The sequence below is a fragment of the Pinus tabuliformis genome, chromosome 1_1 (genome assembly GCF_031772625.1).
Source record: "Pinus tabuliformis cultivar Carrire ecotype Pingquan chromosome 1_1, CPIR1, whole genome shotgun sequence".
In the NCBI taxonomy this organism is placed as follows: Eukaryota; Viridiplantae; Streptophyta; class Pinopsida; order Pinales; family Pinaceae; genus Pinus; species Pinus tabuliformis.
In genome coordinates, this window is record NC_142297.1 from 351831673 (window position 1) to 351903761 (window position 72089).

The window sequence follows — 72089 nt, forward strand, 5'->3', positions numbered from 1 at the left end:
CTGAACTTGGATTGTGCATATCTCTTAAAATTTGTTTGAATGCATCATGCCATCTTAAAGGAGAGAAAAACAAAAAATCTTTTGCATCATAGTAGTTAGCATTTATTGTTATTTGTTGCTATTAAAAAGAAAAAGAAAAAATTTCGTTTCTTGTTATTAGCTGCATTAGGATCTTTGTTGTTTGTTGCGTGATCATTTCGTTTGTGAAAAGATCTCAACCCTCCTGTAGATAGAATTCATCGAATCAAATGATATAATTTTGGCATGTAGTTGCATTTAAGAAGTTTTTTAGATATCGCATACGGTAGGACCAAAAACTGAAACATAATCGAAGATAAACTTTAAAATGAACTCAATGAACATAACAACGCATTGGAACATAACACAAATACTCTAGAGGTCTAGGTTAGAGACGTGTTCCGGCGTCTTTAAACCTGGTAGTTTATCGTCGAGTGGTTGGGTGATTCCTCCACGGTGAAACGATAGGTGCCAATACGGACTATGCTCCCACGTACCGTCGCGTATATATTGGGAGACCCCTATAGGAATAAAGCCTTTATCCATAGGAAGCCGTGTCAGCTGCCATACGATTCGCAATGCAGTGAACACGGCATTCACGAAGATTGACCACCCGTACCCTAAAAAGTATTCTGTGGTTTTGCGAAAAGTTTGGCACACCCTCTACCTAGAATTCCAGAGCAGTCACTTTTGATCCTTTTCGGACTCCTTAAACGAAAAGGTGCCTGTGAGCATCTTGTCACTTCGTGCTCATTAAATATTCGAAGGAAACTAGAGTCATCTTTTATCCTTTTCTCGACTCTTAAAAAATGAAAAGGTTAAGTTCAGTGTCTTAAAATTTATTGGCCACGATAACATCTACCCAATTAGATTTTGTTTGCGTTAGCTTGAGTAGGATTATTTCTCGTTCAATGGCAGCCTTTCCGGCGCCCACCGGCCAAGGTGTTCCTCCTAATGGGAACCCTCATCCATTTCCTTCTGTTGGAAATGTCGGTGTTCAGTATATCACAACATTGTCTTTGCCTGGGTTGACCATTGGTTTACCCGTATGGTTGTTTTCAAACTCGGTGGTCTCGAGTGTGATAACTTCTGCTCCGAATGAACCCACCTCCCAGGTAATACCCACTTCGAATGTTACTTCTGAGGTCAATGCCGTCCAAACCACCACGGCAAACAAAGCCTCGAAAACAAAGAGGAAAGGGAAACCGAAGAATAAGCCAAATCAACCCAAGCAGGGAGCCCCTAACCCTCCGCCCAAGGAAGGCGCCAAATGCAAACCCAAGTATCCGTATCACTATACAAAGGACTGCCCCAGGTGGTCCGAAGTTAATCGTTTGTTGAAAGGCACTCTCGGGACTCCTGCGGTGCTTAAAGAACCCTTTCCCTCACAGCAAACTCAAAAAACTCAAATGGTGGCTGACCCATCTCAGCCTCCCTCTTCCTTTGGTTCTCAAGTGTTTATGGCTGGAACAATACCCATCAATATCAGTACTCGAACAAAAGATTACCCGCCATCTACCGGGAAGGAGCCTGAGATACCCTCTAGTGCTCCTCCGTTCAGTTCGGGTCCACCACCACCTCCTCCACCTGAACAACATCTTGCTGATTCCAAGGTGGACCCTTCCCCTTCTTCGCCTACTGCTGCGTCCTCATCTTCTACTTCGCCTGGTGAACCTCTGGATTCAAGTAACTAGGTGGCTAAGAAGAAAAAGAAGAAGAAGACAAAGAAGAAGAAGACCCTTAAACTAGAGGTTAAAGGTATAACCCAAGTCGAGCCACCTTGTGCTCCTCCGCAGAAGGTCAAATTTCCTTGTAAGTTGTGCAAGGAAGACCACCTTCTCCGCGATTGTCCTGGCATTCCCAGGGTTTTAGAAGTATGGTCTCATGATCCGGACCGCCCTGCATCGTCCTCTGTAGATCATGGCGATGTTACCTTATCACCTGGAAACGGTAAGGGAAAAGAGAAGATTCGAATCCCTTGTAAACTTTGTGAAGGCAATCATCCCCTTCACCTTTGTCCATTCATGGATAGAGCCACTATTGTATTGGAAAGTCTTACAGCTCCCTCAACCCAACTTCCTACTGGTTATCAACGTCTTTCTGCAATTGCAGAACGTTCCCCTGTTGACAAAGAAATCAACCAAGATTCCTCTCTTGTCCAGCCTCCTCTTCCTGAATCTGGCTCTGCCAAGCCTGTTCCAGACCAACCATTGGTCGGAAAGAGCGTCGACTCGAGTTCACCACCCGCCGACCACTCTATTTTGGAAGAGCATCAAACTCATGTTCTTCTCGTCTCCTCGGATTCTCCTACATCTGGAAATACCCCTACATCTGAGAGTCCTACTGCGCTCTCCCCCGAGCAGGGGGGCAATCATACGATTCCCCCACCAAGTAGTTCAGTCGCTTCCTTCGACTGGAGACGTTTGACTACCTTCCGCCTCCCGTCTCATGTGCCTTTTTGGGTCATGGTACACGCCTATGACAAGACAATACCTGGCACTGTTTTGGATGAGGGTGCATCTGTTAGTCTTATGTCTGCTACTACTTGGCAAGCTTTGGGTTCCCCACAACTTGTGCCCGTAGCATCGAATCTGACTGCTTTTGATGGAGGAACTAGCCAACCATTAGGGATCCTTCCAAAGTTCCCTATTACTTTGGGAGGAAAGACCGTCTATATAGACGTATCGGTTACCCAAGGTGCTTTAGATTTCAATCTTCTCCTTGGTCGTGACTATGTTTATGCCATGGGGGCCCTTATTTCTTCACTTTTCCGTGTGGTTTGCTTTCCACACAATGGACGAATTGTGACTATCGATCAATTATCGTTCGTTAGTCCACGGGTCCCCCCTGCGCAGTCGTCATCCCCTCCTGGTGTTCATCCACCAATTGCATCTGCTTCACCGCAGGTCAACTACGTGGCCACCTATCCCGTGCCTGTATCCAGTGATGCCACCATCGTGCATAATGTCCTGGGGGCATTGGGTCTTGACTTCTGAGATGTTGTCCTTCCACCGGGAGTGGCACTCTTGGAAGCCCCGACTTCCTGTTCATTATGATGAAGTTCGGGCGGAGCACAGTTCGTTTTCCTGTGTCAAGCTCCTTAAAAAATGAAATTAGGTGGCGGAGCATAGTTCGTTTTCCTATGTCAAGCTCCTTAAAAAATGAAACTAGGTCTAGCCGAGCATAGTTCCTGATCTTGTGTCAAGCTCATTAAAAAAATGAAATAAGGGTTATGAGGATAGTTCTTTTACTATGTCAACCTCATTAAAAAATGAAACATCTCCTCCTTTCCAAATCGAGTCTTTCCAAGTAAACCTTCATTCCATCCACTCCGTGAATGCCATGAAGCTTGGGGGGCATGTACCTCGATTTTGCATCTTCATGCTGGGGGCATGCAACAAATTTTTTTTAACAAGCAAAGTTCTCCATGGTTCAAGCTTGTGTAAAAATGAACCCATACCTGATTTACATCCCGTGATTGCCTTTTATCTGCTAAATTCTGCTAGATGAGCCTTGGTTGTTTCATTCCATCGCCACCATCTCTTTGGCCGATCATATGCTTTCACTTGGTTGTTTCTCCTTTCCTGAGGAACCGCAGCGATGAGTGGTTTTATTAGCCAGCCTCTTGACCATTACATGTTTTGAGCAGTTCCACCATTACCGGAACCCGTTGCTACACTTTATACCACTCGTTCCTCTAGGACGAGTCGCCTTTAAGCTCTTTTCTGACTCGTAAAATATGAAAAGATTGCCGAGCATTTTTTCCCTTTTTGACTCGTTAAAAAGAATAAAATTGAAGGTCTTCTTTCAGCTCTTTTCTGACCATTTAAAGAGGAAAAGATTGCCGAGTCGCTCCTCTTGACTCGTTAAATGTTAATAAGGGGCGGTTGTTTTAAGTTCTTTTTGTCGAACGTTAAAACATAAAAAGATTACTGGGTTTTTGTCGTTTCAAACTCGTTAATGGTTACGAAACGACGTGGTTTTGACCGCTTTTTTACTTTTTCAGGTCGAAATCACTAATTATGAAAAGTACTCCTCGATCGTCATGATCGAGCGGTTCTTTCGGGTATTATTTTATACTTTTTCGGGCCCGAGAGACATAACTTTACGAAAAAGGACATCCCTGGAGTTTCCTTTTCTGTTGTCTTTTCAAACTCTCTAAACATGAAAAGACGCCGAGTTCTTCCTTTGTCAGACTCGTTAAAACTTAATGACATCGGATTTTGTCACAACACAAGCGTATGCTATCCCCATCAAGCTTGTTAAAAATAACTGGGGTACTCGCCAGAAATGGCGGGGGGAAAAGAAAATTTTTGAACCATAATTATTACCGTGACGGCAGTATGTCGCTCTTGAACATGGCACTTTTCTGCTTTCGTGTCCGGGGTGGGGATATTTCATCTCATATCTTTCACTTGCTTCCATGGACTTGGGTACCCTATTTGACCTCTCATCCACTTATTGCCTCGTCATCATGACCTTTGATACATTGATGTCAAATACTGCCAATTCCGTTAATGTGCCGCCGATATGTTCAAGAGAAGTTGACCTCTGCAAAGAAACAACCTCCCTCTGATAGTTCGCACAATCTTGATTCACAACATTATCTCTCTGTCTCGTGTCGATGATGTGGGAAACATTATGGCCCACCTTCGATCAAGGTCACTTCCTGTCGACTTCAACTCATTATCCAGGAAGTTGATCTAGAGACTCCTTTCCGGTGCCTTAGAGCCTGCATGCCTCAATGGCAGGTTCTTCGTGTTCGACGTGAGGTTTTCGTCATTGGCCTCCGATCGAATGATTCTACGGGTGTTCGACTTCAGATCATTGATTCACACACCGTAGATTGTACCTATAGTACCTTGAGGGCCATTGTCATTATTGGTGGTACCTCTCGCGTCTGTTAACAGTTTCCACTATCGACTGGTAATCAGACGATGTTCATGCATGTTCGACTTCAGCTCATATATTCACATGCTTGAACTTGTACTCTTGTTTGGGTTGAGATGGAGCGCAAGACCCTGGATTGTGTCTGTTGTAATCCAGGCGTGATTCTTGGTACTTGACTCATTCACTGGATGGCTGCGACCATACCTGAGTCAATTCATTGATCCTAACTAGATGGCTGCGTCCATATTATGGATCTAGATTATTTATGTACTCTCTTATGGATGGCTGCGACCATACGACGTACATCATGTAATTGAACTATCAGTCATGTCTCTTAATACAGATCCTCGGCGGCAGTAACTATATGTGCTCTTATGTGTTCTTGTGTGTTCTTGTAAAGCATTTCACCCCTCTCCACCTCTCGGACTTCATGCTTTAGGGGGCATCTGTTACACAGTAATTTGTCACCATCCCTGTTACTCCTCTTGTCGTACCTTGGAGGGCTCATCCCAGGAGTTATAAGAAGTGACAAAGTCTAAAAACACTTGCATTATGTTCCCTTGAGTATGTACTTCATGTTCCCTGAAGACACCTCCTGCAGATTATCCCTGAAAAGTGCTCTTTTTCCATTGGCGCAAGTCCACAGTATCTTACCCGCACCAATGGTGGAGATCCTCAAAAGAGGGCGCGACCATTGGCGCTCTGTCTTAGAGCAACAGTCGCGCCAACCAAGTTTGGTCATGCTTTTTGCCTTAACGCACGCCCGACTGCTGTTTCCTTCGTTACATGGAGCTTTTTGAGGATAAAAAATCAGTCTTATGTCGAGCTCTATCCTATCTCCATCTTTAATGGCTTTTGGGGATAATGTTAATCCACAAAAGGTGTCCCGGTTCATCGTATCCTCCTCCCTTCTTCATCTATATAAACTTGTCATTATGCATTGGACAAGCTAGTGATAGAAGTGATAGAAGTGATAGAAGTGATAGTAGTGATAATCGTTAGTCATGTAGTGTTAGATGTTGAGTTCTTGAGTTCTTGGAGGAATGCTAGTGAGTGCTAGAGAGGTTATGCTGCTGGAGAGGAGATGCATTGCAAGACACATATAGTTACTCGCCCAGCCAGGAGAAGGGTCAACGTCAGAACAATGGTTGTAACTTTTCCTGTTTATTATTAATTGATGAGCGACTGCTATTATAGTTCCAATCTCATTGTCTATTATGGTGATGTGTTGATTTATTTCCTTTCTGACTGAAATATAGTTGTGCCTTGGTAGCTTTTATGTTGGTATCTGTCTCTTCCTTTGCATGTGCAGGTGTTCGTTTATGATCTGTTGGAGCGAGGGAGCGGGGATATCAACTCTGCTTCAATCATAGCGTTGGACTCCAGGTTGGTCCTCTTGATTCACCTTTGATGCATAACTAGGAACTTGCGTAGCAGCGTGGTTTGATTGTGGCTAGTTCTGTTATAGGCTAGTGGGATCGCCTCTATCCGCAGAGGGGATTTACCTGACCAACAGTTACTATAATGACTCAATCACTCAATCTCTCCATCCAACCAATGGAGATTTTTGTTTTTACATATATAACTGCTTCTTCATGCAAATGCGAATGTCACTATGAATGAGAATGTCATTGCGAATGAGAATGTCATAGGTCATAGGATTCGTCATGTCCAGTGAGGAGGAGTTCTTAGAGCTAGTGACTATGGGAGGGTGGATGGGGTTCCAGAATAAAGAGGAGGTGTGTACCTCCAAACTGCAGTCACGTTGGGGAGAGACCAAGGGGGTCCAGTGTGTGGAGTAGTGTGAGAAGACTAGAGTAACAAGGAGTCGAGGTCGAGTGTTACAGTGTGAGGGACCAGTGTATATGCTAAGTCAAACTGGTGGGAGCATTATTGTAAACTGTGATATGGATCGGTGGCCATTCCTCCTTAAAATCTTGTCGCGAGTTCGATATATGGATTCAATTATGGTATGGAAGGCAAGGTCAGTTGGGAGGAGCCGATTATGGAGACCAACAACCCATCTAGGGTGCCTACACCAACAACCCAACCAGGGTGTCGAGGTTGTGGGATTTCAAGCCAATCGTGCTCTGGTATGGACTGTGTAGGTATAATGTATGGAAGGGAAGAGTATGGGCAATGTCACCCAGTGGTAAGGGGTCATGTGTAGTATATGTTGGTATAGATTGAGTGGGAGGAAGTAACTGGGTTGTATGAGAAACCACCGTGGCAGCGTAGGTGTACAGGAGAAACCAAATGTATACAAACACATTCAAACGCATACAAGATGTAGAGAATAGAGCAATGGAAGAGGTGCTAGTTCTGCAAAATAGGTATAACATGAGGGAGTTACAAGAGAAAAAAAGCTAAAATGGAGCTGGATTTGATACCATGTCATACCAGGAGGTAACTCCTCAAATGGATTATTGTGTATTGCATTAAAATTGATCATGAATATATACATGGAGGGAGAGACTCATGGGCTTCATCTCCGAGTGTCTCTTCATTTCATTTTCTCCGTATTTTCTATTTACACTATTTTACAAATATTCCCTAATCCAAAGATTAGGTGTCAACACAATCAATCACAAAATCATTCCTTAAATAGAAAACTCACTAATTTTAACCATTTGAATTGCCTTTAATAGAAGGAATGAAGGTACACGTTTAATCATTGTTTTGGTGAGCATGAGTTGGTGAGACCAAGCAATAGAAAGCACAAGTTTGTGCATGGAGCTTGTGAGAGGAACAGTGTGCAAGAGAAGCTTGTGCACAAGTTGGTAGAGGGTAGTAGAGATCAACAGTCTTGCAAGGGTTTCAAGCTTATATCAAGCAAGAAAGAAAAGTGTGTCTTTCAGATTGAAATAAATATATTTTGTAAGAGATCAATTACTCAGATTTGCTATCAAAAAAAAATTCATCAAGTAGAGGATTTTTCCCAGTTGGGTTCCCTACTAAAAGAAATTGTGTCTTGAATTGTGTGACCATGTTTTATTTTTGTTCCTAATTCTGCTACAAATTGAGTAGAGAAATTTTGTTTTTGTAAGAAAAGAAAGTGTTTTTCAGATTGTTCTTATTAGCGGATTATAATTTCATGGAAATTCTACATGGTATCAAAGCTCTTGGAACAGATTTAAGATCATCACAAGTGCATGACACAAGGAAAAGGAGGTCTATGACAGCCAAGTCCCTTAGGTATTGGTCTGAAGTGAAAGGAGGCCAAGATAGTTTTTCTTCCTATGTTTCAGGACAACCGAGATTGGGCATGTGGTGGTTGTGTGACAAGGTTGAAGTTTGGAAGGTTTTTTGTGTAAGATTAGTGGGAATATTCTCTTCAGAATAGGTCGCAATAGCTCCGTGTCTCTTGGAAATAGACTGATCTCAAGTAATAAAGATTTGGGAGGGTTGTAAGGCCTCAAAATAAGTTGCTACAGGGGTTGCGTGGAACCCAAGAACAACACAATTGGAAAGGGTGATAGAAGAAGGATCAGCGTAGGTGTTGAAGGCAATAGAAGGTCGAGAGGAGGGTTGTAGCAACTACTACAACAACCCTAACTAGGGCCAAAGGTTGTTGACACTTGTACAAGCACAAGTCCAGAAGAATTGAGAAAGAAGTTGATCCTTCAGGTATGATATTCCTCCTTTCAAGTATCATGTTGATGTTAGGTTGGTAGAGGTCATGTTTGGACAGAAGTGGGAAGCTCATGTATAGGTTGGAAGATTGTTAGAGGGATGCTAGAAGAAGCCCTAAGTTCAATCCTTGTGAAGGACTACACAACTAATAGGAGAGGCTAAATTATTTGAGCACTAAGTACAACTTCTTGTGAAGGACTATAAGACTATTAGTGGGAAAAGTTTTTAGAGATCTCTTAGTGTTATAGACATTTTTGGGCACTGCAACCCCAATCATATATGTCCATGAACCAAGGGCTCCTAAGTCCCTAAAAGTGTTGTTACAACCCCTAAAAGAACAAGTTCAACTGATTACTTCATCTCCCAGAAGTTCTCCATGAAAAACTACTCAGAACTGGGCAAAACTGGACCATCTCACCTGCTCCATGGTCAAAGTGCACTGCATCACACCTAAATGCACACGGGAGGTGTGATGCATACTGAAAAACCCTTCTATGGGGTGCGATGGGTGAGAGTGGACAAATGGCAGAGTCAATTTGCGAGGTGGAGGATCATGGAATCTTCCAGAAACTTCTCTTGTGACACTTGGCTCTCTGCATTCGCCTAGGGATGAGTAAGAGATCATCAATCTCCAAGTGGAATCAAGAACTATCAGAGAGAGGACACTAATCAAATCTTAGAAGCTAACTCACCTCCCTGCAATCATCTATATATGGATCCCTCATACCAGAGATCCAGAGGCTGGAATTTTGTATCTTGTAAGGAAGTGTTGCTGGTTTCTTGGTGAAGAAGGGATTTCTTGCTGAGAGGATGACACTGGGTCAGAGCAATTGGTTGTAATCCTGTTTGCTATTCTTGATATTAGTAAAGCTATTCAAGTTTTCCTCCGCATTTTTGTATGATTGATGATATATGCATTTGTGTGGTCAATATATATCTGGTCCTATATTGTTTATGTTAGTAGATCTCTGTTCTTGGATAGTGTTATGCTGCTTTGATTCCACAGGTGCTCTTTGAAGCTGGGTAGACGAGGAAACGAGTGGCAAAGATCTATCAGAAGGGAGAGGAATCAAGCAAGGAACCAAGCGCAAGACATAGGTTGGTCTCCTTTGTTCCCCTCTTATCTACTTCTCATAAAGGAAAACGAAAGTAGTTTTAGTTTGTTTGTTTCTAAGATAGCTACCAGTCTTAGTGGGACTAGCAGCTCTGTATAGACACTAGATTTTTCAGCAACACTTAGGGGAAGAAATATTTCTTACCAAGGGTTAAGAGTATATCACTGTATAGAGGGAGCATTAAACTTCATAGCTTGGAAAGGGAGTACCGCAATAGTGTTGGAAGATAATGAGGTGAGAGAGTACACCAAGCATGCTATAGTACCACCTCAAGACCCCCATCAATTGGCCCATCATAATAAGAATGATATCAAGGCAAAGAGGATCATTCTAGAAGGGGTCAAAGATCAAATAGTGCCTCATATCCATGAGAAGAAGACATCATATGAGATGTACAATACAATCCTAAAGTTGTATCATATTACCATATATACCAGGAATATTACTCTTAAGGAGAAGTTGAGGAGTATCTGAATGAGAAAGGATGAGATCATCGTCCCATATTTGACAAGGTTCACTCAGGTATGAGATGAACTAGGAGGGGTGGATTAGGTTGTATCTAATCATGGTCTTGTGGGTTTTTCCTTACTTCAACTTCACAAATCGTCGAAACAGTTCCAAGTTGTTGTTAGTGGGAGAGAGAACTTCCTAAAGTGGGAAAGGTTTTAGACTGACTTCATACAAGAAGAGATCCAAAGAGGAAACATAGAAGGGAGATTAGTTATAACAGAGGATGAGGAGAATTGTGCTCTGGTAGGCAAGGTAGCAAGGCTAAGGGAAATAAGGGCCAAGGAGAGGTTAGGTCTAATATGAAGGGTGTTGGGCCTTAGTTTTGGTCTTATTTTTGCTCTAAGAAACTTACTAATCCATCTATTTGCCATCCATTTTCCCTTCATTCATCCCATTTTGATGTATATTTGATATCCATTCAGGTATTTAATTTTAATTTCTCAATTTCTAAAGTTTTTATGAAAGTTTGGTTTTTAGTGCAAAATTGGCAGATTTAGAAATTCTCGTAATAGCTCTATGGTTGATATGGTTGCAGGAAACTTGGGCACGAATTGAATGCATGGATGGACAGCTTGGGAACTAGGATTAAGCCAACTATGCTTAGTTCGAACAGAACAAGCTTTATTAGGCCCATTTGGTGCTAGTCAATCATGACTAGTCATTCAGAAATCCCATAGAAATAGGGCAGTTTTGAGATTCTATAGGATTGGTTATATTTCTTGGGATGGGAGTAATGAATTTGACTTAGATAGGTGGATGAGAGTAGATGGGTTTGTTTGAGTGAATATAGATCAGTTTTTTTCATGAGACTTATTATTTAAAAGCCAAAACTTTGATGGCTTATGTATTGACTTATTATACTTTTATGCTGTGACACCTTTGGATTGAAGAGTTAATTTGAAGACTTGTGTTATTATTATTTTGTTGTTCAATGCTATGGATGTGTGACTGAATTTAAGCTTCTGATATCACCTCTCAAGTGTGCAAGGCAAGGGTGGAGGGCCCCCATTCCAAGCTAAGTACACTTCCTTGTTAACTAGTTTTATTTTCTTGTAATCTGGTTATTGTAGAACTGGTTTTTCAAAGCTTTATTTCAGATTGCTTTATGGTTCATGCATAGTGATTGATTTCATTAGTTCTTAGCTTATTCATCACTTTATCAAGTTGGAAAAACAAGTGTTCAAGTTGAGCATCCCTTCTACTAAAATGATGAATTAAAACTAGTTTCCTTTGTTTGCATGCAAGTAGTTTCTTATTGAGATTTTGATATTGAGATGAATGAATTATGATGGAATACCTTATGTGTCTCTTAAGTTAAGAGCTTATTTCATTAATAATTTATCCATATTAAGTTCTTGGTTTTAATCTCTGATTCATTAAGTGGTAATTGAGGCAAAAGTGGACTTCTTGAGTCAAGAACCATTTCAATGTTTTTCCTCTTTTAGACTAATTGAATTAGAGTTGTAGGATGTATTACTTTAAGCTTTTGAATAACTTATCTTTCAAGGTTTGATTACATCTGATCTTCACATATAGTGAACTTGCCTCAAAGCATAAACAACCCGGATTGATAAGAAATAATTGTGTTAATTTAGGTACACAAATTAGCTCAACCTTTTGGTGCCGTTGCCGAGGAGGCAAATATCGGCATAGTCAATAGAAAGATAAATTTCAAAACAACAAAAACATTAGTTACATCCCTTTTTAGTTATGTTTCTTTATGCCTAGATATAGAGGTCCTCAAGGTAGATTTATTAAAAACCCCCCACAAATAGAGATAGGATCATCAAACACCCCAGTTACTGGTAATCCAATAATTGAGGAATTGGCAGAAAAACAAAGAACTGGACAAAGATTAACTTTGATTAAGAGGCAAACTTTGTTAGCTTGGGAAGCAAAGCAAAAACAATCTTCAATTTCTGGAAAACAAAAAGAAATTATCAAAGGAAAACATCCTGTCTTTCCATCCATAAAGCCTCCTATCTTTCAACAAATTGAATCTCCACTCAAAATTGAAATAAATCAACCAATGGCAAAAGAGGGACATGGATCTGTTATTTACACTCCTAAACAACGAGCTGAATATGAAAGACAACAAAGAGAATGGAGAAGAAAGAGAGAGGAAGAGGCAAAACAAGAAAATGATGGAAAGATAGAAAACGATCGAAAAAGACAAGAAGATGGTAATGATCAAGAGGCTACCTTTGGATTTCCAATAGTAGACACAAGTGCAATATTAGGAGAAGAAGTGAAAATGAAAAATATTCCACCTTCTGTATTGCCAAATTTTTATGGAATGTCCACGGAAGATCTTGATGCATTTATGTTTGAATTTGATATTTTATGTAGAACATATGGATACACTGATGACATTCATAAACTTCGTCTTTTCCCTGCAACATTAAAAGCAGTAGCTTTAAAATGGTTTATGGGTTTAGGAGAACAAACAATAGCTTCTTGGGATGATATGAGATCAGTCTTCCTTAAAAAATATCAAGCTTATTGTAGATATAGAGATTCAAAGGAAGATGTTTCCAGAATGACACAACAAGAAGATGAAAGTTTGGAAGAATATTTGGAAAGATTTGCATATAATCTACAAAAATCTAAACAACACTCTCTAAATCAAGAAACCATTTGAAAAATCTTTCTCAAGGGTGTAAGGGATGAATACCTTGACATTTTTAATGTGATGGGTAAAGGAGACATTTCAAACTTACCATTCGAAGAAATTGTTGAGTTATGTCAAAAATATTCTAGAGGAAGATCAAAAACAAGAAAAAGAGAAGCAAGTTCAAAAGCAACAAAGTCAGCTGCAGGAGGGATAACAAGAGCTAAAATAGGAAGCTTATTGGAAAACTTCAAAACAGACCTCTTGAGTACATTAGGGACACAAGTAGATGTGCTAAAGGCAAACAAGAAGAAAGAAGAACAAGAACAAGCTCTAGCAATCTTTTGTTCCAAATGTAGAAAGAAACATCCATTGAGAGAATGTCCTTTGGATAGTATTCAGGTTTGTGGTATTTGTACAGAAAATCATTCCACAGAAAATTGTCTAAGATTGAAAGAATTACAAATGAACTTAATGGAAGAAGTGCCAGGAATAGAAGGCTTTTATTATGTAGCACCACGAAGCCCATGGCAACCTAGGATGCCTCAACAAAATCAACAACAATTCCCTCAACAAAGTTACCTCTATCCACCTCAAAATCCTTGGACCCCTCCAATGCCATGGCAAGCTTGGCCTCCACAACAATATTCACAACAACCTGCACAAGGTTGGAGAGGATATGGTTATGGAAACCAGCCACCTCAACAGTATCAACAACAATACCAGCAACAATACCAACAACCATTTGCATATCCACAATATTCACAATCCATACCATTTCAACAACAACATTCTGCATATCCACAATCCATGCCATTTCCACAGCAGAATCCACCACCGTTGTTGACCCAACCACAACAGTTACAGCTACCCACAAATCAACCCAGACCAACTCAATTACCAGCCCAACCAATGGCAAATCCGAATAATAAGGTGGACAAATCTACATACACTGTAGAGGAAGCAACATGTTTTCCCACATATTCGATTCTTCCTCTTAATGATGTCCATCTAAGGTTTGGAAAAGTGCTTAAAAAGGATTCTCCTCCAATCATAGAAGAACCAACTGAACAAGGAGAATCACCTGAAACATCACAAACTGAGATACAAATTTAGAAAGGAACAAACATTACAACACAAACACCACCTTATCCTGAAAGGTTAGTGGAACAACAAAAAGAAATAACCCTTCCTGAATTTGATATTTTAGATGAGTTAAAAAATGCTTATGTAAAAATTCCTTTGTTGAAGGCAATTAAAGAAATACCAATATATGCTAAAACAATAAAGGAATTGTGCATTAAGAAATCAGGGAAAAAGAAGAAGGATCCTACTACAATCCAAGTCATTGGTAAACTAGCAAGCCTCATGTCTACACAAACCATAGTAGAGAAATATATTGATCCTGGTATCCCTATGGTTACTATATCAATAAATAATTTCTCAGTACCAAACACATTAATAGACTTGGGAGCAGCTATAAATGTAATGACAATGGAGACAATGAAAACTTTGCATTTAAACAACATTAGATCAACTTCTACAATTTTAGAACTAGCAGACAGATCTAAAGTTGTTCCTCAAGGAATATTAGAAGATATCATAGTCTCTTTGGGTTCATGGGAGTATCCTGTTTACTTCCTTATCTTGCAACCAAAAACAAATTTGGGAGGACATCCTCTAATCTTAGGCAGACCATGGTTAGCTACCGCTGATGCCTTCATAGGATGCAGATCAGGAAGCATGATTATTTCACATGGAGATGAAAGGAAACACATTGCTCTTTATTCACCTGCACAATCAACTTCTTTAGAATCAGTGCTTGAAACTCAACAAAAATAGCAAACTAAATCAGTTTTAAGTATAAATCAATTCTTTGATTTTAGAGAAGAAGAAGAGAATGAAGACTTAATGGATCTTTTCATTTCAGAACCAAGTATTTCAGAGCAGCTTAGAGAAGTCCAATATGAAGCTGCAAGTAACCTTTTGAATCAATGCTTTCAGGAAACTTGTGCTGTTCAAACTTTGAGGAAATCTTTTATAGGCATCTTTCCTGTAAACACAATCTCCAATCCAACAATAAAAACAATTGAGGTATATCCTGGAAAACATTTAAACATTGGAAACCAGTTGCAATCAGCACAAGAGCAAGAAGTAATTGCATTATTATAGAAATATTCAAAAGCTTTTGCTTGGGATTATACTGACATGCAAGGAATCCATCCTAGCACATGTATCCACCACATCTATACAGATGATCAACTCAAACCTGTAAGGCAACCTCAAAGACGAATGAATCCCATGATGAAAGAAATAGTGAAAGAGGAACTGCAAAAATTGTTAAATGTTGGATTCATCTATCCTATTTCAGATAGTCAATGGGTTTCTCCACTGGTTATTGTACCAAAGAAAAATGGAAAGTGGAGGGTATGTGTGGACTATCGGGAACTAAACAAAGCTACACTAAAAGATCATTTTCCTCTACCATTCATTGATCAAGTGTTAGACTCATTAGCTGGAAATAAATTTTTCTCCTTCTTGGATGGGTTTAGCAGATACAACTAGATGAGAGTAGAAACAGAAGACCGAGACAAGACAACATTCACTTGCCCATGGGGAACCTATGCATATAATGCTTTGCCATTTGGTTTATGTAATGCACCTACAACTTTTCAATGAGCAGTGCTTGAAATATTTGCTGATCTAATTCATGAATGTGTCGAGGTTTATATGGATGACTTCACAGTTTATGGAAACACATATAATGGTTGCCTAAATAACCTTGAGAAAGTTCTGAAACGATGCATTGAAACAAATTTGTCATTAAGCAATGAGAAATTCTATATGATGTTGACAGAAGGAATAGTTCTGGGACACCATATTTCCGCTTCAGGAATTAAGGTGGATCCAACAAAAATCCAAGTCCTAGTTAACTTAATGCCTCCTACAACATAGAAAGAGGTAAGAAGTTTCTTAGGCTATGCAAGCTATTATAGACGATTCATTGAAAACTTCAGTAAAATAGCCCAACCTCTGTTCAAACTATTAGAAAAAGATATTGAATTTCACTGGACAAATGACTGTCAAAATGCATTTCAAATTCTGAAAGAAAAATTATCAGTTGCACCCATTCTCCGTGGGCCAAACTGGTTTTTACCATTTCATATATCAACTGATGCATTTGATACCGCGATAGGTGCCTCTCTTGGGCAGAAAGAGAACTTGTTCAATTATGCAATATACTTTATAAGCAAGAATCTAACACCTGCAAAATTTAACTACACAGTCACAGAGAAAGAAATGTTAACCGTTATACATGCAGTAAACAAATTCAGACACTATATAACAGGATATCAAGTTTTCATTCATACAGATCATTCAGCAATCAAATACTTGATGAATAAACCCATCACCAATGGAAGAATAACAAGATGGTTACTGTTATTGCAAGAATTTAATATCACAATACAAGACCGGCCAGGCAAGGAAAATCAAGTGGCTGACTTTCTGTCCCACATACATTCACCCAACGATCCAAATCCGGTTGTAGATAACTTTCCAGACGAACACCTGTTTGCCATAACAGTAAAAACACCTTGGTTTGCAAACATTGCAAACTATTTATCTTCTGGAAAGTTTCCAACTCAATTCTCTAAAAAGCAAAAACAAAAAATTGTTAGAGAAAGTTCTAGGTATAGTTGGGTAAATGGTGATTTATTTTATACTGGTTCAGATCTGATGATTAGAAAATGTGTGCGAGAAGATGAAATATTAGACATTCTGAGAGCATGTAATGATGAACCATGTGGTGGTCATTTTTCAGACAAACGAACAGCATATAAGGTGTGCTGCAATTGGGCTATCACTGGCCATTCATATTCAGAGACTCTAAGGCATATGTCAAGCAATGTGATAGTTGCCAGAGAACAAGGAGACCAATCACATCATATGAGATGCCACTGAAGCCACAGGTCCTCATAGAACCATTTGAGCAATGGGCATTTGACTTTGTTGGACCTATCAATCTGCCATAAAATGGAAAGAGGTACATCCTAGTATGTACAGATTATGTAACCAAATGGGCAGAGGCTAAAGCAGTGAACAGAGCAACAGAAGATACAGTGGTCACCTTTCTTTTCGAAGAAATATTCGTTAGATATGGAGTACCTAGACAAAGTGTAACAAATCAAGGAGCACAGTTTACATCAAAGTTGGTACGAGATCTAACCAAGAAATACAAGATCAAACACAGGAAATCTACCCCATATCATCCTCAAGCAAATGGGCAGGTTGAATCAACAAATAAAGTCCTAGAAAATATCATGACAAAAACAGTACAGCTGAACAGAAAAGATTGGTCTGAAAAATTAAAAGATGCACTATGGGCCTACAGAATCACATGGAAGAATACAACTGGTTTTAGTCCATACCAGTTAGTATATGGAAAAGAGGCCTTATTTCCAATAGATTTTCAGATACAAACATACAGACTAGAAGCTGAACTAAGACTAGACCCGACAGAAGCACAACAGCAATGGATCATGGAACTGAATCAACTGGATGAGCATCGCCAACAAGCCATAAAACATACTACATTGGTGCAACAACAAAGAATGAAGTGGCACGACAGATATATCAAAACAAAGACATTTCACAAGGGAGACTGGGCATTACTTTTTGACTCCAAATTCAAAGACTTCAAAGCAAAGTTCACAACACACTGGCTAGGCCCATATGAAATTGACGAAATCTTTGACAATGGAGCAGTAAAGATCAGGACAATCGACCAGGACTCCACCTCGTTTATAGTGAATGAACATAGACTAAAAGTTTATAATAGGCCTATCAGTAAAGAAGAATTTATGAAACAACTGATAGAAGATACAGAACTGGAAATCATGGCACACCGGGCTCAGCCATCTTCCAATCTTGTAGTTGAATAAAAAAAAAAAAAAAACACATAAAAAAATATATAAAACAAAAAACATATAAAAAAAAACAAATAATTTGTTTGCTAGTGAAAACCAGGCAACTGGCACTTAGCAAACACGAATTCATAGGGGAAAACCAGGGCAACTTGGACTCTATGAATTCCTTATTCTTGTTCTAGTGTTCTCACATAATTTCACTGCAGGAACTCTCCACCAACAACTGACTTGAGGACAAGTCACATCCTAAACAAGGGGGAGAATTGCATCAGCTCTTTAGCTGGAAAGCTGAAGTATAGAAGGAACTTGTATTGTCAACAGAGGGACCTGAAATAAGAAATCATTGCCGAGGGACCTAAAAGACCTGCCAATGTCAAAACAATATGTACATATTCCGTAAGCATTGCAGAGGGACCTGAAACAAGAAATCATTGCAGAGGGACCTGAACAACAATTCAAGAACCAAAGCATGAAGAACAAGGAGCAGCAATAAAGTTTACTTTTTAATCCATCTACAACATCTGATCAATTGATTTCATCCCACTTGTACAAACATCCTCCAGGGGAGTATATGTATAGTCATTTTGTGCTTGAAAATTCAAATTTTTCTTAGAAATTTTTAGTTTTTGTTAAGTTGAAATTAGTACCTGAGGATATTCATTGTCATTTCATATCCTATATTCCCTATACATCCCCTATAAACCTTATACATCATATTCCATTTCATTTCCATACATATTCCCTATTTATTTCATGATCATTAACCCCATTAACCCCTAAGTATTTTTCTTTAAGGGCTTAAAAAGACCAAACTGGGACAACTTTTCAACCTGCACATACAACTCAAGAATTAGTGATGGTGATAATTTTAAATATGACCCAAGATGGTCATTTTAGAATTATAAAGATGTGCTATATAATCAAAACAAACAAACATCATGCGCTATATGAAAATCAAAGCAAATATATACCATATGAAACTATATGCCATAGTCCAAATGGTTTGCATGCGCTATAGTCATACATATATCATAACCCAAAGCGCATATATATATGATATAAGTTAAAGCATATATATATATATATATATATATATATCTATATATATATATATATATATATATATATATATATATGGTATAAACTTCGGGCATGAAAGGAAGGGCGCATATAATACAAGGTATGGTGTATGAAGGGAAGGCCGCGCGCAAACCATATGGCACGACTGTGCATATAAGTATTGCGGCGGGGTATTGTTTAAATGGTAATTGCATATCATTGTAATACAAACACATGACTGAATATCATTGCACGCATGAGGAGCACAGGAATGAATACACGACGGTGGAAATTATGTTGAATGCAGCCAAAGGTTAAGCAATGAATGAAACAACATAACCAAAACGACAAATACCGGCCAGCACACAGGTACGGGGTCAACACCGTGGCATGGCAACTGGTTGTCATTGGGCAGTGCACTGTACAAGAGTTATGCGCATGCCTTTCAAATTAGAACGATGATTCGGCCATCCTCATGACACAGTCGGGCGACTGGTCAAACAGGACAGCCATACCAACCACGCATTGTAACACCAATAAACGAGAGGTGCACAGTACACCCATGAAACGGTCATGAACCGACTGAATTCTTGCACAGTTTAACCTCATTCCTCATTGCCAAATAGCTCAGAACGATGGTGTTTGGAGCTGCAAACTAGTGAAAAGGAGAGTGAAGCGGGTTTAGGCAGATTTAAGAAGGAAAATTATCCCAGCTTTAACGACAAGTGATCACCGAGTTTCGGGATTCAATCAGGTAATGGAATAATTTGTTTAAGCTCGGCAAACAGTGGAGTATAGTTGTGAACTGTCTGTTATTAATGGTTACATTATTCTGCCCTTGCCACCAGTCAGTTGAACGATTGAACAGGGATTTGGAGCGCCGGTTAATATTCCTCAGCGCTCGTTGACAACTAGGTAACGCCGAAACCACAACAATAAGTCGGTTGATTCACTGCGTAAATTATGGCATAAAATACTAGTGAATCGCGCAACATTTAAATGTAAACTCATTGCATGGATAACACGTTAGGGTATGGAATCATATGTGGAGTTTTAACGGCGTGCCGTGTTCACAACGAAATCTATGAACAAAGGAGGCACCGAAATGTGATTTTTGTGGCGTTTTTGTGTTGCCTGGGACTATTTGTTGTTGGTTGAATGCGCGCTGTTGATTGAAATGCGCACCATTGTTTGACTGCGCCTTGTTTTGATTATACATTTTGTTTTATTGCGCGTTGTCCTCATTCATATCCCTGATATATCATATGCATGAAAACGGCCGAATGATAAAAAATTTAAGGCATATGTCTCTGTTATGAACCCTTGCTGCTGCGCGTTTTTGTTTTGACCAAAACAAGGGAGTGAAGTTTATGAGGGCCGAACGAGCCATGTCATGTTCAAACGAAGAACTATGTAATAAGACCGAGTTTTGATTGCCAAAGGGAGTTCATTTGCCGAGCCATTTAAAACTCATTTTAAATGCGCTATTTTTTATTATTTTTGTTTTGAGGCCGAGAGCATTTTTGCAATTTTCAAAATTTTTATGATGAGGCCGAGAGCATTTTGGCAATTTTAAAATTTTTTATGATGAGGCCGAGAGCATTTTGGCAATTTTAAAAACTTTTATGATGAGGCCGAGAGCCATATGCATGCGCTGTAGTCAAATCACTCCTTATTTTTAATGATTGTACATACACAGTGAAACTATGGCTTGATTTTGGTAACAGTATACACAGTGTAGGGCGATGAGCATACATGGAACAGTATGAAAAATTGTTTTCATATGTATTTTGTTTACAAGAACAGAGATTAGCAAATTGACAGGGATATACAGGTGTTTGAACAGGAAGTTAAAACAGTGCTGCTGCAGAGAAAGAGTAAACAGAGGTTAATGAAATCAGAGTTAAATTGTTGTGAGGAGGAAGGTAAGTGTCTTTGCTTTCAAAATTTCATTTTGAAAACGAACAATAGTTATATTTTTTTTGTCAAGATGAAATTAGTAACAACAGAGGCATTCATTCACTGGTTTTCAGAAACAATGTCAGCCAGAGTAGAGCCAAAATTTCAGATAGAGAGCTGGGGGAAAGAAACTATAGAAAAACTTTACCAAGCAGGGATGATAGGCTTTTTACAAAAATTTGATGGCCGCTCTGAACAGATAACCAGGGACTTTATAAATAATTTCAGTCAGGACCAGACACGGGTAGGAGATGTTATTATTCCTATAACTCAGGAATATCTTTCCCAAGCTTTAGATCTACCCATGATAGGTGAGAAATATTACAAAGGCCTGCACTTCAAGGAGAAAGCATGGACTTTCTTTCTTGAGAAGAACCGGAAAGGGACTTTTGATAGAACAAAAGGGATACCAAGGGAATGGTTCAATGAACCATGGGGTGAGTTGGTTTTGGTCATCTAGAAGTTTTTGACTTGTGATAGAGGATATAGCGTTGCCCACTTGTATCATGTCAGGCTTCTACAGCATATTAAGGGAGAGGATAGGATTAACTTGCCATATTTCCTATATAGGAGCCTCTTGAGAATGATTGAAACAGTAAAACATGAACACAGGCCTAAAGCAGGACAGATTTACCACCAAGGATTGATCAAAATCCTAGTTGAGTATCAGGTGAGGTCACAAGGCATAGTATGGAAAGAGTTCATGTCTAAAAATCAGTTCATTTAACAGATTAATGAAGTACAGGATAAAATAGAGTAGGAAAACAGAGGATTGATGAATTCACCCTTATATCCCAGAATAAGAGCTAAAAAGCAAAAAAACATGGCCATGCAGGAGAATGAAACATCTATTATGTCTATTCCTAGAAAATTTAGGAATAAAAGTCCCATTGACTTAGACAAGGAAGTAGAAACATATTCCCCAAGACAACAAGAAGAAAATGACATTGCACAAGAAGTATTTGAGAGGGATTCTTCATATGATGATGCAGTAGCAGCATCATTAATGAAAACAACATAAGATTTTGAAAAAGAAATCAATTTGGGAAGAATCAGGGACTTAACTGACCAATTGGAAATTAGCAAAATCTTGGAAAAACAATTAAAAGAGGAAAACAAGGCAAATAAGAAAGATAATGCTAAGTTGGTCAAGGAAAATGAAAGTTAAATGAAGAATTGGGGAGACTGAAACGGAAAAATTATTTACTTTCTAAACAAGCATTTAAATGGCTAAAGGAAAAGAATATGTGGCAGGCAAAGTATGAAAAACAGAAGGTAAAAGCAGCTTTGTTCAGGGATAGACATGACACAGGTTTGGATTGTTTGGTCAGGGTAGCACAATAGGAAGCATCTATAGGTACAACATCTGCTATAGAGAGAAGAAGGTCAAAGAGGAGTAAGCAAGCATGGGGACATGCTTGATGATAAGCAAGGGAGAGATGTTGGGCCTTAGTTTTGGTCTTATTTTTGCTCTAAGAAACTTACTAATCCATCTATTTGCCATCCATTTTCCCTTTATTCATCCCATTTTGATGTATATTTGATATCTATTCAGGTATTTGATTTTAATTTCTCAATTTCTAAAGTTTTTATGAAAGTTTGGTTTTTAGTTCAAAATTGGTAGATTCAGAAATTCCCGTAATAGCTCTATGGTTGATATGGTTGCAAGACACTTGGGCACAAATTGAATGCATGGATGGATAGCTTGGGAACTAGGACTAAGCCAGCTATGCTTAGTTCGAACAGAACAAGCTTTATTAGGCCCATTTGGTGCTAGTCAATCATGACTAGTCATTCAGAAATCCCATAGAAATAGGGCAGTTTTGAGATTCTATAGGATTGGTCATATTTCTTGCGATGGGAGTAATGAATTCGAATTAGATAGGTGGATGAGAGTAGATGGGTTTGTTTGAGTGAATATAGATCAGTTTGTTTCATGAGACTTCTTATTTAAAATCCAAAACTTTGATGGATTATGTATTGACTTATTATACTTTTATGCTGTGACACCTTTGGATTGAAGAGTTAATTTGAAGACTTGTGTTATTATTATTTTGCTGTTCAATGCTATGGATGTGTGACTAAATTTAATATTTTGATATCACCTCTCAAGTGTGCAAGGCAAGGGTGGAGGGCCCCCATTCCAAGCTAAGTACACTTCCTTGTTAACTAGTTTTATTTTCTTGTAATCTGGTTATTGTAGAACTGGTTTTTCAAAGCTTTATTTCAGATTGCTTTATGGTTCATGCATAGTGATTGATTTCATTAGTTCTTAGCTTATTCATCACTTTATCAAGTTGGAAAAACAAGTGTTCAAGTTGAGCATCCCTTCTACTAAAATGATGGATTAAAACTAGTTTCCTTTGTTTGCATGCAAGTAGTTTCTTATTGAGATTTTGATATTGAGATGAATGAATTATGATGGAATACCTTATGTGTCTCTTAAGTTAAGAGATTCTTTCATTAATAATTTATCCATCTTAAGTTCTTGGTTTTAATCTCTGATTCATTAAGTGGTAATTGAGGCAAAAGTGGACTTCTTGAGTCAAGAACCATTTCAATGTTTTTCCTCTTTTAGACTAATTGAATTAGAGTTGTAGGATGTATTACTTTAAGCTTTTGAATAACTTATCTTTCAAGGTTTGATTACATCTGATCTTCACATATAGTGAACTTGCCTCAAAGCATAAACAACCCGGATTGATAAGAAATAATTGTGTTAATTTAGGTACACAAATTAGCTCAACAAAGGGCAAGAAGAAGGATCTAGTAATATCAAGTGCTTCCATTGACATGTGTTTGGACATTATGCTTCTAAGTGTATTGGTAAGAAGAAGGGGGTTGAGAAGGATCGTGTTGTTGTAGTAGTGAAGGTACATGACTTTTCTTTCCAGTTCAAGAAGGATATCTCATTAATGGCTTTCATGGCAAGCTTAGCAGATATAAATATGTGGAATATTGATTTAGGAGCTTCCTTCCACATGACCGAGAATAGGAAGAGTTTCAACCACCTGAAGGAGAAGGACATATAGGTTTAGATTAAGCTAGGAGATGATGGTCAGTATGTAGCTAGAGGAATTGGTATTTTCAGCTTCCAGAGGGATTTAGGTAATTCTCTTCACCTCAAAGATGTTTTTTATGTTCCAGGATTGAGGCATAATTTTGTTTCGGTAGCCATCCTTGAGGACAAGGGATATGGTGTCATCTTCAACAGAGGTAAGGCGTACCTCCAACACTTAGATTTTTGATGTAAGAATCAGATAGGTTTGAGGGTGAAGAATCTCTACAAGTTGCAGTTAGAGACAGGTGAAGCCTTGAGAAACAAGGTAGGTAGTGCATAGAGAAGGGAAGTGATGGTTGAGTGAGAGCATGATAGAGCCCTAAAGATGGAGCCTTGACCAATATCTCAGTTTTAGTCTAAGCTATTTGTAAATTGGGCTTACCAATAGGATGATGATAATGAGGACCATATCCCATGGTGGGTGGAGGCAACCACTAAGTCAGAGACTTCTAGTATTGGGAGAGTTCGATCCAAGTGGGCAGAGGATTTGGTTAAGGGAGATTAGAAGAGATTTGAGCCTCCCAAAATCAAGAATTAGCCATAGGGATACACGAGGTACATGGAATTTATGACTAAAGTGGTGGACTTGCAAAGCATGGTGGGAAAGAGCAGGTCTTCAAAGAAGGTTCCACAAAAGAAAGCAGGGAATTCTTCTGTTTCAGAGGGAACAACTACAATAGAGGAGAAATTAGTAGAGTTGAAGATAGATCCGAGTGGATGATGTTCTTCTAGGAACACCTTCTCACTAAGATAGAGTGTTGAAAATATTAGTGAGAAAAGGGTTCCTTAATTTTTTCCTTAATCATAGGAGGCAAAAAAATTTCCTTATTGTGCATGATTCGAGTTCCTAAAATGTTGTTAATGTTCAACATGGGGGGTCTATTAGTGGTAGGCCACCATCTATTCATGTGGATGAATTTATGGCTAGACAACATGAATACCAAAAGGCAGTAGCTTCAGTTGGTGGAGACCTATAGAAACCTGTTCAAACACTTCCACCTGAGATTGAGAGCAGTGTTGATAAAAATACTAAATCTAGAGAACTGAAGTCTCACCTTGAAGGTGACTTATAGGAAATCAATATTAAGTTGGAAGTTGTTTCTGAATCAGAAGACTTATTGAATCATAATCAATTTTCCTTTTGATTCAAATCAAGATGAATCAAACCATCCCCCATTCCTCACTCTTTCAAGCAACATAGTTGGATCCTTTTAATAAAATTAGTTTGGATAGTAACCTAGTTCACTGGGACTACTATTGCTTTTTGTGAATTCAAATAATCCCCCTCCCCCTCTTTCAAGAAGCACAATTGGATCCTTCTAATAAAGTGACTTGGAGAGTGCCCCAATTCCCCATAACTAGTATCATTTTTATAGTCCAAACCATCCCCTCCCCCTCTTTCAAGTAGCACAACTATATCCTTCTAAGAAACACAATTTCAAGAGCGCCCTAGTTCACTAGGACTACTATCAACGACATAATAAAGAGATATAATGTGATGATTATAAATTTTTAAGGTGATAGTGAGGACCTTCCAAGCCACAATTGGAAGATGGGTGCCTAAGATAAGCATGGAGTTATGCTTAAGACCTAAGCTTTGTCAGGGAAAAGTCAAAAAGAGACAAATATATGACACCTCAGACACTAGAAAATTGTAACAATATTGAATTGAGGTCTCCAGACCTAATGAGTACCACTCTTAATGGATTTCATTCAAGGTAAGGGAAAACAAAACATGCAAGAATGAACACATATTAATACCACTAGTTTGAAACCTTCACTTAGTAATTTTTCAAAAACATGGACACCTATCTTATAAAGTTATTTTTTGAAACAAAAATTTAAAATGAAACAAAAAATAAACAAACTAACAACATACCAAGGGTCTAGAAGACTTAAAGCATCTAGATCCACTATAGCCACTACATCAAAAGTGTTGTCCAAATTTATGAAACTAAAGTTGATCTTCTCTTGAGATCGTTTGAGGATTTGAAAATGGAACATCAAGTTGTTGCCCCATAGAGGAATGAAAGGACATTAATTTTGCTAGTAAAATATACCCACCATCATTGTTGGGTGTAGGTGTACTCGGAGGAGGATGAATATGAGAATTCCAGTGGTTAGAATCCATATTGCATACAAAATCATCAATTCTCCAATGAAAGCTTGAACGAAATTTAAAAACTTTAGTAGAAACACCAGGAATGCTCAGCATCCCTGACATGTCATTTTCAGGAATCCTCTATCTTATAAACCCACTTTAGAAACAAGCTCACTTTTGTAGAAACGAGATCAAAGTTTATGACACAAATACAAGATCTGTAAATTGTAAATTCAATTCAGAGAGGAGCCTAATTGGGTATAAATTGAACCAAAATTAGCATCACAAGAGAGGACTTCATGGTCATTCGCTTCAATCTAAAATGAAAGAATATTGGTGGAAAGAATGCCATAATTGCATAAAAAAGTAAAGAATCTCACAAATTTCCTAGACAATTTCTTGTGCCTCCTTTTGAACCGCAATGGAGAGAGGATGAGGGTTTATCCATTAATCCCTTTTTTTATAACAATTTGATTATGCTTGTGTTTGAAGTTCATGGGAATGAACGTTGCAATGCAAGATTGTAATAATCTAGTATTTCTTGTTTTTCCAATGTAATCATGCAAACTAGAGATTATTTTCAAACCTAGGATGTGTTGAGAATAGATACCAATCCTTGGAGAAGATCAAACTTGTGAATAGCTTATTTATATTTGACACGCATCTTGGAACACTAAAATTTGGATCACAGAGAATACTTTGTCAAATGACCTGAAAAATTGCAAACTTCTTCATTAATAAGGAAATATTAGAGAGTGGAACATATTTATCCAACAATTTTATTAGACACAAGAAAAAAAAAGAAACATTAAATGATAATAGAGTATAGCTTGTTAAAGGGCATGAATGCTTTCAAAACTATGCCCTGCAATAAAATTTGCCAAGGTTAATATTTACCTAATAATTGAGGACAACTTATTGAAGGAAAATGATGCTTTCAAAACCACATCTTGGACGTGAATGCCTTCATGGCTACATCTTGCACTAAAATTCACTAAGCCCAATATCTACCTAATGCTTTTACAAAGTCCACATAATTTAAAGGGTGATTTTACATCATATTTCAAACATATTGTATAACAATACATAGCAAAATTTAGTGGGTTAAATAAAATAAATATAATAAATTTCCCACTCACGAGGGTTGGGGAAAAATATTCAATGATCATTTGGGGAAACATAAAAAGAGAGCATTTGCAGGATCAAAAATTTCTTTACATATTAATGAAAACCACTACTGCAAAACTCCTAGACCAGCTGCAAACTCTATAGGAATTCCTCCTCGTAAAACATTGACTTCTACATAAGCAAATGGATCAAATGAATCCACAAGGAGTTGATATTTATGAAATACAATTTCATGTTGTTCATCATTATCTTCTTATGGTTCTGGAAGCATAGCCATTACTAGATACTTCTTAGACTTGAAATCAAGAAGGGATTTATATTCAAGTAACCAAAAATGAGCATCATGTAATGGTAATTGTTGAATAAGATTATTTAAATCTAACCGGTATGCACTTAGCATTGATAGAAAATATTCCATATCATCTTTGAAAATCTTGGGAATGGCATGAAGGCCCTTCCAAATGAAGAGGAATGGAGCCCAACCAAAAGGGAAATCCTCACATGTGTTTCCTCAGCCTTCGTTGTACCAAAGGCTGGAATCGCCTAAGGGATCATTGCAACAACCTCCACTGACAACATCTGAATGCAAAGCACCCTCAATTTATCCTACAGGCAGGGGCCGATCTACTTTCACTCTTCTAAGAAGAGGCTGACAATGGATTCAAAGGATTTTATAGGAGAGAGGAGGATTCAACCCATATGGGATCACAATGTGATGGCAATTTCAATTTTTTGGATTTGGTTTCCATAGAAAAATAGTTTGGAGTGTCAGATTGGGCTCCAAATGGAATGTATAAAAGTGATCTTTGATATTTATCTGAGGCTTCATGTCTCAAACCGAGAATATGATATTCTTTTTAGTATAAATCAAAATCTAATCTGTACCAGAATGATAGTCTCATGCTTTTAAAGATGAACTTAAAGTTGGAAACGACTCACCAAGTTTTAAATATATCGAGAAGAGGAAATCTGCTTTAGGAAGATGGATATTACCAATGACAACAAGAATAGATGTCTCTGAGTTTTTGAATGATAATGATTCCTAGCTCTGGAAAACGCTCCAGGGTAGCTTTATTTCTCTACAGAGCTCTTGAAGTTTAGTTATTTGGCACTAAACACAGTCTTTGTAAGTTGGCTAATAGAACTAAGCTTTCTTAGAGTCGATCACGTGACCTGAACTTTGGATCAAACTGCATACAACAAACACGCCCATATCGTTCTTGGACCGAACTCCATCACCGATTTTCGAGGCCAAAAATCACGCTCCTTTGCACAGGTTTTGTTGTAATTGCTTGTTCCGATGGTAGTTTGATTCAGATGGTAGTTTAGGACAAGGTGAACAATGTTTAGCTATAGCCAAGATGCAAAGAAGAGAGATACCTGAGGCTAGCAGATAGATATATCTCGCTAGCTAGGTCCAGATGCTAAAGTACAGTATGAACAAATTTGATACTCGGTATCCTCCACTAGAATCACTTCCTATCCACAAAGATTCGATGGTGGCATTTGATATTACATATGCCCCAATGGACTGAATATTTGATTGTAGCTTTCGATATTGGGTCCATGCCATCAATGCTCTGAAGATCCGATGGTGGATTTTGACTAGTTGTAAAACCATAATTAACAATTCTCTCGAATTTCATTTGCTGGCATTATGAAAAGTTTGTTGGGATGCCATTTTCTTGCACTCTCAAAGTTTTGTGGTTGGGAGAGGTATTGTAAAAAAAAATTAATGTTTAAATTTTCTAAAGTGTTAAATTTTCTAATGTTCAAAAAATAGATATAATATTTTATTTGCACTTTTACATACATATTTTAGTTGTATTTGAGAAACTAATAGGATTTTACATGTTTTTGGTGAGATATTAGATGGTATTTATAATAATAATAATAATAATAATAATAATAATAATAATAATAATAATAAATTAAGCTTATGTGTTTATGTAATGATTTTGTTATTAAAGTTTATGGAGGAAAAATGTAAGATGTTGGAAGGAAACAAGTGCTTTTAACCTAGTTGTATTGAAAACATTTAGGTGTTCTTGCATAATAAGTGGGTAAAAATAAAATAGAGTATACAGTAAATAGATTTAATAGTTAAAAACAAGTGTTAGTTTATTAAAATTCATATTTCAAATTTGGAAGGAGTAGATTACACATCTTTCTTTAGGTTAAATATATTCAACTTGTTGTACCAATGGGGTTGTAAGACCCTATGTTTTCATATTAAGAAAATGTAGTTCTCTCCTAGTCATTCACATAGTTTAGGTTGTTATAAGAAAAGTAGGTTTTTTTTCCTTAAGACATGAACATTTCATTTTAAGTAGTGTGATAATGTGGTTTCAATGAAGCATTAAAATAGAGAATGAGCATGCACATTGGGGATGCTAGTGTTAGGTTCTGCTTCAAGTATGAGTGCACATCTAGGAAGACTCTAACAAAGGTTGAAGAGTTTGAATAGTTAGATATGTTGGAGGATTGTAGTCTCAATTAGAGGTTTAGAAAAGTAATTTAAGAACCATGAGAAGTTGTGAAGAAAACTTAAGACATTTGACAAGTTGCACGAAGGAAATTTGGTAGTGGTACTAAGTGAACATTCTTTGATCAAAGTTCATACCCTCTCCTTAGCATTACCACTTTTCAAGACGAAGAAGAAATGTGAAATATATGTGCAACCAAATAAATAAGCTGGCAAGGTTGTTGCAACATATATAGGTGGTCATGTCGTGTTGCAAAAGGAGGTGTTGGCCCACTCCCCTTTCGATAATTTGTCAAACTTTGAATTTAATTCCATGTGAATGTGATCAAATGATACGACCCTAAAGATTCTAATAAGCTCCATAATTTTAATCATCCTTTGATCCAATAAATAAGTGTACAAGGAAGCATAACCTTTCATCAATCTAAAACAACCTTTGAATCCCCTATGACTTGTAAGTTTATATTTTTGAAGTGACACAATTAAAATGACTAACATAAACGACTAATTCATATTATTGTAGTTTTTTTAGGTAGTCAATTTTTGTTCCTAGACTAAATTAGTCATTCACGTTAGTCATTTTTTAGTAGTATTACATATTAGCTAGTCGTATATTTTGACTCGAGACTAAATTAGTCATTTATGTTAGTCATTTTTAGTTGGGTCTCTTAATATTGCTAATTTTTGGTAGTATTACATTTGGAAAAGTTGTGGTGACTAACTTTTTTAGTCACCTAGTCACTAATTTCACCATTTTATACTAGTGTACATAGTCTCAGTCCTATAACTATGACCTTGCCTCTTGGCACCACACAATGCACAATTCATGCTTTCCAAGATTGTTGCACTGTGAAGTTTCTGTGCTCAAGCCCTAACCTTGACTCCCAAAATTGTGCAATTCCTTCTCCCAGCCTCGCCCCAACTGTGCACTCCATAGTATCTAGCCTCAAGATCATCCTTGATCTCCTAAACTTCACAACTGTGCAATGGACCAGCCTCTCTTGTCTCCTAGAACTGCACAATCGGTGCTCATAGTGCTCATCCCATTAGCTTATCATGTTGACCTCATAATTGCGCAGTTTGTCCACTCAGCCCATCCTGAACTATGAACTGCATAGTCTCAAGGCTCCCCTTGACTGCTTGAACTACACAACTATGCAGTCACTAAGCTCCTTTCCCAACACTCCATGTGGCTCTAAATCAGTCAATGGATCAATATGCACTATCTTAAACTAGGTGTTGGGTGTGGAGCTTGATTATATTTTGTATTCAAAGGTCTCAGCTGAATGCTTACCCTAGGAAGATTGTACACCCCTCCATGTGGGGGGGGTGCAAGGGGTTTGAGGGGGCCGATCCCACTCGGCTGAGGGGTCTGAGGGCTAGCAGTCCCTCGGCGGGGGTTCGGGGGCAGCGCCCCTGAAGCTAAAAACAGATGTAAAATTTCCTTGTAAAAGTATAGTAATTTCTAGTCAATCTACACCGTTCATTAGGCAGATGATCTGACGGTAGAAGTTATGTTTAATTTAGGGTCTTTTTCCCTAGAAGGCAACCCCTCACTATATATGAGGGAATTGTATTACGTCTATACAGATCTGTATTCTGAGTGAGGAAGAGAGAGGAGATTGAGAGCAAAGACTTTGTTACAGCGGATTTGTTGTAGGTTTTATCTCTTCAGTTTGCTGGATAATATAAAAGGAAGGACTGGCTATTTCTTCGTGGACATAGCCCAAAATGGGTGAACCACGTATATCTGTGTCTCTCTTGTTTTATGTGTTTTTTGTGTTTATATTTCTGCAATATTTTATGTGTTCCATTGCTCTGTAATATATAATTTTCTAACAACTGGTATCAAAGCTGAAGGTCTATTTGGCTGATAAACTCACAGGAGAGAAGGGTTCTTGGTTCGAGTGGGAGCAATGGCAGAAGATGGTAGGCTTAGGGTCGAAAAATTTAACGGTCAAAACTACCAGCTGTGGAAGATGCAGATGGAAGATTATATGTATCAAAGAGATATGTACCTACCACTGAGCAGAAAGACAAAGAAGCCAATGAGTATGATAGACACAGAATGGAATATTCTCGATAGAAAGGCACTTGGAACAATACGATTGTGCCTAGCAGCATCGGTAGCATTTAATATTTCAAAGGAAACAACAACAGAGGGTTTAATGTCGGCATTGGCCAAACTATATGAAAATCCCTCGGCCTCAAATAAGGTATTTCTTATGAAGCATTTATTTAATATGAAGATGTCAGAAGGTGGATCTGTTGCTGATCATTTAAATGATTTTAATACAATTACAAGTCAGTTAAGTTCTGTAGGAGTAAATTTTTATGATGAAGTTAGGGCTCTATTATTTCTGTGCTCATTGCTAGAAAGTTGGAATGGTTTAGTTATGGCCATTAGTAACCCTGTCTCTGGATCTAGTACTTCAAAGTTTGATGATATTGTCGGTGCAATCCTTAGTGAGGAAACGTGACGGAAAAGCTCTGGTGAGACATCAAGTAATGCTTTGACTGTAGAGACTAGGGGAAGAAAAATGGAAAGAGGAAAGATCCCAGGATATCACAGTAAGTCAAGAAAAATCAAATCCAAGTCTAGATCGGGGATAGTGTGCTAGAAATACGGGAAGAAAGGGCGCCTGAAGAAAGACTACAAATATCAGAAGGGAAAAGAAGGAGATGCGCAACAAGAAACTAATCATGAACAAAATGTAACAGGTGATGTGTTTCAAGATGCTTTGATTCTTTCACTAGAAAATATTATTGATGCCTGGGTGGTAGATTCAGGGGCCCTTTCCATGTCACACCTAATAAGAAACATTTTCATGATTATGTTCAAGGAGATTTTGGACAGGTTCGATTAAGTGATGATAAACCTTGTAAAATCGTTGGAATGGGTACAATTTTCATAAAACAACAAAATGGAAATCAATGGCTATTGAAGGAGGTAAGGCATGTTCCAGATCTGAAGAAAAATCTGATTTCAACAGAGCAGTTGGGAGGTGAAGGTTGTGTAACTACTTTCACAGATAAAACCTGGAAGGTCACTAAAGGATCCCTGGTAATATCGAAAGGAGCAAAGGTTGGTACATTGTATTTATGCAATGGTATCTCTAATTTTGTTAATGCTTTAACCTCTACAGGAGAAGATACGAAATTGTGGCATCATAGGCTTGGGCACATGAGTGAGAAAGGGATGTAGATTCTTCACTCAAGAAATTTATTGCCAGGTTTGAAGCATGTTGATTTAAAATTCTGTGAGAATTTTGTTTATGGAAAACAGAAGAGAGTTAGATTCCTTAGAGTTGGGAAAGAAAAGAAGAGCGAAAAATTATAGCTTGTGCATACAGATTTATGGGGACCTGCTCAGGTATCATCTCTTGGTGGCTCTCGTTATTATGGTACTTTTATTGATGATGCAACCAGAAAACCTAGATTTATTGTATTCGAAATAAATATGATGTATTTGATACTTTCAAGAAATGGAAAGCTTTGGTTGAAAATGAGACAGTAAAAAGGTTGAAGTGTCCCAAATCAGATAATGGAGGTGAATATTGCAGCAAAGAGTTTGATAGGTACTATTCAGAGAATGGAATTCGTAGAGAGAAGAGAGTTCCAAGAACACCACAAGAAAATGGCGTGTCAGAAAGGATGAACAGACAATCATGGAGCATACAAGGTGCATGAGATTGCATTCCATATTGCCTTTACACTTTTGGGCAGATGTTGTAGATACTGTTGTTTATCTAATAAACAGAGGGCCTTCAAGTTCCTTGGATGGTTGTATTCCAGAGGAGGCATGGACAGGTAAAAAGGTAAACTACTCTTTTTTAAAGACTTTTGGTTGTGAAGCCTTTGTCCACATTAACAAAGAAAATAGAACAAAGCTTGAGGAAAAATCAAAGAAATGTACCTTTATTGGATATGGTGTTAATGATTTTGGTTATCGCTTATATGATTATGAAAATCAAAAAATCATTAGGAGCAGAGATGTAATATTTAATGAAAAGGTCTTGTATAAGAATCAGTTGCAGGAAAAGAAATGGGAAAAAGAGAATGGAGAATACACAGTGCTTGACGATATCACAGGAAAAGTGATGGTGCCTAAAAATCATAATGATTAATAGCTAGAACAATAACAACAACAACAAGCACTTCAAACACCTGAAAGTGGTGTTAGAATATCTACCAGGATAAGTAGACCCCTTGAATAATACTCTCCTTCATTATATTATGTATTGTTGATTGATTCTGGTGAGCCAAAATGTTATGAAGAAGTAGTCCAAGTAGAAACCAGGAATAAGTGGGAGCAAGCCATGAAAGAAGAGATGGACTCCTTAGCACATAACCAGACTTGGGACCTAGTCAGGTTGCCTGCAGGTAAAACAACATTGCAGAATAAATGGGTTTACAAGTTGAAGGAAGAAGATGAAGGTAGAAAAAGGTATAAAGCTAGACTTGTGGTGAAATGGTTTGCACAGAAAAAGGGTATAGACTTTGATGAGATATTTTCTCTTGTTGTGAAAATGACTTCAATCAAAACTATTCTAAGTCTAGTAGCTGCTGAAGATTTACACCTTGAGAAGTTAGATGTAAAGACAACCTTTCTCCATGGGGATTTGGAGGAAGAGATATATATGCAGCAGCCACAAGGATATGAGGTAAAAAGGAGGAGAAACTAGTGTGCAGGTTGAAGAAGAGCTTGTATGGCTTAAAAAAGGCTCCAAGGCAGTGGTATCTAAAATTTGACAAGTTTATGTTTGAACAAGGTTATACTAGATCTCAAAAGGAAAAATGATGGAAACTATATTATAATGTTTTTGTATGTAGATGACATTCTTGTTGCAGGTTCTGACATGCAGGAAATAAATGTGCTCAAAAGGAAATTGACAAATGCATTTGCAATGAAGGATTTGGGTGCTACAAAACAAACCCTTGGTATGAGAATAACTAGAGACAGGAAGAATCGCAAATTAACATTGTCTCAAAGTGACTACATAGAAAAGGTGTTGAAAAGGTTTAATATGCAGAATGAAAAACCAGTTGGTATACCTTCAGCTAGCCATTTCAAATTAAGTAAGGAGGCATGTCCCAAGACTTGGGAAGAAATGGCTCATATGTCTAAAGTTCCATATGCATCAGCAGTTGGAAGCTTAATGTATGCAATGGTCTACACAAGGCCTAATATTGCACATGTAGTGGGAGTTGTAAGAATGTACATGAACAATCCAGGAAAATAACATTGGATGGCAGTGAAGTGGATTCTCAAGTATTTGAGAGGTACCACAAATCAAGCATTATGCTTTGGTGGTTCAAAAATTGCTCTACAGGGATATGTTGATGTTGATATGGCAGGTGACAAAGATAACAGGAGGAGCACTACAGGATATGTATTTACTATAGGTGGAAAACTGCTAGTTGGGTTTCAAAAATCCAAAGTGTTGTTGCACTTTCAACAACAGAAGAAGAGTATGTTGCTGCTACAGAGGCTAATAAAGAAATGATTTGGTTACAAAGTTTTCTGGATGAATTGGGTAAAAGCTGGAGTTGGGCAGGTTATACAGCAAGGAAAATTTTAAGAAGCCCCCCTAAATTTACATGTATAATAAATGGGCGAATCTCCATGGTATATAGGAAAAATGGAAGGCGATTTTATCAATAATATGATATGTATATATAATTTTTTGGCGAATCTCTCACTAGGCATGGCAAATATTTTACTCAATTATAAAATCTTGTGTTTATTGAATACACAAATGAAATCATTGCATTTCTTTAAAATATCTTTTGAAATCAAAATTACCGAAATTACATATCAATAACCTAGTGGGTGTAGGATAAAATTCACCTGTGCCATTCACAGAAAGCATGAGAAAAAACTTAATACTATATATAAAACCAAGAAAAATTCAAATTCATCACTTCTAGGGACCTCGTAACCACCATGCCAATAGAAAAGTATGTTCTTGTTTGCAATTAGAAAAATTACCCAAATTACAATCTGTTTACTCCAGCATATGTTGGAAAGTTATAGAAGGATGACTAGTGCAATCAATCCATTCCTTTTAGCCCTGGATTTGTTTCAGTTTAAAACAGAAGTATACAAATATACTTATCCAATGTCTATGCTTTAACCATTCACCTTAAGATGTTTTTACAATATAATTTCCTAAGTCTATTTAATATCTTCATTATCATAAAAACCAACCTATATCCATCTTAACTCCACATCTACCACTCTTAGGGGGATGCAATCTATTTATCCCTCTGAGCACTTGGTAGACCCAGAATTAAGATGGATCTAAGATGATAGAATTTCCCCTTTAAATAGTCTATGCTCACATGAATACCATGGTATTACCATGGGTCAATACCATGGGTTATCATAAACCTGGAGCTTAAAAATTACTATTAGTAATTTATAAAAATTAATAAAATTAATAGTTGATTTTTATTTTATTTTTTATTTTAACCAAGCTAAAATGTTTAACATACATTAAATTACAACATCCATTTTTACTCTTGATAGGATCAAATATTTTTTCACTTTATGCTAGTTTGTATATCACGATATTTGATACCTCTTGGGGCTTAGTAGATCCAGAGTAAAGATGGATCTATGCTGGTTTAATTCCCCCATTTAAATAGGCTACATTCCAGGTGAATACCATGGGTTAATACCATGTGCCATTTTGGTGAATACCATGGGTCAATACTATGTGCCATTTTTATTTTTATTAATACTAATATTAGGGTTAATAATGTTTTTTTGCATGGTATTAATAACAATCTAGTCCACGGTATTTTTCCCATAGTATTTTGCCCATAGGTTTCACCTAAATATAACGCATTTTTTGAGTGTTCGTAAATATAAGGTGACTTATGGAGTAAATATAAAAAAAAATGTTTTATTTGTTTACCATACCTCTCATTTATTTATATTTTTATTAATTTACCATACCTCTTTTACAAATATGGTATTTGGCCCACAGGATTCACTTAAATAAAACCTCTTTCTTGAGCCTTCATAAATATAACGAGGGTTATGGACTAAATATAAAAAGAGGTCTTATTTATTTACCATGCGTCTAGTTTATTTATATTTTTGTTTATTTTCCATACCTTTTGAGTAAGTGTAAAAAGACGTTTTATTTATTTAACATACCGTTATGGACTAAATATAAAAAGAGGTCTTATTTATTTACCATGCGTCTAGTTTATTTATATTTTTGTTTATTTACCTGTTGTGCCCTACAACAACCCCCCATTTCATATCATTTATATTTACAAAATTATCATATGAAATGGGTCCCTTTAGAAGTTAATTGGTATCAATATTGCATTATTTGAAAAAGGTCCGAAAACCAAATGAAGACATTATATAAAACCTTTTGAAAAACCCATTTTGATCAAATAAAACAATCTTTTATCATTGCGATAAAGCGATCGCAAGATCACATATCGCAATGACATAGAAAACACAAATAAGTGACATATGGGTTCCCACCGATGCGATATCGCTATCGGCTATCGGCGATACTCTATACGCAGTCTTAAAGCACCCCAAGCCTTTCACCCCGATGTGATGAGATATCGCAATCGGCAATCGACAGTATCCTATGCACAATAATAAGGCGCCCAGGTCATACCCCCGATGCGATGCGATATCACAATCGGCAATCGGTGATACACTATCTATGCACATTGTTATGCCCATTCACCTCGATGCGATGCAATTTCGCTATTGGCGATCGGTGGTATGTGTCAACATAAGGATTTAAGTTTTCCCGACGCCCGATTATGATATAGCGCGGATTTCAAAAATCCATTAAATGGAGGGATATTATGATCAAATCATATTTAAAGCTTAATCTGCTAAGCAATGATGCACCTGCACCCAACCGCCAAAACATCCATAGCACGCTTAAACGGGTCATTCAGCCGAATAATGGTATAATGGGCATTTAAGGGGTGGCAGGTTTTAAACGGCCATTTAATGTAATTGTAAGATCTTCCCATGGATTGTATCCGCGGCCATTTTTAGAGTTAACCTCTTAGCACGCTTTGATCGATATATCTTTCCCATATTAGATTTTCATTGGCATATCTCTGTGTTACGTTTATTTTCACCTCTGTGCAGAATTCATCCAAAGGAGAAAGCTCAAGCAAAATGGGGAAGAAATCCAAGAAGACCACAGGCGCTTCCGCTACACTAGTTGCAGGACAAGCTGTCGTGGACAAAAAGAAGGGATTGATATTTGATACTACATGTTCGGGTTTCGTCAGAGTTACTTCGCAAGGTACCTACAACCTGATTGAAGCCGAAGAACCAGCAGTGACAACAGTAGAAGCTACTGTGGATTTAACTCGGAAATCTGAGGGTACTCTCAAGGACTTAGCCGACTCCTTCCTTCACAGGATAGCAGCCAGGGAAAAAATTCTCCCATACACAGACGTAGTGCGGTGGGCAATTGAAGAAATCCCCATCCTGGATAGAACCTTCAGCACTAGAGATGGGAGGATTTTCGGGTCATTCAGAGCTGATGATTTGAGGCAAATGTATCATTTGCCTGAGCCAGAGAAGATATATAATAAGGCGTTCCTGGAGAAATTCGTAAACGAAAATGAAGTTGAATCCGAACCCATCCGTGATTGGAGACAAAATCCGGCAAAGCACAAACATGAGTCGTCTGGTAAGTACTCAGTTGATTCCCTGGCTTCTCCTTATTTCTATGCTGGAATAATGATGTGTAGATTGTGGGGATTGCATGACTCTGCTAATTTTACAATAGAAATGGTTCCCCTAATGGAAGCAGCATGTAACAGTGTAATTATGGATTGGGCCACTATCCTCTCAGACAAATTAGCAACAGATGTGCTTGAGTTTAGAAACAAGACCCGTATTTCTGAAAGGGTAATTCCCCCATTCTACTACAGTGCCTATATTCTAGATACCCTGTGTTTTAACTCTGAATTCCCCGTACTCGGCTGGAGGTGGACTGCACAAGACCCCATGCCTATTCATATATATCATCAGAAATTGTGGAAATCTTCTTATAAACATCATCTATACCAAGTCTGTAATGGCTTTATGTTGCCTATTTATTATTCCATTTTCGATAAACCTGCTCCCAAGATTTCTTATCAAGCCGGAATTGATTTAACCGCAATAGGTATATGGTTTGAAGAGGAGAGATTTACCTACATAAGAGTTTTCGGTAGCCAAGCCGACCCCCATGTCCTCCCTTTATACATACCTGATAAACTGCTGGCAAGGGAAATTGCTTACCAGATTATGGCTGAGAGTGTTACACAGACTCTCAAGAAGGAAAAGAAGAAGGGTTGGCCCTCTTTTCCCTTGAGGTGTGGTGTCTATACTCTGCATGATCTCAAACATGCAGAAAAGGAAGCCACAAAGATTCAATCCTTAACTCTGGCGACTCTCCCAAATAGGCAGTTTGATCCAAATAAAGTTGCCTATAATGCGCTAGAACAGGCCAAATTGACAAGATTTGACCATAAAGAAGATATGTTTGACGACCTGTTCTCTTCAGCTGAGACAATAAATCAGGTTAAAGCATTCGCCAAAGCGAAAAATAATGATGAAGGGTTGACTTAATTTAATAAACTTAGAGAACAGAGGTTGTAAACTCTGCCTCTAGATTGACTAGCGACAACCCCAGCGACATCATCAAGTGAGCCTGGTCGGCAATAGTCAAAGGAACCTCCGGTTATAACAAAGGATCATAAGAAAGAACAGGAGGAAAAGCAGAGGAGAGAACAAGAAGAAAGGCAGAGAAGAGAGAAAGAGGAAAAGCAAAAGAAAGAGCATGAGGAAAGGCAAAAGAAAGAACAAGAGGAACAGCAGAAGAGAGAGCAGGAAAAAGTGCGGAAGGAGTCCCAAGTCGAAAAGCAAAAACAAACCCCCATTGATGTCAATATAGATACTCGTATTGACCCTAAATTGCTCCAGGAATGGAAGCAATTTGATTCCATCATCAGTGGGTTGGAATGTTCAAAGGATACAGACACTTCCAAGACAACGGATACGCAGGACATCACTTCACCTCAGGTTCTAAGTGGAACCAGCGGCCCACCCATTTCTAAAGAAGTTGAGGTAATACCAAAGGACCCCTCCGACCAAATCATTTTGCAGGTAGAAGATATTCCTCCCTTGGATGTCTTCTACAGCCCAAGGCATAAAGCAGTGGTTAAACGACAAAGGAAAAGAAGAAGGACTGATCAACCTTCCCTTTTCCCAGAGCAAACTATTACGGGCAATGTGGTTTGGAAGGAGGAATTTGACCCCTCCGACGACCTGACAAAACTGTCGCAGTATGCGGGAGCCTATTCGGCAGCAACAATTGATAAGGCATCGGAGGTAAGTCTTCTACTGAAAACCAAGGATCAAGAGATTTTCTCATTACAGGCAGAGTTAGCTAAGACAAAGCAAAAGGCAGAGCAGCAATTGTTGACACAACAGCAAGTGAACAGTCAACTAACTCAACAATTGCAGGCAAAAAAGCAAAGGATCGACCAAAGCGCGATCCAGAAACAAAAAGAATTAGCAGAGGCATTGGCACAATTGAAGGCAGCGAACGAGCAAATGGTGAAGACAAAAGATGAGCAAATCACTCAATTATCATCACAGCTCGAGAAAATAAAGGGCGTTCCACAAGTGGCTGAATTTAGAGCAGAAGCATTACAAATAAACACTGCATTAATATCCCAAATTAAGCTTCTGTGTCAAAAAATCGCCCAGGCAGAGCCACTGTGTGAATTAACGGCATCCATTAATAAGCAGGTAGAGAAGGCCAGAACTGAATTGGATCGAGCCGAAGAAACCATAGCTGCATTTCTTGACTGGAAAGATTCTGATCAAGGACAAGCGGCGAATTTGCCCAGGATCCTAGAAACACATAAAGATATACTCTTTACGGAATGGCAGTCCCAGTTAGTGAGAGCAGAGAGGGCAGCTTCAAGATGTAAATCAACTTCCAGCAATCTAGTTGAACTGGTTAATAACACCCTCTATTTATCAAACATGATCTCCCAATGCACTCCAGGAAAGTTGACAACAACGAACACATTGGAGCAATCATGTTATCCTGATTTAGAGGAAAAGGGGATATTAATCGCTGGGATTAACAGTTTAACCTGGGACACATATTGGTTCTTCCTGGTAAAGCCGCATACACAGAGAGTCGCCCTTAAGTGCCTAACAGATGCGATCGGGTATATGATTCCCGATATTCAGGATGCCACCTATGCCACCCAGCTCAGTTCACGCCTCAACAAACCTCCTGAAGTAGAGCCAATGCTTGTGATAAGTCAGCTCAGATTTAAAGGCAAGCAGCCTACTTGATGAATCATGCCGCTGAGTGCCAGATCGCTGAGAAAAATAGGATCAAAATTTATTGATACCGATTTAGTAGGATTTCAGTTTATTAGATATTTAGATTAATTTAGTATTTATAGACCCTTTCATTGTTTTGGAAAGGGTCGTAAAGTTTTGTACCAGACTTAAAGACTGAAGTTTGCACTATTGTGCTTCAGTCAATATTCTTTTATGAAACTGGACCAGTTGTTCTTAATTCAACAAGGAAGTTTCTTATGCAATGGTGCACTATTGTCTTTGTTGAAAATGTTTCTGCGTTGAAGGAAGAATTACAAGTAGCGATTGATATTGGGAGTGTCAAGCAGCTCATATGGTATTTCTATCTATGTCTGAATTCATTCCTTTCATATGAATTGTTATGTGATTATTCTTGCTATTATTGATTATATGCATGCGCTGTAACAACAGATCTATATTCATTCCACTATTGGATGTTTTATGATGTGCCTTTCTTTTTAATCATGTATATGTCAATGATATAAATGATAAGTGTGGTAATATCGCTTTAATCGCTTTGCTTAACTATTTAAGCATAGTAATCATGAATGAAATAATATCCATGTCTGTTAAATGGAGTCATCTATATGCCTGTTTATAGACACGGATCATCAAGCGCTGCACTTTAAAGTTCAATAAGTTCCCGGGATAGGTCATAGTTATTGTATTCTTGTTAATAGTTTTAGTTATTCGCTCACCGCTAGTTTAGTTTATAAATCATCCATTCATCCCATTTATCCAGTTTTGGGAAACTGGTCCCATTATCCCCAGTCGGAGCCACTATTCCAAACGGAAAAGGAACTGTACTAAGGTCCGGATCGGGTGGTTATCCCCAATGTTGTTGCAGCGATTTTCGAGGCCTCAACATTTTTGGCGCTAGAAGGAGGGCCTGACTGTGAATGGCAAACAAACCCAAATCTGCAAGCCATTCTAAGAGTAATTCTCCCTCTGAATCCCCTCGAACTTCTCATTCGCATGCTGGTTCTCCAGTATCCAAACAAGAAGAAGAGGAATCAACTACCACTGCTCAAACCCATCATACTCCAGAACAATTAAGTCTTGAATCACCTGAAGTCCAGTCTCTTATCCACAAACTTCAGAGCTTCTCGATTTCACCACAGAAATCTGAGGTATCACAAAGCAGTGCGACTTCGCAGTTCAATTTACCTCACCCTCTCACCAGACTTCAGAGCGAAAAGCTCGGTATTGAACCCACTGAGTTCCCTTTACCCAAAAGGAAAAAGGCGAAGAAATATACTGAAGGATCTGACAGTGAAGAGCTTTCATCCACATCCTCCATTGCATCTTCTCCTCTGCAAAGTCAACCATCCACTCCCCCATTACATATTGTTGTTCACCAGGGATTAGAAGCTTCAACATCCCAACCTGCTCACTCCTCAACATTATTTCCTTCCCAGACATCTGGAGTTCCAACAGTAGTACCAACTACTACTGCTATTATAATGGCAGATCCATGGACCAAACTTGGTGCAGTCAATATGCCTGCACCATTGCGTCCATTACCAGATGCTCCTGAAAAATGGCTACCCAAGTTCAATCCAGATGATGGGACCCAGGCTGAGGAACACATTAATAATTTCATGTTAGCAGTCAACTTGAAAGGAGTAACAGAACAAGATGTTGTTGTTAGACTCTTCCCTTACACCTTGTAAGGATCAGCAGGATCCTGGTATTTTTCCCTACCATCTGGTTCCATTACCAGTTGGAACACTTGCCAAGAGCAGTTTCTTACCAAATATGGAGATGATAGGTCTTTGGCTACCCTAATAAACGATCTCTCCAATCTGAGAATAGAGCATAGGGAACCAATTAAGGAATTTAATGCCCGCTTCAATAAACTCCTGAATAAAATCCCTACAGCCTCCAAACCAAGTGAACAAATTCGAAGCGAATGGTATATCACCGCCCTACCTGCCAATATAGCCATTTTTGTAGACAGGGTTGGGAAACCTACCTTAGCTGAAAACATGAGAGAAGCACTTGTTGTGGAAAAACACATCAATGCTCTAGAGAAGAAAGCTGCTCTGGAAGACAGAAAAGCCAAAAAAGTCTCTTTTAAAGATGACTCAAGAAAGAAGACCCCAAAAGACCCATATGACATGGAAGGTTTGCAAAATGTCCTAAAAAATTTATCAAATGAAATGGTTGAGATAAAGAAACAGGTAGCCGAAACCTCAACCAAAAGACCCTTTAGAACTTATAAGAGAAATGAATCAAAGCCACCAAATGTCATATCTAATGCAGATTCAGAGCAAGAAGAAGAAGAGGAAGAGGAAACGATTTCACCAACTAGTGATGAGGAAGAAGTAGTAGAATGTCATGGAATGTGGGATTTTATACTCCCCAACTCTGATACCGATAATGAAGAGGAAGCATTCCCGGTCACTACTAGGAGTAAAAGTACTTCCGAACCTGTTCAGGTAACATCAAAGAAAAGGAGTGCTGGTGCCGCTACAACCAAAGAAAAAACACCTGCAGCAGTTCCCCAAAACCAGCCTTCAACTTCTAAAACTCCTTCAACATCTAAAACATTAGTGGTATCCGATTCAATGGAGTATAACATTGTTGATGACATGAAGAAAACTAAAGCAAACATTACTATGTTTGAACTTAGTAAATTAAAGCATCAGCAGAAATTACTTCTTAAAGAATTGAATGTTGTTCCTTCTACACCTCTTCCCAGTGCAAAAGCTGCTAATGATTCAGGCCAACCTCCTCCAGGTATGGTTGAAGCTACCGATTCAGTTCTGATTGGAGATAGATCAAATTCTCATACTCCACCCTTCCTTCTAACCTATGAGATCTATAACAGAAACCTGCACAACTGTTTAATTGACTCAGGGGCATCGTCTAACATAATGCCAGCTTCAGTTTGTTCTAAACTGAACATTGAACCCCAGAAGTCTGCTATTCATATTGTACAGTTGGACAGGACCAAAGTACAGGTTGTGGGAGAGATTAATTCCGTAACTATCAGGTTGTCTGCAGATCCCAGAGTAGTACAAAGGATTGACATCCTAATAGCCGATATACCTGAATTTTACGGTTTAATTTTGAGTAGGGATTGGTCCGAAAAATTGCATGGGTATATTTCCACTGATTGGTCACATATGTGGCTTCCCTATAAGGGTAAGCCAAATCAAATAAGGATCGATCGAGAGAAACATATGACCCATACAGTTACTGAATTTGAGCAAGAAAACCAACCCGTAGCGTTCAACAACAACATTTTGGGGAATTATTCATCAGAGTCATTCTTTGGCAACTTTGTTGCCCAACCATCCCCTTTCTCAGTCAATCATTTTACATCTTAGATTGAGAATTTTTCACAAACAGATAGGTCTAGATGTTTCAATGATACTGAGAAAATTGTAAATACAATTGTTAATACTTCTCTATTTTGGTTAGCCCACAAGGAGAAAAGACAATGGTGTCCTGTAGGATAGAATTTGAATGCACTAACAATACAGCCGAATATGAAGCCTTAGTCCAAGGATTATATAAAGTAATCGGCCTTAAAGTGCAATATCTAAAAGTATTCGGCGATTCTGAAATTGTTGTTAAACAGGTGAGGAATGCAATCCATTGTCTTTCAAATCACCTCAAGCATTATCAATCGCTAGTACAAGAACTTACGTCGCACTTCTCCGCATTCAACATTTCCTCCATCCCTAGGTCTCAAAACTCGGCAGCCGATCTCCTAGCTAATGTAGCTTCCAAGCTCCTACCTTCTGAAGACTACAGCCCAGATAGATTTTCCGTAGAATTGCTTTTTAGGCCTTCAATTCCTGACAATGTCACTAATTGGAGAGTATTCAACCATGATGAGGATATTTTACAATTCTTAACTTCTGAAAAGTCCTATGATAATCAAATCATTGAGGAAGATGAACATGACTCCCAAATGAGAGAAACACCTCAGGAAAATGCAATTCCTAAGCCTGTGGTAAAGCTGGAGGATCTTTATGATATTAAATACAGGTTTAAACCTGTGACTAATTCAAAGCTCCAAAGCTCTACCCTAAGGTTTGAATTGATAAATCTAGGTACTGAGCAAGCTCCTCAAAATATTAATTTAGGATTAGGACTTTCCTTTGAAGAGAAAGAGGCATTCATTAAACTGTTAACGAAAAATAAACAGGTTTTTGCTTGGAAATATGATGATTTGAAGACATATGATACATCTATTATCCAGCATACCATTCCGGTACTCCCCGATCAGAAACCGATTCAACAGAAGTTAAGAAAAATACATCCAAACTTAGAGAGCCAGATAAAATCGGAACTTAACAAACTCTTGAAAGCCAAGATTATTTTTCCTGTCTGACACTCAAACTGGGTCTCTAATATGGTGCCAGTCAGAAAGAAAAATTGCGACATTCGGATCTGTATTGATTTCAGAAATTTGAACAAAGCGAGCTTGAAAGACAATTTCCCATTACCTACTATGGAGCAAATACTTCAATCAGTAGCAGGCTCTGAATTGATGTCCTTTCTAGATGGTTTCTCAGGATATAACCAAGTCCTGGTTCATCCTGATGACCAGCCTAAAACTACATTCAGAACAAAATGGGGAACATATGCATATCAGGAAATGCCTTTGGGACTTATAAATGCAGGAGCGACATTCCAAAGAGCTATGGATATAGCTTTTAGAGGGTTGATTAATAGAACAGTAGTCGTCTATCTAGACGATATTACTGTATTCTCTAAGGACAGGTATAATCATTTGCATGATCTAAATCAAAATTTTCAACGTTGCAAAAGATATGGTATTTCCCTTAACCCTAAAAAGTCTTTCTTTGCTCTTGACCAAGGAAAGCTCTTAGGCTTTATTGTGTCTAAAGATGGCATTTATATTGATCCTGATCGGATCAAAGAAATCTCTGAAATCCCTTTCCCGCATAATAAAAAATCGATGCAGTCATTTTTAGGCCAGATCAATTTTGTTAAAAGATTTGTTCCAGATTTTTCTCAAATTATTTTGCCACTTCAAACAATGATTAAGAAAAATTCAGTCTTTAAGTGGGGATCAGCAGAAAAAGAAGCTTTTGATCTAATCAAGCAATCAATAATCAATGCCCCAGCCTTAAATACTCCAAATTTTTCTAATCATTTTACATTGTATACCATCGCATCCAACTCATCGTATGCTGCAGTACTCACGCAACTAAATGATCACGATCTGGAAGCACCCATTTCATTTTTTAGCTCAAATCTTCAGGGTGCTGAATTGAATTACTCCGAAGTAGAAAAACAAGCCTTTGTTGTATTTAAAGCAGTCAAACATTATAGACCCTTCCTTTTGAAAACCCACACAAAAGTTATAGTTCCTTTCCCTGTAGTTAGGCAACTATTAATCCAAAAAGAACTGGGTGAAAAAAGGGCAAATTGGGTCACAGCGCTTCAAGAATATGACTTAGAAATTAGGCCAGCAAAGATTGTTAGGGGCCAAGGTTTTTGCAGGATATTGGTAGGAGCATCCAACATTCCAGAATCAAGCGATACAGATCAAACTAAAGAAATCAATCAGATAAGTGTTACTGATTCTGAATCTCAATATGCAGATTTAATCTTTTATTTAAAGAATGGCTATGCACCTCCAAACTTGTCTTACAAGAACAAAAGGGCCATTAGGTTGAAAGCAAAGAATTTTACAATTATTGATGATGTGCTTTTTAAGCAGAATTATGATTCTATTTTATTAAGATGCCTTGAGAAACCTGAAGCGCAAAAGGTTTTGCAGGAGTTACATGATGGACCAGCAGGAGGACATTTTGGAGCTGACACAACAGCTCACAAAATTATTCATGCTGGATACTATTGGCCCACTCTGTTTAGAGATGCCCACGAGTATGTAAGGAAATGTCACAATTGCCAAACTTCTAGTGGAAGACAACGCAGATCAGCTTTCCCTCTGCAACCAGTCAACATTGAACAACCATTTGAGCAATGGGGATTGGACATCATTGGGGAGATTACTCCACCTTCTTCCAAACAGCATAAGTATATCCTTACTGCTACCGATTATTTTACTAAATGGGTCGAAGCAATTCCTTTGAAGACAGCAAATTCTGAAGCAATCATTGAATTCATAGATCAATTCATCATTACCAGGTTTGGTGTCCCAAATGCTCTTGTTTTTGATAATGCATCTTATTTCTCAGGCAATGCTATGTTTGATTTCACTATTAAAAGAGGATTTAAATTGAAATATTCTGCTAATTACTATCCCTGGGGTAATGGTTTAGCGGAATCTACTAATAAAAATCTGATCAAAATCATTAAGCGAACTATCGAACAGAATCATAAAAACTGGCATAAATCCTTAATGTTTGCTTTATGGGCTGATAGGATAACACAGAAAGCTTCTATAGGATCTTCCCCATTCAACCTTGTGTATGGAAAAGAAGCAGTACTACCCACAAATCTTGTTTTTCCTTCTCTAGCCCTAGTTCAGTTCATTGAGGAAAGTCCTTCCTCTTCTATTCAGCTTAGACATGATCAAATTCTAAAATTAGAAGAGGAAAGAGAAAAAGCCAGGGTTATTCATGCCAAACATCAGCAAGTCATCAAGGCAGCTTTTGATTCAGTCTCATCCGGTTCAAAACAATTTCAAGTCGGTGATTTAGTTCTGAAATGGGACAAAGCCCATGAGGACAAGGGAAAACACACCAAGTTCCAGAAGATGTGGCTTGGACCATTTTAGATCTGTGAAAAGATAGGCCATTCGACCTTTATATTGCAAGACTTATCAGGGTTGAGAGATTCTCTCCCTGTTAATGGCCTTATCTTGAAGAAATTCTTTAATTGAAGAGGTAACCCCTTCTCCTTTTAGTTTGATAGATTTTTTGTAGTTTGTAGGATTTGTAGAAAATAATGTTGTAAGGTATCTACTATTGACCTTTGCTGTGTTTCAAAATTTGATCTACAGAAGTAGTGTGATATTTGCTTTTAAAATAATAGAACTCTTAACCAAAAGGGATAATTTCTAGGAAATTAGGTATCATTGTATTCTGAAACCACATTTCAAGTTTTGTGAACTCCTCTCAAAGTTTAAAAGTATTGTAAATCATTTTCTATTTTCAAATTGGTCTCAAAAAGTTATCAATATCAAGATAGAAGCTAATCCAATTTCAGCATCTTCAACTCTTACCCTGTCATCCATTTACTCTTAAGGAGAAGATTGTTCATCCCATTCACTAAAGTTTATGATTACTCAGAGTGTAATTCTAAAATATCTGATATTAAAGATAAGAGGTCTTATTACAAGCCTGCTTACCATGTTCATAGGGAAATAGTTTAACCGACATTACCAATACTGCATACCATAACAGGGTAATGGCTTAACAATTTTAAGACAAGGGGTCTCATCACGAGCCAGCTTGTTCGGTTAGATTACTACCAGTGAATGGCATTGTCAATAGCTGGCCACCAAACCAGGACAATGGCTTTTTATCTTATCAATAACAGAAAAAGGAAATGAAATACAAAATATGAAAACATGTTTTGAATTCATTCTGTTAGTCACACTCTTAATTGGATGGAACAATGGACAATAGCATGGTTAAAAGGTATCCCTGTCGAAACTATAAACGTTTGCTGGCAGCAGAGGCTCTACCTATGACAGAAGAGTTCATTATAAAAGCTGATTTGGAAAGGTTTTATGTTTTATCATTATAAACCAATAGAGGCCTATTTAAAACTTAGAATGTATCTATTTTCTTAAAAAAGAGAGGAAATTAGCAAAAATAGATTCATTTTACTTGGAATGCATATATACCTAGTTATATTAGAATTTTCCCCTTTGATTAGAACTCTATTTTGCAAAAGTTTAAGTATTTCTATGCTTTTCAGAGATAACTGGTTCTTCCAGCGAATCGCCAATTGTTGTGCCGTGCAACAACCCCCCATTTCATATCATTTATATTTACAAAATTATCATATGAAATGGGTCCCTTTAGAAGTTAATTGGTATCAATATTGCATTATTTGAAAAAGGTCCGAAAACCAAATGAAGACATTATATAAAACCTTTTGAAAAACCCATTTTGATCAAATAAAACAATCTTTTCTCATTGCGATAAAGAGATCGCAAGATCGCATATCGCAATGACATAGAAAACACAAATAAGTGACATATGGGTTCCCGCCGATGCGATATCGCTATCGGCTATCGGCGATACTCTATATGCAGTCTTAAAGCACCCCAAGCCTTTCACCCCGATGCGATGAGATATCGCAATCGGCAATCGGCAATATCCTATGCACAATAATAAGGCGCCCAGGTCATACCCCCGATGCGATGTGATATCGCAATCGGCAATCGGCGATACACTATCTATGAACATTGTTATGCCCATTCACCCCGATGCGATGTGATTTCGCTATCGGTGATCGGTGGTATGTGTCAACATAAGGATTTAAGTGTTCCCGACGCCCGATTATGATATAGCGCGGATTTCAAAAAACCATTAAATGGAGGGATATTATGATCAAATCATATTTAAAGCTTAATCTGCTAAGCAATGATGCACCTGCACCCAACCGCCAAAACATCCATAACACGCTTAAATGGGTCATTCGGCCGAATAATGGTATAATGGGCATTTAAGGGGTGGCAGGTTTTAAACGACCATTTAATGTAATTGTAAGATCTTCCCATGGATTGTATCCGTGGCCATTTTTAGAGTTAACCTCTTAGCACGCTTTGATCGATATATCGTTCCCATATTGGATTTTCATTGGCATATCTTTGTGTTACGTTTATTTTCACCTCTGTGAAGAATTCATCCAAAGGAGAAAGCTCAAGCAAAATGGGGAAGAAATCCAAGAAGACCACAAGCGCTTCCGCTACACCAGCTGTAGGACAAGCTGTCGTAGACAAAAAGAAGGGATTGATATCTGATGCTACATGTTTGGGTCTCGTCAGAGTTACTTGGCAAGGTACCTACAACCTGATAGAAGCCAAAGAACCAACAGTGACAACAGTAGAAGCTACTGTGGATTTAACTCGGAAATCTGAGGGTACTCTCAAGGACTTAGCCGACTCCTTCCTTCACAGGATAGTAGCCAGGGAACAAATTCTCCCATACACAGACGTAGTGCGGTGGGCAATTGAAGAAATCCCAATCTTGGATAGAACCTTCAGCACTAGAGACAGGAGGATTTTCGGGTCATTCAGAGTTGATGATTTGAGGCAAATGTATCATTTTCCTGAGCCAGAGAAGATATATAATAAGGCGTTCCTGGAGAAATTCACAAACGAAAATGAAGTTGAATCCGAACCCATCTGGGATTGGAGAAAAAATCCAGAAAAGCACAAACATGAGTCGTCTGGTAAGTACTCAGTTGATTCCCTGGCTTCTCCTTATTGCTATGCTGGAATAATGATGTGTAGATTGTGGGGATTGCATGACTCTGCTAATTTTACCATAGAAATGGTTCCCCTAATGGAAGCAGCATGCAACAGTGTAATTATGGATTGGGCCACTATCCTCTCAGACAAATTAGCAACAGCTATGCTTGAGTTTAGAAACAAGACCCGTATTTCTGAAAGGGTAATTCCCCCATTCTACTACAGTGCCTATATTCTAGATACCTTGTGTTTTAACTCTGAATTCCCCGTACTCGGCTGGAGGTGGACTACACAAGACCCCACGCCTATTCATATATATCATCAGAAATTGTGGAAATCTTCTTATAAACATCATCTATACCAAGTCTGTAATGGCTTTATGTTGCCTATTTATTATTCCATTTTCGATAAACCTGCTCCCAAGATTTCTTATCAAGCCGGAATTGATTTAACCGCAATAGGTAGATGGTTTGGAGAGGAGAGATTTACCTACATAAGAGTTTTCAGTAGCCAAGCCGACCCCCATGTCCTCCCTTTATACATACCTGATAAACTGCTGGCAAGGGAAATCGCTTACCAGATTATGGCTGAGAGTGTTACACAGACTCTCAAGAAGGAAAAGAAGAAGGGCTGGCCCTCTTTTCCCTTGAGGTGTGGTGTCTATACTCTGCATGATCTCAAACATGCAGAAAAGGAAGCCACAAAGATTCAATCCTTAACTCTGGCGACTCTCCCAAATAGGCAGTTTGATCCAAATAAAGTTGCCTATAATGCGCTAGAACAGGCCAAATTGACAAGATTTGACCATAAAGAAGATATGTTTGACGACCTATTCTCTTCAGCTGAGACAATAAATCAGGTTAAAGCATTCGCCAAAGAGAAATATAATGATGAAGGGTTGACTGAATTTAATAAACTTAGAGAACAGAGGTTGCAAACTCTGCCTCTAGATTTACTAGCGACAACCTCAGTGACATCATCAAGCAAGCCTGGTCGGCAACAGTCAAAGGAACCTCCGGTTATAACAAAGGATCATAAGAAAGAACAGGAGGAAAAGAAGAGGAGAGAACAAGAAGAAAGGCAGAGAAGAGAGAAAGAGGAAAAGCAAAAGAAAGAGCATGAGGAAAGGCAAAAGAAAGAACAAGAGGAACAGCAGAAGAGAGAGCAGGAAAAAGTGCGGAAGGAGTCCCAAGCCGAAAAGCAAAAACAAACCACCATTGATGTCAATATAGATACTCGTATTGACCCTAAATTGTTCCAGGAATGGAAGCAATTTGATTCCATCATCAGTGGGTTGGAATGTTCAAAGGATATAGACACTTCCAAGACAACGGATACGCAGAACATCACTTCACCTCAGGTTCTAAGTGGAACCAGCGGCCCACCCATTTCTAAAGAAGTTGAGGTAATACCAAAGGACCCCTCCGACCAAATCATTTTGCAGGTAGAAGATATTCCTCCCTTGGATGTCTTCGATAGCCCAAGGCATAAAGCAGTGGTTAAACGACAAAGGAAAAGAAGAAGGACTGATCAACCTTCCCTTTTCCCAGAGCAAACTGTTACGGGCAATGTGGTTTGGAAGGAGGAATTTGACCCCTCCGACGACCTGACAAAACTGTCACAGTATGCGGGAGCCTATTCGACAGCAACAATTGATAAGGCATCGGAGGTAAGTATTCTACTGAAAACGAAGGATCAAGAGATTTTCTCATTACAGGCAGAGTTAGCTGAGACAAAGCAAAAGGGAGAGCAGGCAGAGCAGCAATTGTTGACACAACAGCAAGTGAACAGTCAACTAACTCAACAATTGCAGGCAGAAAAGCAAAGGATCGACCAAAGCGCGATCCAGAAACAAAAAGAATTAGCAGAGGCATTGGCACAATTGAAGGCAGCGAACGAGCAAATGGTGAAGACAAAAGATGAGCAAATCGCTCAATTATCATCACAGCTCGAGAAAATAAAGGGCGTTCCACAAGTGGCTGAATTTAGAGCAGAAGCATTACAAATAAACACTGCATTAATATCCCAAATTAAGCTTCTGTGTCAACAAATCGCCCAGGCAGAGCCACTGTGTGAATTAACGGCATCCATTAATAAGCAGGTAGAGAAGGTCAGAACTGAATTGGATCAAGCCGAAGAAACCATAGCTGCATTTCTTGACTGGAAAGATTCTCATCAAGTACCAGCAGCGAATTTGCCCAGGATCCTAGAAACACATAAAGATATACTCTTTACGGAATGGCAGTCCTAGTTAATGAGAGCAGATAGGGCAGCTTTAAGATGTAAATCAACTTCCAGCAATCTAGTTGAACTGGTTAATAACACTCTCTATTTATCAAACATGATCTCCCAATGCACTCCAGGAAAGTTGACAACAACGAACACATTGGAGCAATCATGTTATCCTGATTTAGAGGAAAAGGGGAGATTAATCGCTGGGATTAACAGTTTAACCTGGGACACATATTGGTTCTTCCTAGTAAAGCCGCATACACAGAGAGCCGCCCTTAAGTGCCTAACAGATGCGATCAGGTATATGATTCCCGATATTCAGGATGCCACCTGTGCCGCCCAGCTCAGTTCACGCCTCAACAAACCTCTTGAAGTAGAGCCAATGCTTGCGATAAGTCAACGCAGATTTAAAGGCAAGCAGCCTACTTGATGAATCATGCCGCCGAGTGCCAGATCGCTGAGAAAAATAGGATCAAAATTTATTGATACCGATTTAGTAGGATTTCAGTTTATTAGATATTTAGATTAATTTAGTATTTATAGACCCTTTCATTGTTTTGGAAAGGGTCGTAAAGTTTTGTACCAGACTTAAAGACTGAAGTTTGCACTACTGTGCTTCAGTCAATATTCTTTCATGAAACTGGACCAGTTGTTCTTAATTCAACAAGGAAGTTTCTTATGCAATGGTGCACTATTGTCTTTGTTGAGAATGTTTCTGCGTTGAAGGAAGAATTACAAGTAGCGATTGATATTGGGAGTGTCAAGCAGCTCATATGGTATTTCTATCTATGTCTGAATTCATTCCTTTCATATGAATTGTTATGTGATTATTCTTGCTATTATTGATTATATGCATGCGCTATAATAGCAGATCTATATTCATTCCACTATTGGATGTTTTATGATGTGCCTTTCTTTTTAATCATGTATATGTCAATGATATAAATGATAAGTGTGGTAATATCGCTTTAATCGCTTTGCTTAACTATTTAAGCATAGTGATCATGAATGAAATAATATCCATGTCTGTTAAATGGAGTCATCTATATGCCTGTTTATAGACACGGATCATCAAGCGCTGCACTTTAAAGTTCAATAAGTTCCCGGGATAGGTCATAGTTATTGTATTCTTGTTAATAGTTTTATTTATTCTCTCACTGCTAGTTTAGTTTATAAATCATCCATTCATCCCGTTTATCCACTTTTGGGAAACTGGTCCCATTATCCCCTGTCGGAGCCACTATTCCAAATGGAAAAGGAGTTGTACTAAGGTCCGGACCGGGTGGTTATCCCCAATGTTGTTGCAGCGATTTTCGAGGCCTCAACGTTACCATACCTTTTGAGTAAGTATAAAAAGACGTTTTATTTATTTACCATACCTCCAGTTTACTTATATTTTTATTTGTTTACACCCTTGCATATATATAAGGTGACTGATGGAGTAAATATAAAAAATGTTTTATTTATTTACCATACCTCTCATTTATTTATATTTTTATTAATTTACCATACTTTTTTTATAAATATGGTATTTGGGCCTTTGGCCCATAGGATGCACTTAAATAAAACCTATTCTTGAAAATGGGCGAACGGATTCACTTAAATAAAATCTATTCTTGAAAATGGGCGAATGGAAGGTTGTAACTCCTAATTCCAAGGGCTAAATTTACCTTTTTAACCCTCTCCCTTAAAATAAGGTGGACTATTTGAGTTGATTTGTAAAAATGTACTATGATACAAAATATTCGCCCACTAAAAATTTAAAACCCCTTAATTTCGCCAAAGGGCGAACATTCGCCCCTAAAATTTTCTATGTTATACAGTGATAGCCAGAGTACCATACATCTTGCAAAGAACTCTGCATTTCATTCCAAGACTAAACATATACAGCTCAAGTACCATTTCATACGATCAGCATTGGAAGATGGACAGTTGAAGCTGGAAAAGATACACACTAGCCAGAATCTTTTAGATATGTTAACAAAACTTGTAACCAGGGAGAAACTAAGAATCTGCTCAGTTTCAATTGGTCTTCAAGTATGATGAAGAAGATGAGAAATAGCGAAGTCCAAAGTGGAGTCATTGTCTAGCAAATGAAGCAGTGGTTGAGTTGCTATAATCAGTCTCCAAGTGGGAGATTGTTGGATGTGGAGCCTAATTATCTTCTATATTCAGAGGTCTTAGCTAGATGTATACCCCAAGAAGATTGTACACCCCTCCACGTGGGGGTGGTTGGGGGGGGGGGGGGGGGTCTGGGAGGGAATTTTCTGCGGGGTTTCGGGGGTGGGGCTGATCCCCCCAGCTGGGGGGGTCCGGGGGCCAGCGGTCCCCCAGCGAGGTTTTGGGGGCAGCACCCCCGAAGCTAAAAACAAATGTAAAATTATAGTAATTTCTAGTCATTCTGGGTCGTTCATTAGGCGGATGATCTGGCGGTAGATGTTATGTTTAATTTAGGGTTTTTTTCCCTAGAAGGAAACCCCTCACTATATATGATGGAATTGTATTACGTCTATACAGATTTGTATTCTGAGTGAGGAAGAGAGAGGAGATTGAGAGTGAAGAGGGTGTTATAGCGGATCTGCTATAGGTTGTATCTCTTCAGTTTGTTGGATAATATAAAAATAAGGACTAGTTGTTTCTCTGTGGACGTAGCCCAAACTGGGTGAACCACGTATATATGTGTCTCTCTTGTTTTATACGTTTTTTGTGTTTATATTTCTACAATATTTTATGTGTTCCATTGCTCTATAATATATAATTTTCTAACACTAGGCAGTTTTCAAGCCGAAGTTGTCTCGATATGAGTGAATTTCATAAACATACACCTTATTATGCCATGGAAACATGATGAAGAAGGAGATGAAGGAGTACAACATATTGAAAGACATTCTTGAAGCTTAGTACGAAAGCTAATCAATCAAGAGAAAGAAAAGGGACACCAGTTTGCGATCACCATTCAAGACGTGAGATCATTGAAGATCCTATATCACCAAGCCATGCGGAGGTGAAAAGAAGAGAATTCTCAAGTAGATCTGCAACACAAAGTAGTAGTAGTGGCTTGAAGATTCATGTAAAGTGGAAGTCCAAAAGACATGTATGGAATATTAAGAGTCAGGTAAAGTTGAAAAGTCATAGGAAGTCAAACAGTCATGAGGGTGGATGAAGAGTCATGAGGAAGCTGAAGCATCACTTCCTCATTGTTATATATACACCCTCATTTTAAGAGCAAAGAACTTTTCACCTTGGCTCCTCCTGCAAGGCATTAGAAAGATAAGCTAGTTCTTTTGAGGAGCAAGGAGTGACTCTAATTCTCCACTATTGGAGCTAGCGATGTTCATTGTATACATGTCTCTTAGAACTTTTACTTAATATAAGAAGCCCTATGGACCACTATGTTCTTCATTCATGGATTATGGGTATTTTTAAGATTGTTCTATGAATGTTCGTAATTCATGTTTTCTTTCATTTTTCCTAAAGTAGTTGAACTATTTGGATTATTTTGGTACTTATTATATTGAGAATGTGTTGTAATTTCTATTATCATTGTCACATCCTCATGGACTATTCCGTTGGATATTACACAAATCTTCCTTGTTACATTGGTTGCAATGATTGTCGAATCTTTGCGGACTATTCGACTTGATGTTGTATGAATATCTCTTGTTCTTGTGTGTATATACTAGGGTGGTACTACTACCTCTCTCTTAGAGGCTCACTTTTCCTCCCCTCCACAGTGACAGATGTTTGGCACACATACGATTAAACACTCACCAGGAAAACAACCTTTCTTTTCAAAGTGAATTCACACTCCACTCTCTTGCTGGCAGTTAGAGCTAAGGCACATATTTAAGATAACCAACAACCAGGCCATATTCCGGATGGGGCTCCTATCCCAAATGGTGTGAGTTATAATTGGGACCACATATTAGGGAGACCCCTTGAATGTTGGCGAGTTCAACACTGTCAACATTTCTAGCTCTAGAAGGAGGGCTAGATGACAAGTTCTGCCCATTGAGTTTTTTTTGAACCTCTTATGTTAGATGGCTCATCCTCAAATCATACTCTCGAGGTGTTAATTTATCCATTTATCAATTTTCAATCCTCGATGAGCCTCTATATCATTTGTCTTATTTAAATTTTGATCGCGAGGATGGAACATCTATAACTGCGCACATTTCTAATTTTCTGAAATTTTGTGAATACTACAAAATCAATGATGAAGAGTTTTCTTGTGTGATTTTCTTCCACACCCTTGAATCTCATGTTAATTAATGGTGCCATACCTTACCACCCATCTCCATCCATTATTTCCATCATTTTGTCAAGTAGCTTTATCAAGCCTTTGATAGGTATGATTACCGAGATGTTTATGAAAGAATCAATCAATTAAGAATGAAGCCTGATGAATCAGTTGAGGATTTAAATCGATTCCTTCACGTTTGTTATGAATTTAATAAAGAAGATACGGATTTGGATTTCTTTAAACAAAATTTTTAGCGTTTGGTTCATGTCTCTTTGCACTATGAACCTAAACCCCCTGATGTTGCTACTTCCCTAACTCTTGTAAATCAAGAGACACCTATAATTTCAGAGGAGGAATTTACTTCTCCTTTTGTTCTTTGTCCCCCTTTCCTAGTTTCGATGAGGGTTGCCTCCGTACGGTGATAATAAAGTTGGGAAATATGAAAATCAAATTCCTAATCCATTTTCTCATTCTTCTTCCGCTTTTCATGACTCAGAGTCGATGGAGGAAATCTCAGAATGGCTCATGAAGCCCATGGTGAAGACTAACTCCTCCAATTCACAAGATGATGTTGTTGTTCATAACCCTAGTCTCGAATATGATCTATATTTTTGTTATCCTCTATCATCTACATGTCGTAACTCTTTCTACCGTGATCCACTTAAACAATCTATTCCACTAGCTAGTTTTTCACACTCTCTTGATTCTCAATTGTTGGTTCAAATTGCGATCAGATACAAGGAAGTCACAGTACATAGGTAGAGGAGTAGAATGGTGAAGATTCTTTTAATATTTCTTATCTTTTTCAAAATCATCCATGTCCACACAATATGCTTCCATTCTTGGATTATTCTCAATCTGTTAATCTCGGTAGTGAATCAAATGCAATCAATTCTTTCAATCAATCCATGGCCTTGGACAACAATCACTCTAATGATTGTGAACTTTTTTATGAATGTGATCATGAATTCCCGGGTGCATCAACTGATCTTTTGGTTTCCCATGAAGATTTCACTTTAGATCTATAATTTGATTTGGTCAAAGAAAATGTGCTTATCGAAACTTCCTCTTCAACTCACTATCCCTTGTGCTCTACCATTTACGATGCATATACTTGTGACGAAGATACTCCATTCTCTTGAAGTCCTTCTTCCAATGAGTTAACCTCTCAATTGGAACAAGGTGGTGAGATTATCCATGCTGCAAATAAAAACAATCAAATCATTAAGTACTCTTTGTATCCCTCATAAACTCTTCTCTTGCATGAAGACAACTATTCAAATCAACTTGCTCACGAAATTTCCCCAATTCATTCATCTTCGAATTTTCTATTAGAAGAGTCTTTCAACTTGAGTAATCTAGTTGTTGAAGTTGAAAAATCCGGTAGAATTAGTAACAAAGATGGTTTTCATCTAGTGAGAAGTGGATTTATTGAAACAGTGGTAGTAATTATCCTCAAATCATGCATGATCTGGTTCCAGGAAAAATTTTGAGGATGGAAAGTTATCTTGAAGTTTAAAAATGTTGACGAATCTTACTAGTCCCTAATATGCAAACTATAAAATGTTTATTGATGTATTTGTAAAATTAGTCAAGTTTAAAATGATTTTAGATTTACTCTCTATAAAATGTTGGTGATTTTTAAGGTAAAATAATTTTATATTGTAAAATTTGGGCAAATAATTTTTATAAAAAATGGAATTTGGTGAATCTTCTTTTTGTTACAAAAATTGTAGAAAATTAGCCCACCCGCAAATATTAGCCCCCAAAATTTTCCATGTCTAGTTCAATCATCAAAATGCAATTTTACAATTTTACAGTTAATCGAAGTTGCCATTTTGAGCAAGCGTATCACTATCAATAAAGGCTATACTTTCTAGTTCATAATAGTTATTGCAAGACAGAGACACTAAATGCCTGAACCAACGAATTAATTGGAATTGAGGAGGCAAATATTTGGATGGAAATTGCATTAAAATTAATTTAAATCTAACATAAAACATATCCAAATTCTCATCTTCCATCCTACACAATTCTTCTAACTGATCACACACCTTTTCATAATCATATTCCTAAAATGTGTGAAGGAAAATCTTTGAAAATTTATCTCAACTACGTATAGAGGCAACTAGAAGTGATAAGCGTCAGTCTTTGTCTTTTCTTGTCAAAGTACGATTGAAGAGCATGCAAATAATATCTTCATCAATATTGAAATTATTGCAACTTAAAATAAATTGAAGTAGGTGACTAAAAGATGTCTTACCATTTTATTTTACCTAAGACAAGATCTTGATTGCCTTTACTGGAGTGGTTTTTAAATGTGGTCTGATAAAACAACTCCAAAGAAGTCTTTTACATGGAGCCATAGTGATAGAATAAAAATATTCAAACAAAACATTTCACTTGCTCTCCTTTTAGTGCCAAAAATGTTGAAGGCTCAAAATTCTCTGCCTTAGCATTATAAGGGAGACCACCCAGTTGGGACCTTAGAGAAGCTTCTTTTCCATTTGGAATGGTGGTTCCAACTGGTTAAACTAGGTCCAATTACCTTCTCTTTATCTCTACTAGCTTAAAGTACTACTTTCATGTACCAATAGAGAATAGACATTAGATCAACTCTCTTGTTGATTAGGCAAGAAAGTGATCCTTAAGCTGATCCCAAGCCACAACTAATATTTTTCTCTTTGATAAGAGGACTTCTAGAAATGTAAAATTAAATCTAAATGCAAGAAAAGTGATAGAAATCCTAAGCTTATCCCGATCAGGAAGATATAGATCTAACCCAACTGAGAGAAAAGTAATTAAATAATTGAGATTTCAACACACCTAGTTTATGATGAATATCTAGCTAATGAAGTATTTCAATTAATTGGTATTATAATTTACCAAATATGTTGTTTAGTTATCTATTAAGAATTAATAATGAACCAATAACATTAGGAAGTAGTTCTCGTAATGCTAATGGAAATTAAATCAGAATTAGATGATAGATTTCTGAGTAAATAATTACTCAGAAATTTAAGCATAAGAGCGTAAGAGGAAATTAACAACGGATATATGAAACAAAAATATTATATATCTAATCTATAAGAGATGAATTCATATCTACAATAGTGCATAATATAAATCCAATTAACATAACTCTTCCATCAAAATAAATTTCATATTAAAAATAATAGTATTTCTAATACAAATAAATTTGAACTTGTTCTCTTACTCTATTCTTTGAATCTGATCTCCTATAATCTTCTTCAAAGCATAAACTTTGTTTCAAAAAGAAAGAGCCACAATAGTGCAAGGTCTCCCTTTCATACACAATTCAGATTTGCAAAAGATAAATCTCAATATTCCTTAGATCTAAGATTGATCCTCTCTACCTACAACCTGAAATCCTTATTACAATTGTGTTTTAAGGATCACACGATTGCAGAAGAGAGAATCCCTTATTACATTCTATAAATCATTATTTATAATTACAAAATGAATTCCAAATAGGAGAGTTGTTTGAAGGAAAAAGTTACTCCAACAATTTTTATTTGTAGAAAAATATTTTTCTTCTATTGTTGGAGCAATTCCATTGATTGAAATCTATAACACAAATATCTCCAATCAAAACTTAATTAATTAAATAAATAAAAGGAAATATGACTTTTTCATTGATTCCTGTAAAGATCTAATTGTTCAAGGATAACATAGTCGAATGGATATGTATTCAACAAAGGTTATGAGCAAATGAAAATGCAGAAAATTAAACTCAATAAATTAACTTTGTTTAAAAATTAGGATCGTGATTTTATGCTAAATTTTAGACTCATTAAATGATCAAATATAATTATGCAACCACTTCAGAAATATTTTTCATGATTTTATCTATCTAACGAGTCGTCCTAGACTTTATTTGGCCAAGTAAAACTCAACTTATGAGCTTCCAAAGTTGAAGTGTCAAAATTGCCAGATCTCTGGAAAATTTGTTGCATGAAATTTTAATTAAAATCTATTCCTAAATTAAATCACAATTATTTCTTAATTATTATTAATTTAATTGTAATCATAAAATTAAATTAATTAATTATATACAATTAAAATAAAATTTAATTAAAAATTAAAATCGATTAAAAATTAATTATTATTATAATTATATTATATTAAAATTATAATTAAAATATATATTTTATTATAAAATTCATACTACAAAAGTAGAGTAAACAAAACAAAAAACATAGGTGGACATGAAATAAGAGGAGGGATTTAATGGAGGATTAAAATTAAATATTCACGACATAAAATTGAATATCGGAGGTGAACTAATATTGGATGTTTTAAACTGTGCACTGAATAAAAACGCCTATATTCCAATATCGAGATATTGAGACTTTTAAATATCAGAAATTTTTTAAATATTGGAAAAATTGTATCAGGTGTTTTTATATAGGGATTTTTGTAAAGGAAGGGAGGAGGTGAGGTGAAGTGGGGTCCAATTGGAGGGGAATTAAAAATCCTACAAAATTGACTACAACTACTTGCAATTTTAATATTTCGGGTCTCATAACTTCCTTCAAAATTATAAATTGGAATAAATTACTAAGATCACAAAGGCACATTATTTTAATTGTTCTACAATTTGGCTTGGGCAATTTTGTAGGACCATTAACAAAAAATGAAAAAAGTAGTAAAATCAACCAGGGATTAAAATTTACAATGAATTACGAATTTAATTACAAAAATTAAAATATTATACATTTTGTACATTTTTTAACCTAGGTGATAAAAATTATCGAACTTCGGACGAGCATCATTTGGAAACCATGTAAGCAATTGAGATGAAACAAGTACCAATGGAAAGCTAGAGAAAATTTGAGCTCAATGAAACAATCAAAATAGAAATCCAACTAAAATGAAAAATGGAAAAATTGTAAGACACTTTACCAAAAGAAAATATTAAAATGTGATTTTTGCCAAAAATTTATGGAAAGGGTCGCCATTATTTGAAGTAAATAAGTAAAAAATGGGAGGTGTTGGGTTTTCCATACAACATTATATCAACAGTGTTATGTAATGTCATGAGTTGCACATGCCACACTATTGTGGTTAATGATGTAAATTATGTTTCGAAAATGTCTTGTAAAGTGGAAGTCCAAAAGACATGTATGGAATATGAAGAGTTATGTAAAGTTGGAAAGTAATAGGAATTCATATAGCCATGAGGGTGGATAAAGAGTCATGAAGAAGGTGAAGCATCCCTTCCTCATTTTTATATATACACCTCAATGTAAGAGCAAAGGACATTTCACCTTGGCTCCTCCCACAAGGCATTAAAGAGATAAGATAGTTATTTTGAGGAGAAAGAAGTGGCTCCAACACTCCACTATTGGAGCTAGTGTTGTTCATTGTATATATGTCTCTTGGAAATTTTAATTAATATAAGAAGCCCTATGGGCCAACATGTTCTTCATGCATGGATTATGGATATTTGAAATTCTATTCTATGAATTTTTGTAATTCATGTTTCCTTTCATCTGTGCTATAGTTTAACTATTTCAGTTTTTTTGGTATTTATCATATTGAGAATGTGTTGTGATTTATATTATCATTGCCACATCCTCATGGACTATTTCGCTAGATATTAGGAAGATCTTCCTTGTTGCATTGGTTGCAATGACCGTCACATCTCTATGGACTATTTTTCTTGATGTTGTACGTATATCTCTTGTTCATGTGTGTATCTACTAGGCTGGTACTACTACCTCTACTTAGAGGCTCACTTTTCCTCCCCTTTGTAGTGAAATAAGTTTAGCACACATATGATTGAACACTCGCTAAGCACACCCCCTTTCTTTTCAAAAGTGCATTCACACTCCTCTCTCTCACTGACAATTAGAACCAAGGCATATCATTAAGATAATTGGAAACCAGACCATATTCCAGATGGGGATCCTATCCCAAAAAGTGTGAGGTCTAATTGAGACCACATATCAAGAAGACCCCTTTAATGTTGGTGGGTCCAGCACCGTCAACATTTCTGGCGCTAAAAGGAGGGCTAGATGACAAGTTCTGTCATTGAGTCTGTTTTGAACCTCTTATCTCAAATGGATCATCCTCAAATCTTACTCCCAAGGTGTTTCTCTAATTTATCCATTTATCAATTTTCAATCCCTGATGAGCCTCTCTATCACTTGTCTCAGTTAAATTTTGATGGTGAGGATGGAACATCCATAACTATGCACATTTTTTATTTTTTGAAATTTTGTGAATCTTACAAAATCAATGATGAAGAGTTTTCTTGTGTGCTTTTCTTCCTCACCCTTGAAGGTCGTGTTAATCAATGGTGTCATACCTTACCACCCACCTCCATCCATTCTTTCCATCATTTCCTCAAGGATCTTTATCAATCCTTTGATAGGTATGATTACCGAGATGTTTATGAAAGAATCAATTAGTTAAGAATGAAGCTTGATGAATCAGTTGAGGATTTCTCTAATATATTCCTTCACCTTTGTTATGAATTTCCTGCAGAAAATATGGATTGAGATTTCTTTAAACAAAATTTTCACTATTTGGTTCATGTCTCTTTGCACAGTGAACTTGAACCCCCTGATGTTGTTAGTTCCCCAACTCTTGTGAATCATGAGACACCTCTAATTTCAGAGGAGGAATTTACTACTCCTTATGTTCTTTGTCCTCCTCCTTTTCTAGTTACGAAGAGGGTGTCTTCGTACGATGATAATACATTTGGGAATCGGCAAATCAAATTCCTAATCCAGTTTCTCATTCTTCTTCCACTTGTCATTACTCAAATTCAATGGAAGAACTCCCAAAATGTCTCATGAAGCGCATGGTGAAGACCAACTCATCCCTTCTGCAAGATGTTCTTGTTCATAACTCTAGTCTTGAATCTGATCTATATTTCTGTTATCCTCTATCATCTACATGCCATAACACTTTGTACCGTGATCGTTCGACCAATCTGTTCCACCAACTAGTTTTTCACACTCTCTTGATTCTTAAGTTGTTGGTTCAAATTGCGATTAGATACAAGGTAGTCACATTACACAGGTAGAAGAGCAGGAAGGTGAAGATGCTTTTAATCTTTCTTATATTTTTCAAAATCCTCCATGTCAAAACAATGTGCTTCCATTTTTCGATTATTATCAATCTAACAATCTCGGTAGTGATTCAAATGATATCAATCCATGGCCTTGAAGAAAAATCACTTTGATGATGATGACTTTGTTGATGAATATGATCATGATTTCCCAGGTTAATCAACTAATTTTTGGGTTTCTCATGAATATTTCACTTTTTATTTAGCATTTGATTCGGTCAAATAAAATGTGTTTATCGAAAATTCCTCTTCATCTCACTATCCCTTGTGCTATATTGTTTGCGATGCATCTACTTGCAACGAAGATACTCCATGCTCTTCAAGTCCTTCATCTGATGAGTTAATCTCTCAATTGGCACAAGGCAGTGAGATTATCCATGATGCAAATGAAAACAATCAAATCATTGAGTACTCTTCACATCCCTCATCATTTCTTTTCTTGCATGAAGACAACTCTTCAAATCATCTTGCTCAAAAAATTTCCCCGATTCATTCATATTTGAATTTGCAATCAGAAGAATCTTTCAATTTGAGTAATCTAGTTGTTGAATTTGAAAAATCCGGTAAAATTAGTGACAAAGATGACTACCATCCAGTGAGAAGTGGCTTTATTGAAACTAGCGGTAGAAGTTATCCTCAAACCATGCATGATCTGGTTTAATCTTCAAAATGCAATTTACAATCCTAGAAATTTCTGAGACCTGTCAGGGAGTTGAGGCACTTCAACTTTTGTTGATGGTTATGTCAAGATATCACGACTCTAGTAAGCCCCCCCAACTAAGTCTGATATGGTTTCTCCCACACAATCCTTCTCTTTGCATTTTTTTTTTCTTGATGAAATTTCTTTTTGAAAATGGTTCGGTATCTCGGATGTGATTTAAAATATCCAAGACTTTATTTCTGACCAGATTCATGAATCTTTTTTAGTTCATTCATCTTCATGCAAATCTCTCGTAGAAAACTCAGGTTTGGAATGTGCATCTCTCAGAGAGTCCTAGAATTCTGAAGTTGATCATTCCAAAGACCATATTTGGTTGAAGGAATCATATCTATTAGATTTATATCATGATGAGCTACTCTTGGATTTTCTTGTGAATATCATATCGTGAATCTTGTTCCTTATCGCATCTGAAATCCTCTTGAGTATGAATGAATGCATGAGTTTTTGTGTGGATCAAATTCTTTTTCATTCACTTCATATTGATGGTTTTCAAGTGTTTCTTGTACTAGAATTATATTCACTTCCTTCGATGATTACGATGCTAGTGTAGTGTGTTACCGGTTACAAAGAAATAGTTTCTCCAATTTATCATGCGAGGAAGACAATTCTATTCTTCAGAGCATTTGTGAAACTGTTCAAATTGATTTATATTTTTTTACCACAAACTGGGATTCTAATGTTTTAATCATTCCATCTCGTCATTATTTTGTCTTTGGCGATTTTCATTCGTTTTATCATTTTCCCACCAATATATCCAATGATAGTTGTTTTACATCCTTTTATTTTCACTGTTCAACATCTCATTATTTAGATTTGTGTCGAGTGATTGAGGTGCTTCAACCTTCACTAATGGTTATGTCAAGTCCTCATTGTCTCAACATGACTATTGAATATGTTCAGATATATTTTCCCTCACAATATTCCCATCGTAATCCTATGCCTCTAATTGAAAATTCATATTTTCAAATATTTCGGGGTTTTCAATAGGAATATTATAAATTTTATGATCCATTTGCTGAATAATTGGAACAATCATACCTGTCAAGCTCCATCGCAAATAATAAGTTTTATATGTTTCCTCACATTTGATAAGGAGCTTGGTGCAAATGGAGACACATTCAGGAGAAGCTTCACAGGTTTTTTGAATGATGGTTCTCATCAAAATGGTAAGAATATAAACTAGATAGAAGCAGTGGCTATGGCCTCTCTCTCTACTAACAAGAAATACCTTCAAATATTTTTGCAGGCTATTCAATTTCTTATATTTTCTATTGCACATTGTTTTATATTTGTTTTAATCGATCACATCATTGTGATTACAAGTCAGGAAAAATTGTGGTGGCTACATTGGAAATTCCATTATATGTGACCTCAACCTTCCAGTTGGTTAGGTTAGGAGTAGGTCTAGTTTCATTTTAGTTTACCTACACATCCATCCTACATTCATTTCCTGTAGTTTGTCTTGTTTCTTCTAGTTTTGGTTTCACATCCTGTTTTGTTTTAGTCATTTTCTATCTCATTTTCTGGTTTTGTTTCCTTGTTGTGTGTTTCACTGTTCACATCAATCTCATTGATCCCACACTTGGTCATTTTCTGAAAATCTTCCCGACCAAGCAACCAATCATCACCCAACCTCCCTAAACTATGAACTATATAGTCTTAGTTCTCTATTTGTGACCTTTCCTCTTGGCACTACGTAATGTATAGTTTTTGCTTCCTAGTACTACTACACTGTGTAGTCGTTTTTCTCAAGCCTTGACCCTGACTCCCAGAATTATGAAATTCCTTCTCCCATCCTAGCCCCAATTGTGCATTGTGTAGCCTCTAGCCTCAAGGTCATCCTTGAGCTCCTGAACTGTGCAACTACACAATGGCCTAGCCTCTATTTTCTCCCATAACTGTGCAATGGGCTCACTTAGCACTCATCCCCTCAACCTGTCACAATAACCTTCAAAACTATGCAATTTGTCCCCTCAGGCCAACCTAAACAACACATTATGTAGTCTCAAGGTTCAAGGTTCCCCTTAACTACTTGAAAATTGAAACTACTCAATTATTGAGCCCCTTTCTATATTAATGTTGGAAGAGTGATTACAACCCTCTGTTGTATCAGCCTTTCTTTACCCCTCCAGCTTCTCTCTCCCTCTCCTTTCTTGCTCACTTCTTATGATATGAGTCAATGCTCAACAGTCAAGTATGCTATCCTTTCAAATGCTCTAACCCCTTTCACAATAACCCTCACTTTGCTTATATAGCAATTGAGTTAGGGTTTCCAAGCTCCTACTTGAGTTCACTAGGGAAAAAGAAATGAACTTGCCATTCTTTTCAGCTCTTTCCCATTTGCCTCCTTTTTTCAAATTAGAAATCCTCCAAATATCTCAAATTTGAATGTTTCCTTGCTTTTCTTGAGTAATTTTAGGAACAAATATCTAGATATTTGTGAGTCAATTTGTTCCTTTGACCCTTGGAACTTCACCAAGATTTGCTAATGTTGTTCCCATACTAGCAACATGCTTTAGTAGGGTCACTAATGGACCTCCAGGCTTGGTAACAAGCTTTATAAAGCAGGTTGTTAGTGCACAGCCAGCACTAGTGTGGAATCAAGGCCTATGATTGTGGTTTTTGTTTTAGCTATCATGTCTTCCCCTCTGAGTTTATGAGGAGGTCAATTTGTTGTATAATAGATGCCCCTTAAAGTATGAGATCAGAGGTTGCGACAATGGCCGAAATACTTTACTAAAATTGTAATTTTCCTTTCAAAAAGAGAGAGAGGATCGAAGCTTCGGGCGGTACTGGAAACCTGATACAACACATATATATAAACTGCTAAAACCATGTCTTGAGTTGGGTATTCCCATGCTCAGTAGCTATGTCAAGGTGATTTTATCCAAAGAGATATGACGATGTTGGCCGTCAATAAGCACAATGCGGATCCAGTGCCATAATAGAATCATCCTGATAAGGTGTCTCCAAAAAACAATATCTGCAACTTGGGAGAGGAAACAAGGTTGAATGATGCAAACCTCTACCCAAGGTCTTGATTTCCACTTCACCGAACATCATAGATCGATACATGTGAATATATGCATTGATGTCAAACATGCATGAAATCATCTGATTACCAGTCAATAATGGAGATTATTAACAGATGCGAGGAAGGCCACCGATAATGATGATGGTCTCCAAGATGCATAGTACAATCTAATGAGTGTGAAAGATGTCTTTTATCGTCAAACACCTGTTAGAATTGCTTAACCAGGAGTCAATAATGAGAACCCCTGATCAAACACAAGGCAGCCTACCACTGATGTCTACAAGTACCAAGGCACTGAATGTGTTTCCGGGTTATCTTCTTAGATAGAGTGTTGAAGTCGATAGGAAGAAATCCGTCGAAAGATAGGAAATAATGTGTCGTACATCAATCAACATCAAACAGGACAAGACTGATTTTGTTTTTTGATGAATCTTTTGAGTATTTAGGTCTAAACAATGGAGAGCATGATGGAAGGATATGCTTGATGGGTTGATAGAGGAAACAAAAGGTTAACCCTTGAACAATAGAAGGCACGCCAATGGTTTTAACCATGTAGCACTAGACTCATGAACACTACAGAGTGTTAGGATATAGAGATGCAATCACATCAGGGTATTTAGACTAAACTCATAGGATGGTAGGATTCATATTGAGAGGCCGTCATAAGGAATGTTTATCTGAGGGAGTGCCATTTCAAGGGAACGACTGTTTCCAAACCACGCTTTCTAATACTGAATGCAGCTGTATTGTCAAATTTCCCCGTCTGATTAGTTTAATGAGTCCAGACGGGTAAACTCATCGATATTTTCATATTTAAAGAGTTTGAAAAGGACCACAAAAAGAGCGACTCTCTTCCCTATCTAATTAGTTTAATGAGTCCAGACAGGAAAACTCGTTGATTTTTTCATGTTTTAAGAGTCTGAAAAAGTATCGTAAAAAGAGTGACTCTATATCATGTCTTCATAATTTAATGAGTCTAGACTAGACAACTCGATGGTCTTTTCATATTTAGAGAGTCTAAAAAGATCGTAAAGAGCAACTCCATGGTGGTCCCTTTGTCATAGTTGTTAACCAAGTGTGAAAAAAGGTTAATAATATACCCGAATCGGTTACTTTTCCATAAGTTAATCTATTGAATCTGGATAAAGAGAAACCTATATTCAATAGATGTCGACCTCATTTTGTTACAAGTACGAGGAGACGGACTAAACTCGTTTTTCGTCGTGAATTTTTAATGAGTTACGTGATGACAAACTCAATACCTTCATCAAACTTTAATGAGTCAAATGAAGGAAACTCAAGGTATCTTTTTCAATTTAGTGAGCGACGAAAAATAGGTAAAAGAACTGCTCATTCCTCCTTCATAGATTTAATGAGCCCAAAAGAGGGAAAAAACTTTGGGATTTTTCGATTTAAGAGTGAGAAATGGTCCCAAAAAAGAAAGTTCTATGTTTGTTGCCGTATATTTTTAACGATCGTAGTGACAAAAACTCAGGATTTTTCAGTTTAACGAGTGAGAAAAGTACCTAAAATAATGCTCGAGCCATCTTTATAAATGTTTAACAAGCCTAAAGACAAAACTTGGGATTTTTTTCAGTTTAATGAGCGAGAAAAAGGTGCCTAAAAAGAATTGCTCAATTGGTCTTTTTCAGTTTAATGAGCTAGAAAAAGATCGAAAAAGAGTTGCTTAGACCATCATTGTATATGTTTAATGAGCCCAACGATGAAAGGCTCGGAGATGTTTCTATTTTTTAAAGAGCAATAAAATATCCCAAAAAGTGCTCTATTCGTCTTTGTAGTAGTTTAACGAGCCCAAAGAAGGAGACTCAAGGTTTTTCGGATTAACAAGCAAGAAAAATACCATAAAAAGAATGCTCAATCTTCTTCATGGTAGTTTAATGAGCCTGAAGAAAGAGACTCAAGGATTTTTCAGATTAACGAGCAAGAAAAATACCATGAAAAGAATGCTCGATCCTTCTTGATCTCATGCTTGACAATAGAAGGGTCTATGCCATTCATTTCCTCATAAGACCAAGGGAAAACATCGCGGAAGTCCTTAAAAGGGCAGGTGAAGCTCATAATTTCCTCAGGATTGCGATTGGCTCCAATCTATATGTTTTCCACGATGCCTATCATGACAGAAATATTGATGAGAAATGTTTTTGAAATATTTCCCCTGTTTCCTTCCAAGTCCACAAGTTGGATAGTCATATATGGATATATGGTGAGGAAACAATTTCATGTGCATCAGGTGACAAGATTTGAAGAGGCATCATGTCCAAATCAGATATTGAAACATGATGGTGCGAGTCCTCCCAAGGTCGCTCTTCTAAATTTGTGATCTCTCTAATAGCTTTGTCCATAGTTAGGACTCGATTGAGTGGATCGAAAGGAGGAGCGATTATGGGAGGGGTAGTGGTATCGTTGGCCGAAACCTGTTAAAATTGGCAACTAGGGCCAAACTCCATGTTGGTCACTTTATTCATGCCTGATAATATTTTTCCTAGATTCCTCTCAGTGAGAGGTGTAGGATTGATCTAAAGGTCATCTGATTCTGATAAGTATTTATGTAGATATGAATTTATTTTGATTATGGAATAATTATCAAGCCGACTAGCAACTCATGTAGGCTCAGAAGCCCAACAGTCGCATCTATTCATCATCAACATTTGCATATAAATACAGGAGGTATTTTCCTCATTTTTACACACACATCTCAACACATCTCTCTCTCTGTCCTACGCAGAAAAGAGGCTCTTATCCTACTACGCAGAAAGGGACTCTTCTTGCTATAGCTCCAAATCTCACTCTTACTGTTTGTGATGCTGCACTCATGGCCTAGGGCAACCCCTCCTTCCAAACCTGGTCCAAAATTTAAAAAACAGTGTTTTATCCCTTATACGCGACATTGCCCTAAGTTAAATGCGTGTATACACGGGTAGGCATATACCCAACCCACGTATATGTATTAAAACACTTAAAAAAATATAAAACTCCTTACTGTCAGGTGGAGATTGCGGGTTTTACCTGTTGATCCCCTGTTAGTGCCCGTGGCCCAACTGTTCCCAACCAACTCCCAACTAAAAAACTACTTTGGGAGAAGTATAAAAAAGGCTTCAATGGGAAGGCCTAAGGGAGGAGAGAAGAGAGAGAAAGGTTATTATGCTGAGATTTTTCTCTGACCAGGTCTGAAGATCCTTGTGCCTCCTGCACTTCCCCCATTTGTACGAGAAACCCTTGTTTCCTTGTGTGTTGATGTCCATCCACTACTTGTGATATCATGGAGTAAGTCATTGAAGGAGTTTGTTAAAGGCTTGAGGCTGGACGAATTTGGAAGAAGGCTTTGCTTGGAGCCTGCGAAAGGATGACTCAGGTGAAATTATTCCTTTTCTGTACTTTATTTGTCTATAATAAAAGAAACACATGTCTTGGTTCCTGTTATAAATCTTCTTCATGTTTATGATATTCATGTTAGAATTCATATGTGAATGGTTGTTTAAATTTCATAACTAACTACCTTTCTTTATAATATGAGGATGGTTTCTTTATAAGGTTTAGTCCATATACTGTTGTGCTCTCTTGAATTGGTTGTTTTGCAGGTCAAAGGAGCAAAAGGAACTCCAAGAAGGGTTTGGACCCTAAAGGACCTTCTCAAACATAGGACCTCAGGTACGCCCCTTATCATAGAATTTGCTTATAATAGCATAATGGTTGTGTGAATGTGTGTTTCTCTGTATAGACAACTTTCAGTCTGCTATGGTTTCAACCCAAAAGCCCTAGGGGAACGTTTCCCTTAATAGAATTGGCGACTCCACTGGGGAAAACACTGTTGTTGTTCCTAGTTTGGGTGTTTTCAAGCCAATCAGGGCTCAACTGCCTGTTTGCTTGCTATTGTTGTGTGGTCTGTTCTTGAATTCCAAGTTTTGCCAGTTTCTTCAGACTGTTTTTTATTTTTCTTGAAATCTTTTATATACATTGTTTTTCTTAGTTACGGAAGCTATATACGCATGTTTCGTTAAGTGAACCCGTGTATACGCGGGTTTCCTTAGGCACAGTCACGTATACACGCAATCTGTACATCAGTAGAGTCGCGTATATCTTGCAATTTTCAAGATTTTTTAAATCTTTTTGTCTCTGAAGGTTTGTCTGATGGTTTGATTCAGTCTTAAACAGTCACTTTCCAGTATCAGTTGTTAGTTTTACAGCAAGCATCTTGTTCCAAATTCTCTCTAATTGTAAGAAATATTGGTCTTGTTTTTTTTGTTGCAAGCGTCATCGTTTTTTGCTTAAGCAAGCAAGATTTCTTGTTGGGAATCTTGGCTGCTCTGATTCATCAGGACAGGAATATTGATCTCAATCTTAGTGTTAAATCTTGCTTGTGGTGACTTTTTGTTCGCTTGACAAAACCACTTTTTGTGACCATCCACTTCTTTGTTTCATGAAAGTTGTTGATTGATACTTTCTTGAAATTTGTCTTTTTGA